This window comes from Prinia subflava, chromosome Z, assembly GCF_021018805.1.
Source record: "Prinia subflava isolate CZ2003 ecotype Zambia chromosome Z, Cam_Psub_1.2, whole genome shotgun sequence".
In the NCBI taxonomy this organism is placed as follows: domain Eukaryota; kingdom Metazoa; phylum Chordata; class Aves; order Passeriformes; family Cisticolidae; genus Prinia; species Prinia subflava.
In genome coordinates, this window is record NC_086283.1 from 82,954,144 (window position 1) to 83,012,864 (window position 58,721).

The 58,721-nt window shown below is 59.3% G+C and overlaps 6 protein-coding genes across 9 annotated transcripts; 4 read left to right on the top strand and 2 right to left on the bottom strand.

Annotated features, from left to right (window-relative positions):
* Positions 1-475: 475 nt before the first annotated feature.
* Positions 476-4,215, top strand: LOC134564551 (uncharacterized). The gene is made up of 9 exons (XM_063423445.1): positions 476-1,232; positions 1,350-1,424; positions 1,539-1,634; positions 3,033-3,083; positions 3,163-3,198; positions 3,286-3,330; positions 3,513-3,656; positions 3,743-3,888; positions 3,979-4,215. Exons 1-9 carry the CDS (start codon positions 476-478, stop codon positions 4,078-4,080), a joined length of 1,452 nt encoding a protein of 483 aa, XP_063279515.1. The 3' UTR covers positions 4,081-4,215.
* A 12,325-nt stretch (positions 4,216-16,540) lies between these two features.
* On the bottom strand, positions 16,541-26,276 carry TMEM8B (transmembrane protein 8B). Its single transcript, XM_063422909.1, has 13 exons — positions 26,146-26,276; positions 22,623-22,812; positions 21,345-21,552; positions 21,076-21,209; positions 20,682-20,941; positions 20,076-20,431; positions 19,691-19,787; positions 19,358-19,481; positions 17,988-18,130; positions 17,630-17,808; positions 17,397-17,543; positions 17,206-17,322; positions 16,541-17,016 (listed from the first exon to the last, which is right to left on the bottom strand). Exons 1-13 carry the CDS (start codon positions 26,240-26,242, stop codon positions 16,681-16,683), a joined length of 2,388 nt encoding a protein of 795 aa, XP_063278979.1. The 5' UTR covers positions 26,243-26,276; the 3' UTR covers positions 16,541-16,680.
* Positions 26,277-28,379: 2,103 nt separating this feature from the next.
* TAF1C (TATA-box binding protein associated factor, RNA polymerase I subunit C) lies at positions 28,380-32,862 on the top strand. Its single transcript, XM_063423138.1, has 14 exons — positions 28,380-28,593; positions 28,682-28,775; positions 28,922-29,028; positions 29,120-29,215; positions 29,297-29,367; positions 29,452-29,699; positions 29,774-29,884; positions 29,997-30,120; positions 30,231-30,302; positions 30,417-30,552; positions 30,647-30,775; positions 30,923-31,097; positions 31,231-31,368; positions 31,658-32,862. The coding sequence occupies exons 1-14, from the start codon at positions 28,462-28,464 to the stop codon at positions 32,830-32,832; spliced, it is 2,808 nt and encodes a 935-aa protein (XP_063279208.1). The 5' UTR covers positions 28,380-28,461; the 3' UTR covers positions 32,833-32,862.
* A 202-nt stretch (positions 32,863-33,064) lies between these two features.
* On the top strand, positions 33,065-34,706 carry HINT2 (histidine triad nucleotide binding protein 2). 2 transcript variants are annotated; one of them, XM_063422246.1, is made up of 5 exons: positions 33,065-33,161; positions 33,953-34,111; positions 34,198-34,302; positions 34,379-34,451; positions 34,559-34,706. In XM_063422246.1, exons 1-5 carry the CDS (start codon positions 33,108-33,110, stop codon positions 34,648-34,650), a joined length of 483 nt encoding a protein of 160 aa, XP_063278316.1. In that variant the 5' UTR covers positions 33,065-33,107; the 3' UTR covers positions 34,651-34,706. The 2 variants fall into 2 exon arrangements, with proteins under 2 accessions (XP_063278316.1, XP_063278317.1); XM_063422247.1 differs by having other exon boundaries at positions 33,072-33,122.
* A 3,232-nt stretch (positions 34,707-37,938) lies between these two features.
* Positions 37,939-40,489, top strand: LOC134563862 (uncharacterized). Of its 3 annotated transcripts, none has more exons than XM_063422244.1 (6): positions 37,939-38,060; positions 38,430-38,859; positions 39,486-39,648; positions 39,739-40,011; positions 40,129-40,191; positions 40,275-40,488. In XM_063422244.1, the coding sequence occupies exons 1-4, from the start codon at positions 38,020-38,022 to the stop codon at positions 39,804-39,806; spliced, it is 702 nt and encodes a 233-aa protein (XP_063278314.1). In that variant the 5' UTR covers positions 37,939-38,019; the 3' UTR covers positions 39,807-40,011; positions 40,129-40,191; positions 40,275-40,488. The 3 variants fall into 3 exon arrangements, with proteins under 3 accessions (XP_063278314.1, XP_063278315.1, XP_063278313.1); XM_063422245.1 differs by having other exon boundaries at positions 38,016-38,135; XM_063422243.1 differs by lacking the exon at positions 37,939-38,060 and adding an exon at positions 38,142-38,327 and having other exon boundaries at positions 40,275-40,489.
* Positions 40,490-41,051: 562 nt separating this feature from the next.
* Positions 41,052-52,510, bottom strand: NPR2 (natriuretic peptide receptor 2). The gene is made up of 22 exons (XM_063422241.1): positions 51,708-52,510; positions 46,774-46,973; positions 46,571-46,684; positions 46,166-46,301; positions 45,980-46,074; positions 45,762-45,894; positions 45,563-45,647; positions 45,356-45,476; positions 44,795-44,869; positions 44,555-44,632; positions 44,312-44,416; positions 43,977-44,048; positions 43,741-43,900; positions 43,512-43,667; positions 43,264-43,432; positions 43,005-43,151; positions 42,711-42,834; positions 42,514-42,582; positions 42,260-42,434; positions 42,087-42,185; positions 41,897-41,988; positions 41,052-41,728 (listed from the first exon to the last, which is right to left on the bottom strand). The coding sequence occupies exons 1-22, from the start codon at positions 52,429-52,431 to the stop codon at positions 41,675-41,677; spliced, it is 3,183 nt and encodes a 1,060-aa protein (XP_063278311.1). The 5' UTR covers positions 52,432-52,510; the 3' UTR covers positions 41,052-41,674.
* Between the last annotated feature and the right edge of the window lie 6,211 nt (positions 52,511-58,721).

The window sequence follows — 58,721 nt, forward strand, 5'->3', positions numbered from 1 at the left end:
AGCCCTGTTGAGGCCAGCATCCCGGCATGCCAGCAGGAGGGAACCGCACACTCCTGGCTTTGGGGCAGCAAGCAGTGGGAATGGCTGGTGGCTCAAACATGCAGCCAGGGCTGGGCCGCGCAGCGATGTCATGGAGCTGTAAAGGACCTGAAAGGTCCCTCTCCAGCTCTCTTGTACTGGAAAGGGCCTTAAGGTCTCCCCAGAGCGCTCTCTTCTCCAGACTGAACGAGTGTGGCTCTCTCGGTCTGATCTGCCCTAGGGACTGCAAGGGAAGACTGGGTATCCTTGGGGCACAAGACACATTCCCGCGCTCCACTCTCCAGGGAGCAAGACCACGGGGTGTTCACTTACAAGCCCCTTTTTTTGCATGGGGCTGCAGCTGCATCTCAGCCCTGGATAACGCGGGGATGGAGTGCTCCTTCCCCTGCCCCAGCCTGCAGGGCTGCCGCGATGGCCCTACCTGCCGTGCTTTCGCATGGGGGAGCGGCAGAGCTCCCCGAGCCCCTGGGAGCCCGCGGGCAGACACCGACCGCGCCCCGAGCAGGCGGCTTTCGCTGCGGGAGGATACCTCCCCCAGGACTACGTTTCCCAGCGGCTCCTCCCGGGGCCGCACATGCTCCATGCGGCTCCCGGCAGCTCCCGGCGCGGCGCCCGGTGCGGCGCGGGGGCGGGCGGTGCGGCTCCCGATGTGACCGGCGGCGCGGCGCTGCCCGCCGCGGATCCCGGGGCGGCCACCGGGGCGGCTCCCGGCGCTTCCCTGTGCCGCTCCCGCCGCGGTTCCCGGTGCCGCCCCCGGCGGGGCATCCTCCCGGTGCGCCCCCGGGAGCGCACGGCCCAGCCCCGCCGCCGGCCCGGGCCCGAGCGATCCCGGGTCCCCCCGCCTCGGGCCGGCAGCATGCCCCGCGGGCGAGCCTGGACGCAGGCGGAGGTCAGGAGGCTCCTGTCGCTGGTGGGGGACTCGGGGGAGGCCGCGCTGCTCATGGCCTCCACCTCGCGACCCAACGAGGCGCTCTGGCGGGAGATCTCCCGGGGTCTGGCGGCGGACGGCTACGGGCGCAGCGTGGCCCAGTGCCGCTCCAAGTGGAAGGCGCTCAAGCAGGCTTTCCACTCGGAGCGGGAGACGCGCCAGAGGGCAGGACACCCCTCGCCCCGGCTGCCGCCGCACTACCGAGCCATGAAGAACATCTGGAAGGCGGCCGGGCAGCCCGTCTTTGGCGAACGGAGGATGCCAGGTAAGTGCTGGGGACGGGCGTGTGGGCTTAGCAGGTTGGCTGGATGTGGAGTGCTGGTGGAGCACTGGTGCTGGGTGGACACCCAGGGTCTATTCATTGGTCTTGCTCTTCCTCTAGATGTGGTGAAGCTGCCCTCCAGAAAGTGCAGGTCAACCCTTGCCACACGCTCTCCATCCTCACCGGATCCACCAGGTACGCATGGGCTGAGGCAGCCAGAGTGGGGCTTGTCCTGGCTGTGAGGTGGCAGACACCCCTCTTCCCTCAGTTCCTGAAGCTCTTTTCTGGACCCATTCACCTCTTCTGCAGAGCACGACGTTGGCGAGGACACCCCCAGCACTGTCACCCATCCTGCAGCACTGCTGTCACCGATGCTGCAGTGTGCAAAGGATGAGCCAGAGAATCGTAAGTACTGAGCTGCACTGAGCTGCATGGCCACGGCTCCAGCCCAAGCCCATGCTTGCATGATGAGAATGGGAGGCTAAGAGGATCAGAGGATCCATCACGTGTCCCTCAGTGGGGAGGGATGTCAATGATGGATGTGATGCCTTGGGAAGGCTGACCTGGAGCAGAGACTGGACAGAGCTAGAGAATAAAGTAGGTATTTATTAAAAGGCCTTTAAGGATATACCTTGGGCAGCACAAGAGCCTGACCAGGGGTACACCCAAGGTGATCTTAAAATGGTCACAAAATGGACAACCAGTCATGAGGTCTTACAGTTTTATAAGGTTTTGTCCACTTGCATATTAGGGTTTAATTGTCCAATTACAGCCTCGGCTGTGAATTCTCATCTTTGTTTTCTCTCTTCAGTCCACTATTGTTTAAGCTTTTGGGCCTAAAACTTGTACTTGTTGTCCTTTGGTCTTCAGCAGGAAAAAGATTTGTTTTATCTACCTACTCCAAGAAGAGAGTGGGTAACACTTAATATAAGGCTCAGAACTACACACTTAGGCAGCCAGAATCTGAAAAACATGAAAGCTAAAACTCAAGGCATCAGGTGTGTCTGGACGTCTGTCTCTGCAGGCTTTGGCTCCAGACCAGCCCCAGAGCACGTGGGGATGGAGACGGCTGGGATAGGGCAGGAGGGGGTCCCAGCCTGAGAGCACGGCAAGGCTGCTGGCTGCCCTGTGCACATCATGAGGCGAAAGGTCTGGAAGGGGCAGTGGCCCTCATACAGTGCAGGGATCTCGTGGCTGGTGGCATTGCAGGGCATGTGACTCCCTTTCCTTCAGCAGTTCCTGGCTCCTTGGTTGCCCAGTAACACCATAAAGCTTCAGATGAGTTTGGGCTGTATGTGACGGCCAGAGCTGCCTGCAGCTCCCCTGCCCTTCAGCCCACCCACGTGCATATCCTGCACACCCCTCCCTGTTCACACTTCTGGCGATTTGGCACTGAGGTCATGCGGGATACATCCCTGAGCCTGGCTTGCATAGGCACCCCGGCCATCTTCCCACACTGGGTAACTACCTTCTGTCTCCCCAAATCCCCCTGCAGTTTCAAGTGGATGTGGGATTCTCCTTCTCTTCCAGTCCTAGTCTGTTGTGTAGCATTGCTGTGCGCTGCTCCACCGCTGCTGCCTTCCAGCCCAGAGGTGGCTGCATTGCAGTGGTGGGTGAGTGACTCCTGCTTTTGTACCTAGCTCTGAAATGCACTGGGACCCTGCAGGGGGCTCTGGAGCTGTGGCTAGGGCATTTCAGGCTGAGGGGCTGGCTGGGGCAAGCCCGGCAGACCCCAGGCTGGTGGTGAGCTACCAGCAGGTCCTTTCACAAGGTGTATCTCTCCCCTCTGCTTTCTCCCAGCAGCTGATGGGAACCACATTACTGGAGTGCCACCCACACCTCCTGCCATGCCACGTAAGGCTTTCCTTGCCCTGCTCAGCCCAGTAAACCCCCTCAGCCCCACAAGCAGGGTCTGATATGGTTCTCATTGCAGACGCCAGTTGCTGCTTCCCTCCCCTCTTCCCTCTGGGTGAGTACCATGCCTTGGCTACCATGTCTGTGTGACGTGGGACAAGAGGTGGCTGCAGCTCACAGGCTGTGTCTGCTTTCCATCCAGGCTGTCATGCTGATCTGAAGCAGGAAGGAGCTGAGGGAAAGGCCGGTAAGTGTCTGCAGCTTTGAGCAAGTCTTGCCCTGTGCTCCAGGGCACAGCTCCATCCTCTCCTGCCAGTGAGAAGGGCATGGGCTCTTAGAGGCAGTGTCCTCCCAGAGTTAGTCAAGCTAAATGTGGGGCTTGGGTGTCTGCATCACTCTTGTTTCCTCCATGCCAAGCTTTCCTGACAGGTTTTCCTGGTGAGACGTCCCTGGGGGTGGGAAGAAGAAATCAAATGCTGCCGCTGGCTGCTGCAGCCACAGGCTCCCAGGGGACAGCAGCCATGAGCGAGCAGCCAGCAGCAGGTGAAGATGCATCAGACACAAGCCTGCATGGTAGGTGCTCCCTGCAGCTGCCTGACAGCCTCACAGGAACCTCCTGCAGCCATGGTGAGGTGCCACTGACCCCTCTCTCACTGCAGGGTCTAGCGTGGCAGGGTTGCTCCAGAACGTCGAGCAACTGCTGGTGGAGATCCTGCAGACATCACGGCAGCAGCAGGCACTACTGGAGAGCCTGGCCAGCAACACAGCCTCCCACCTCCACCACCTCTCCCACAGCCTCGAGCAGGTGGGCGAGACCCTGCACCAACTCCTGCTCCGTCCTCAGACCCATCCTGGCCCTATTGGCCACTAAGTCCCCCGTGTGCCCCTTTTTGAGGGTGGCTCCAGAGTGTCCTGCTCCACTGGCGCTCTCCACGCTTCCCCAGATGACAAAGAGGAGCCTCAGCTGTCCCCTGATGCCAGGTGCATTCCCCCATGATTGCCACCATCACTGGCCCCAGGAACAAGAGCTTTGCTACAGAGCTATGGCACAAATCTTTATATCAGAGGTTCCAGATATTTTAAAAGTTTATACTAGAGAGACATTCTAATAAAACTAAAAATAGCTTTTCTACCAGTGGTGACAACTGACCAGTTCTTTCCTCTTCTGTGGGGAATGTTCACTTTCTCACTTTCGAGATGAGGGGAACTCAGCTATTTACAGACCCTGAGAAACTCCCAGCCTACACAGCTCAGGGCAGATGTAATTTTCTACCCTTACAGCAGTGCCTGTTGTGGTCATCACACCTTCCTAGAGGTTGTGCTGCTAGGCTGCGGAGCAGAGCAGGGCCACTGCCAGGAGTGAAGGCTAGGAGGCCCAGGCTGTATCCTATTCCAGGGGAAGAGGCTGGGATGGGTGGTGCTGGGCTGGGGAAGCAGTGTGTGCAGCAGCCATAGTCCCGTAGTGTCCAGGTCGTTCGCAGGTTTCTTCCAGGGGACAATCTGGGGCTTTCACAACCAGTGCTGTGGGATTTCCACATGCTCTGGAGAGGCCCTCCTGCTCCTGGAGGGATCCTCCCGCTTCAGTACATGGACATCATCAGGTAACAGTAGCTGCAGACATGCCATGGCATGTTGTGCCTAGAAAAGGGGCCTCTGACTTTGCCTGGACCCCACCACCTTCAGCAGTTTGTGCACATCCTCCATGGGGATGGGGCAATGTGCTGTCTGCCTCCAGAATTCTCTTTGCCTCATCCAGGGAGAGGAAAGTGTATGTCATGTAGACATCATAAAAATGGTCCTGCCATGCCAGATGCCACTTGCTGGAGGGCTGGCAGGTGGCCTTCTTCTCCCAGAAGAGGAGGGAGAACTTGTAGAAGTCATGACCAAGCCTGGCCAGGAAGGAGGGCAAGCAGTTATCTTAGTCTGGTGTCTGCCAGGGAAAGCTGGAACCTCCCTCAGAATGGAGAATGTAAACCCTCTCCCTTGGAATTATTATAATTTTGAAATTAAGCGGCTCTCAGGCAAAGGGATGGGGGTAGGAATAACAGCTCTTTACTAGTATGTATAACCAGGCAAACCAAACAATAACTACATTAACAACAAAACAGAACCAGGAACCTCGTGGCGGCCTTCTCGGCCGAGATGGAAGGGCTGGGGCAGCCTGACCCCGGTGCCCCTCAGGACTCTGGGGAGCTGGAACGGCAGGAATGAGCAGGAACCCCGCTGGTGGATGAGATGCAGCAGGAGCTCCGCGGTGGCAGCTGGAGCCGTCCCGGCAGGGCAGGGGTGCGGGGCTGCAGCCCAGAAAGACCCCGGGCGGTGCTGAGGAGCGGCGGGAGCCGACAGGGGCTCCCTCAGGGCAGGAAAAGCCAGCTCAGAATTCCCGGGCACACGAGCAGATGGTGGTGGATCCCTGGGACTGGGCTCCAGTGATGACAGTGAATTCTCCCTGCAGTAAGCTGCGGCTTGACCGTGTTCCTTCCGATGCGAGAGAGCGCAGCTGCCCCCAGCCCCGTCCTTTACCTGCCCCCAAAACTCACGGTGTCTCCCCCGTTCGAGAGAAAACTCGGAGACAAAAGAAGCGTAGCCAGGTGCTACCCTCCTCTCTTCTGGCCACTTCTTTTGTTTTTTCTTAAGTACCCATAAGTACCCAGTAGTTAGTTTCCTAGCAACTTAGGGGAAAATTTCTGTAAGTAAAAAAGAAACAAATCTGACCCTCAACAGCAGTCCGTGTTGAAGCAATTGTCATCCTATCTGGAGGGTGTATGGATGATGGATCCACTGCCTGGATGCCGTGCGCGACCTTCAGGTTGAGGTTGCAGTACATGTCCCTGTAGCTCCCTAGCGCGATGTCCCTGAATTCCCGCCCTTCCCAGTGCACACCTTGCAGCTGTGGCCCATTGCCTGCCCCAACACCTTCCAAAGCTTGCCAGGGCACCCCACGTCTTCCAAGTGCACGCGGCAGCTGGCTTGAGCACCCCATGTGTGGCCAAGCCCTGGAGAGGGACCAGGGGCACAGTCACAGGACCCAATAGCGAGGTGACAGGGGGACAGCAGGTGTCACAGCAGAAATGAACAACAACATCGCAGCCCAGGCATCATCTGGCAGGGGAGAAGCATGGGTGGGTAGTGCCGGGAAAGCCTGTGACCCCCCGTGGCCCTGCCCCTCATCCCATACCAGCTGTGCACCCTGGGTCGGAGGGAAAGGTGTACCACAGAGGCATGCTGACCTCGTGGTGCAGTGGGCAGGGAGCTGGGGGCTGTGGGGGCTGCTGGGAGCAGGGCCAGCCCTGGTGGGCATGATGCTCCCACCACTGCATACAAAACATCCCCTGTGCTCCCGAGCACGAGCAGAAACTGCCTGGCTGCTGGCCAGCAGCTCTGGCCCCAGGCCTCACAGTGATGGGGCCACTGCCTGCAAACATCTCTGCCCTGGATTTCTCTACCATGGAACCTATCAGGGTGGGAGAAGAGAAGGAAGAGGGAGAGGGAGAGGGAGAAGGAGAAGGAGAAGGAGAAGGAGAAGGAGAAGGAGAAGGAGAAGGAGAAGGAGAAGGAGAAGGAGAAGGAGAAGGAGAAGGAGAAGGAGAAGGAGAAGGAGAAGGAGAAGGAGAAGGAGAAGGAGAAGGAGAAGGAGAAGGAGAAGGAGAAGGAGAAGGAGAAGGAGAAGGAGAAGGAGAAGGAGAAGGAGAAGGAGAAGGAGAAGGAGAAGGAGAAGGAGAAGGAGAAGGAGAAGGAGAAGGAGAAGGAGAAGGAGAAGGAGAAGGAGAAGGAGAAGGAGAAGGAGAAGGAGAAGGAGAAGAGGGAGAGGGAGAGGAAAGAGGAAAGAGGAAAGAGGAAGGTGGGATCTCCCTTCCTGAGCCCTGCTGCTTGCACTAGTGAAGTTGCAATGGTTGGGCTGGTCCATGTGCCACACTTACCTTGCTGTGCTCCCCATCATTCCCACTGATTACCCTGTAGTGCTCCCAATCAGCCTGCTATGATCCCCATCGTCCCACCACACTCCCCAACACCCGGGCTTGCTCCCTGCCGTTCTGCCATGCTCCTCGCTTGAGTCTACACTTCCTCCTGGCCCTGGGACACCACAGCAGCATTCCTTCAACTCTGGGGTGCTATGGGGCTGGTCCCCGGCAGGAGGTGAAGGTCGGTGAGGGGCGCTCTGGGATGGGGTGCAGGATGGTGCTGAGGAGGATGGTGTTGCAGCAGGGACTGGGGATGGAGGGCGGGGGTATGTCCTGGCGGCTGCAGGTCAGGGTGCATGGATAGCAGCGGAGGTACAAGCGGGACATCGCCTTGTACTAACTAACGATGTACTAAGTGTACATACCGGGGTGAGGTTCTGGGAACCAGGGGGTGCAACGGGGTGCCGTGGGGGAGTAGGGGATTGCAGGGAGGGGTGCACTGAAAGGGGGCAGCAGGAGGCAGGCGGGGAGGCATACAGTGGGGTGCAGGGGGTGCAGTGAGAGGTGCAGGGGGTTGCAGTGAGGTGCAGTGAGTGGCACTGAGGGGTGCAGGGAGTGCAGTGAGAGGTGCAGGGGGTTGCAGTGAGGTGCAGTGAGTGGCACTGAGGGGTGCAGAGGGTGCAGTGAGGGTGCCGGGGGTGCAGCAGGGAGGCGGCGGGGGGCAGAGGGGTGCAGAGGGGATGCACGCGGGTGCGGTGTGCCCTCAGGGATTGCGGTCTCCATGGTGCAGATCCCTGCCCGTCCGTGTGGGGCGTGACCCGGCTGGAGTGACAGCTCAGTGGCCAATACAAACTCGGAAAGGACAGGGTGGGCGTGTCTGTCCGGGTACACCCGCCAATCACAGGGCCCGTGGTGGAGAGGGCGGGGCTCCCCGTGACGTCACGGGCGGGGCACCCCCGGCCGGGGTAGCCCCGGGACTCCTGCGGGCGGACCCGGGGCCCGGCCCGCTGCGGACGGGGCATCTCCGCGCCCGCACGGTGCCCCCGTGCCGAGGGGCTCGCCCACCGCCGCGGCCCTGGGGTCTGCTTCACTCACCGCCTCCTGCGCGCAGCGCTGGGCGGGCTGGAGTGTCAGCACCCTGCGCTCCGGCCTCTGCTCGCAAAGCATCCCATGCCTCAGTCTTGCCGTGCCCCCTGCTGCCCTCCAGCTTGTGCTCAGGGCAGTGCCAGAGGGCTGGTGGGGCAAGGCTGGACCCCAGCCTCTTCCCAGCGAGCCCCGAGTCCTGGGATGCAGTGCAGGGGCCGGTTCCAGCAAGGGTAACAGGTTGGCACAAGGGGTTGCAGATGGGGAAGGGTTTGAGATAGACACAGCCGTGGCCTTTCCTGGCGGTGTCCATCACAAGCCCTGCGTGTTGAGATCCTCCCCCTCCAGACACATGCAGTGTGTCTGCACTTGCAGGGCTGGAGCGACAGCCAGGAGGACAAAGGGAAAAAGGGTGGGCTTCTTTTGGAGCATGCAAGATCTTCTCCAGGCTAGAAATACAAGTGAAAGCACTAGCATGTCTCAGCAGGATTTCAGTGTTGCTGTCTGGTGTCCTAGGGACACTGAGGATGCTGCTCGAGGGACAGCCTGGGCATACAACTCCTTCTGCCTCTCTTACACACAACAGCTTGCAACAGGGCAGCTGAAACCCAACAGCCAACTGCCAGGGCAGCTAGAATGGATCCCTGGGGTAGTAAGGGGTAGGTGGGGGAGGATTTTTCCCTGTTTTTAACCCGTTCTGGAACAAGTCAAAGCTGTACCACTCTCCTGATCCTCTCCTTCCTGCATGGCCTGCCCCAATCCAGAGCCTATGTTTAATATCTAGAAGAACTGAAATAATAAAGTTACCTGCCAGTGGCAGCAAGCTCTTTGCCCCTGTACCTCACTCCCAGCCAGCATCCTGTGACCTGGAGGTGGTGCTCTGTGGCCACTTGAGACCAGTCCTATCTTGCAAACCTGAGGTACAGGTAGTGTGACCCAAATGACTACCCTGAGAGTAGCTTTGGGCTCTGTCTGTAGTTGGCTGCTAGTAGCTGAATGCTCAGTCCTGTGTCTTCCCCACTGCATTAGCCACTCCTCTTTACTGTCCCAAAGAGTGCCCCGAGGCCTGGGGTGACCTGGTGAGGCATCCCTGATGCAGACCCCCTGGCAGCAGCTTACCCTGCAGCCCAGCTCCAGTGGCTACCCTGATAAAGCTCCTGGCCACAGCAAAAGCATGAGGTATTGACATTAGGAACAGGACATGGCTCTTGAGCCTTACGAATCCTTCTCATAATCTCCAAATACTGTAGGAGAGGTTTACCATGGTGCATGTGACTCCCATTGGCACCCTGCACACACACTGCCCCTGCATCCTCACGCCTCTCCCTTTGCCAGTGGTCACAGTTCACACCTCAGTCCTCTCTCCCAGGCTGCTGGATGCCTAACCTTCTGCCAGGGATGGGTCTGCAGCCACTCCGGCAGGGTATCCAGAGGGGTGGATGCTGCTGGGCTCTCAGGCAACCCAGCTGGCCTTTGGCCCCTTCCCTGTTGCACTTTCCTTTAAAAACAAGATATTTTTCAATGGAAATAGAATCACTTTCACCAACAGCTATTAGTTCTTCATATGTGGAAGAGAAGGCAATAAGAGAGTGTTTAGGCTCATAGACATGACCTGAAGGTCTCACATACCAAAAAACAACACCTAGAATCTCCCCTGCCAAACAACCATCCAGATGGGATGCAGCACCACATGGATCAGGCAGAGGTATAATTCCAAAATTCAGAACTTAAGTGAAGCAGGAGAGGGTGTCTAAGGACAAGGAAAGGAAGCTGCTTTGATGTGCATCAGGATGTTTATCTTGGTATCAAAAGCCCTAGTTCTCTTTTTTAATGAAGTGGCTCCTCCCTTTGAAGTGGATCCTCCTGTGCTGTGTATGGCTGCAGCTCAGGGAGATCTTGCACAGACTTCACCCTCCTCAAACATTAATTTTTCTCTTGTAATTTGCCTGAAAATTCTGAGACCAAAGTGAAAACTCAGGGATGAGAACAGCCAAGCTGCCTTTGGACCTGCCAGACAGAGGATGGGGTCAGATGGGTTGTTGAAGGCAGGTTGAAGGCAGGGTCCAGGGAGATGCTGTGTCTGGGAACTCTTGGCACCTCCTTGCAGCAAGTACAACCTCGGGGTGTACAAACATTTATGAGGTCCCTTGAGAGGAGGTGGGGGTTGCTCCAGGTCCTCCCACACAACAGGGAAGATGCCTCCAGCTCAGATTATCCACCTTCCCAACAGGAGACAACTTCATTAGTTAATTAGAACAACAACCCTCATGGGCTTATCTGGGATTTGTAGTTGTGCTGGCAGGAGATTTGCTGACTGCAGGCAAGCCCTGGGGCAAAGCTTCTCAGGAGGACTTGGCAAACGGAGCCCTCAGGGACTTACCTCCCTTCCTGCTGAGCCAGGAGTCTCTGGATTGCACTTGTTCCAAGCCCATTTAATTTTAGCCAAAAACACTCCTCTTCAAAATGCAGAGCCTTGTGTTTTAGCTGTGGAGGTGATGAAGCATATTTATGTAAAGTAAGAATTATCTGTAATATTCCTCTCATTGTAGGCACCTCTCACAGTCCAACAGGAAGCTTCAATATGATTTCTTTATAGCAGTCTCCACTGAGAGCTCTGTTCATACATAACAACATATTGCTTAGCACTTGGGACTCAAGGGAAATTTTAGTGGTAGCATTTGAGTGGGGGAAATGATTTTTAAGGGAAAACTTTAATCTGCAAGCCATAAAGGGAACAGTGGCTTTGCATCCTATGGACAATGTTCTCAGCCTCTGCTAACATGATTTTATCTTCCTCTGCAGGCTTGCTTCTTAAGATAAATTTATCCAGGACTCCATTTGGTGTAACAGCTTGATTTCTGTTGGTGCAAGGCTGATTTCTCACAAGAGCAACTGCCTTAATTTCCTACCAGTTGACAGCAAGTGCAGCTGCATTTTGTACTTGTAGACTTTGTCCTTGCAATCACAGCCCTTCCTCTGCTCACCAGCCAGGATGTGCCAAGGCTGCTCCTTCAGCATCACCCCTCTGTGGGCTGTAGATGCCTGCTTCAGAGATAGAACCACTTGACTTCTTTGTCCTAACAGAAAGAGCTTGCAGGACTCACAGATCCTACCCCAAGAATCATCCAAAGGGATAGATCTGAGCTGCAGCACCCTGGTGCACCCCTGGACATTCCCAAACTCTCATTGCTATGGCAACAATTTAGCAAATTTAGCACTGCAAAATTATTTGCTGTTTTAAGCTGTTGCCAAGATCTTCCTCAAAGGCTCTTTGGGGGTTGTTTTGCTCTGGTTTTTCATGTAACTTCCCCCCCTTTTATGTGCTCTTCATTTTGGCACAGCTCCCTTCCTTGAGGGATGACCTTTCCCACCCATTTACTCACTCTGCTCCTTGGCCATGCTGGCCTTGCAAATCTTGTTAAAGGACGTGTTCATTTACTGGAAGTCTCCAGCATGTGGATCTGAGCAGTTCTTATGCTGTCTGCAGGCAGTCTGCCCCCCGGCTGCTCTATTAATTTCTCTTAGCAAGCTCTCTGATTTCTATTCAGTTCCCTTGATGAAGTTAAGCACGACTCAAGTGTTTTTTCTGCTCAGTAGAGCAGGTCTTCAACAGCCCTCTTCTAAATTGCCTGGGATGAAGTCCTGAGTCCAGCCCCCCCACAGGTCTCCCCACCAGCCTCTCCAAGAAACTCAATTTACAGCAGCTAAAAATCGTGATGCTTTGCATCACCACCACATTTTCCTGGTTTCCCATGCCTCAGGGTCCCCCTTTCCTGTCTGCTGCTCCATTCCAGCCATGTGACCATGGCAGCTGCTGTTTGTCCCTTGACACATTCCCCTTGCAATGCTCTGGTCTCTGTGGGTACAGCCAAGCATTTTGTCCCTCATCTCCAAGGCCCCTGAACCCCTACCCTCATGCCAAACCGAGCATGCCCTGCCACCCTTTTGTTTCACTTCTCCAGGTGTTGTGATATGATGTGCTGCTGAGACAATACTAATTCTCAGTGCCCTGGGTCCCCCTGAGAACATCTTGTCCCTGTTCTGGGCTGACTTTGTCACGCTCAGCTCTGTCTCAGTTCTATGGGACAGGTACCCATGGCAGGGTGTTTCCCAGGAACAGGGCAGTGGAAAGCTGCCCCATGGCATTGGAGCTGGGCTTTCTCCATATGTAGCTCTATCTCCCACTTGTGGGTGCCTGGCTCCCACCTGGCCCTCACCCAGCATGCAGCTGACTGGGGCTGAGGCTTTGAGGGGTCCCTGGTCCCAGCCCTAAAGGCTGCGGCTGGCAGCAGGGAGGATGAGACCTGGGGCTGGGGCATGGAGGAGAAGGAGGAGTGATCAAGCAGGCTGTGCGTGGGTTCCCCCAGGGAAAACAGGGTCCCAGCACAGAGCTGCCCATGGTACAGGCACTGCCTGCAGGGCTGAGGGACAGCCAGGGAGCGAGCAGAGCAGGCAGGTCTAGTGCCTGTGAGCTGTGTGGTGGTGCCAGCCGTGGGTGATGGATGGGTCTGTGTGGGGAGGGCAGTCAAGCCTTGCTACTCTGATGAGAAAATCATCGAGTGGCTGCAGGGTGCTTCAGGCAAACGGCAAAAATAAAGAGAGCAGCCAGGGCATCCTCTGAGACCTTCATCATCCCTGGAGCAGCACAGTGACAGCCATGTCCGGCCAGGAGCAAGCTCCGTCTGTGTCCACCATGGGATTTACACTGACTAAGGTGGAAAGGCTTTGCCTCCCTGGGGTCTGGCAACACAGTGAGCAGGAGAGCTGAGGACTCCCAGGGCAGCTACAGGGGATCTGTTGCCTCTAGAGCCAGGATTTCACCAGGATACAGGGAGAAAATGCCGAGCTGGGGACAGCAGAGTTACATATTCCTCCCCACACACCTGCCTGGGGACCCACCAACCCCCAGGTGACCAAGCTGGTGACATCATCAGCCACCCTTCCCCCCACACTGCTCAGCCACAGTGCTTAGCAAGGGGCACAGCACCCCTGTGCACCCAGAGAGACCCCAAAACTTTGGCCCTCTCACCGCCCCATCTGCTGTTTGCTGGTCAGGCACACAAGGCCAGGGAGAGGAGGAATGCTGGGTCCTGCCTACATGCACGCAGTCTGCTGCAGGGCTCAATAATTCAGGCCTGACACATTAAAGTTGCATGGCATGCAATTGCCATCTGCAACGACAGACTGCGTCAGGGCTGCTGGGGGATGAGTTCGGACAGCAGGCATTGGGCAGGCAGTGGTGGGAGGGCCCGGCAGCCCCCGAGGAGGGCAGACTGAGGGTAACAGGCAGAGCACCTCTTCAGTGCAGATTGCGGGGGAGGAGGTTGTGGCAGAAAGCACAATACCGGTGTTTGGGCTGCACATTTCCAAGAAGCTTGTGTTGGAGCAGGCAGTGCTGGCCCAATGGCACTGACAGCCCAGCAGGCAGGATGTAGCTGGGATGCAAGAGGCTGAATCAGGGTGATACTCTTCCCAGGGCTGCTGCCTTCTCATGCATCCCCTGTGTCCCCTGCATCCTACCTGTCAGGACAGAGGCTGTGAAGTCTTATGCTGCCCCACACACCAAGTCAAAATCCCTACCCAGCTGTGTCTATCCCTAGGTCGCTGCCACTACATGACCTGATATAGCTTGAATCCCCCATCCCTCCCCAGCATTGAGGAAGCAAGGCTCTTCATCGGCTGTTCCGGGAGTTGGTTGCCATGGTGATGTCAGATGTACCTGGCTGTTATAGGGATACTGTTGCCATGGTTATGTGGTTGCTGTGCTCGGTAGAGGCAGGGATGGAACATCGGGAAAGCAGTTTACACTCTGGGGGTGGGAGTCATAGAGACCCCAACTCTGTGAGCAGGAGGGGAAGGCAGGAGAGTCCAGCCTTCACCCCAAGTGCATCCTCATGGGGCAGAGGCTGGAGGCTATGGGGAACTATGACAGAAAAGCTCACTAGACCCATAGGGATGAACACACTGGTGCTCCTGACCTTGGAACAAAAGAGGGGTGACTGAGGGGAATTGGACTCTCCAGTGGTGTGTCCCAGCATGCTCCCAGACAGGCTTGGTGGGAGAGGCACACACACCCCCTGTGCTGGCTGTCCCACAGGAGAGACATGCTTGGTGCCTGGAGCAGTGAGCAAAACCCTTCTGTCCTGCAGTACTGTGTGTGCTGCACCTGCAATGCACTGAGATGTGCCCCGAGCTGTGCTGGCCTCGTGGGCAGGGGAATGGGTTTCTGCCCACCCTGAGACTGGGAGATGAAGTGAGAATGGGGATTCCTAGCTCTCAGCAGGGAGCCCATGGGCCCCCAGGGATGAGCTGGGCTGGCAGAGAATGCCTGGATCCCCTCCAGTGCTGCTTGGCCAAGCTCCTTCCCGGGCAGTGCGGTCGAACGTGTGGCCTGTCCTTGAGATGAAAAATGCAGTTGCAGGTTTAATTAAAAGGAGAGGGAGCTCTGAGCCACACCAGCAGCCCAGAGAAGCAGAGTCTAGCACAGCTGGTGTGTGGATCCTCCAGGCTTCCCTGGGCAGCTCTCCTGGCTAAAACCCCAGCCCACCTCCTCCAGGACCCCTCAAGGGTCCAATCCCACGTGTCACTCCCATGGTGTCTGCTGTGGGGCAGGCCAGGGGCTGCTGCAGCTGGCTGCAAGGGGACAGCTCATCCCACCACTGGCTCAGTTATTGTAGAGCCTTCACAAATTTGGCAAGCAGCAGCTTTGCACTTCAGCCCTAGAGCAGTGAGACAGGGGATGAGGGATGGGTAAGGATGCTGCATGCAGCTCCGACACCTCCATGAAACTGGGGTGCATTAGTGTAGAACAAGCTTGTGCCCAGTGTGTGCTCCTCTCCACCCTCTTGCTGACGTGAAAGCTAAAGCGGAGCTCCTCATACTCTGGGGGCTGCTGCTGCCAGTGGGGTCCAATTGAACTTAATTAAAAAATTAATCCTTAATCTACCACTTGGCCAGATCAGACAGGACATTCTGTATGGCAGGGACAGGGCTGGAGGGTGAGCTCAGCGGGGAAGGAGTGTGGCAGATGCAGGTTCCCCAGTCCTTGTACAATGACTGAGGCTCCTGCCCCAGCACAGCACAGCACACCTGCATGCCAGGCTGGCTCCCCATGGCCATATCCCACACCAAAGACAGAGGCAGCAAACCCCTGAACACACCAGCACTGCCCTGGTCCTCGACAGCTCATCCCTCCTCCTGCTCTGCCAATCCCATCCCCACAGTCCTCTCCAGCTGCCCTCACAGACCCCTAAGCCCACCCCACTCTGACCAGCTGGGGCCCAGCTCCCAGGCAGCAGTTTTAATTAGATTGCAATCCTATTACATAGCTGCCTGCCCGCCTGCAGTTGCTAATCCTGTTAAGCATCCAGTAAATCTCCCTGTGCCGAGCTCTGTCCCCAGGGGCACAGAGAGGGGGGCTGCCGGTGGGTGGGCTTTGCTGAGCTAGGATATGGCTGCTGGGATGCAGAGCTTTGCCTCAGAATTCCACCGTGAAGACCCCTGCAGGGCTGAGGCATTCTCAGGAGATTGGGAAAGTCCCCACTGGGGTGAGAAGTGTCAGTGAAACTTTCCCTGCCCTCTCTGGTCCACCTTGACCCTGTGAGCTACTGAAGCAGATTGAAACCCCCCTGTCCTTGAGGTACACACAGCCCAGGTATTTGTCAGCACACCATGGTCCCCACTGGCTGCAATGGGTACTGAGCCCACAGGTCTGACCATAAGCCAGACAAGGGGCAGGGGCTGAGAAGGGCCTGTCCCAACTGGGTCACAGGGTACAGTCCGTGCAATGCCCCTCCCACTAGTACCCAGTGCCCTGCAGAGACAGGGCTGGTAGCAACAGCAGGGACACAGGGTCACTAGTCCACTGCTCCTTGGGTGTAGCGACATGTGGGATGCTGAGGCAGGCTGCCCCAGACAGTGGGGTGCCACCAACAGGCTGTGGGGTCTTGGGGATACGGCCCTTGCAGGCAGAGCCCTCTCAGATGTATGCATTGTCATGGCAGGCAGCACCAGAATCATTCCCCAGTGGCACCAACCTCCACAGCTATGGGCTTCCCACAGACCTGCAGGCTTGGAGAGGATCCCAGATGCCTTGGTACAGCTCTGCTGCTCCTGGGTCAGTCATTACAGCCATCCTGTGAGAGCACAGTGCCCCAGCAAAAACATTCCAGCCTCGCACTGTGTCATGCCAGGAGTCAAGATTGCGGCCTCTGCTCCCCACCTCTTGCCAGCCACTCTGCTCTGTGTTGGAGCTGCATCAGCTCTGGAGCAGCCACCACAGAGTAGCAGCTCTGACTGAGAGCTAGAGACTGTTGCCATCCCTCCCCTCCAGACCCAGCCACATCCCCTTAGCACCTCCATGGCCTGGCAAAGAGAGGAATGTGACCCAGCTCAGCCCTGAGACCCCACAGCTCTGCCCCAGACTGAGCCACAGCAACCCCAGGAGACAAGTTCAATCAGGCTGTAATTGGAAGAACAGGGCGGCACAGGTGATTGTGTGCCTGCCCAGAGGAGTCCTGGCACTCCCAGAGATGGGTGGCCAGCAAAGAGAGTGGGTGCCAAGCCCCACAGGGCTGCTGTCCATGACAGAGGAGTCTGAGCTGGTGTCAGCATCAGCTGGTACAAATACTGTTGATGGAGGCCACAGCGGGGTCGACGAGCCCCAGCTCCTCCTGCTCATTGACGCAGAGCTGGTACCCACACCCCTTGCGCCGGGGCAGCGGCCCCAGGCGCCTGCTGGGCTTGGCACGGGGCGGCAGCAGGAAGCCGACGCTGCCGGCAATGAGCAGGTGCCAGATGCTGTGGATGTAGAAGTAGTTCTCCTCTGTCTCCACAAAGGCGTAGAGCAGCACTGCCGCTGCTGCGATCAGCGCTCCTGGGCACAGGTAGAAAGCCCAGCGCTTCCAGGTCGGTGGGTAGCAGTGGCGGCGACGGATGGTGCGAGCCGTCTGTGGTGGGGAAAGGGCAAGCTGGAAGGGGGACCCACACCAGGGACAGGCACAACTTCTGTGCCATGGTGACACATCCCTCAAGAGCCAGGGAGAGGGGTTCGTGGGGAAGGGTGAAGGCAGCAAAGAGGAGATGCTGGCAGGATGCTGAGCGCAGCCAGGTTGGGGACATAAGGGACACCATCTTACCCAGGCGACGGCCATGATCCCCAAAGCAAAAAGGCTGGGCCCCAGAAGGTTCCAGAGCCCGTGACGGTCCATCTGCAGAGCCATGGAGAGTAGCATGGCCCCTAGCAGGTACAGCACCTGTGCGGCAGTGAGGCACCCATCAGGATAAATCTCTTCCATGCCTGCCCTGCATGCCCCCTCTCCACACTTGCCTGCTTGACTATGGGCTGGAGCCGGGCCATGGCGATGACAGTGACCCAGACAGACATGAGAGAGCCCAAGAAGTCACAAAACTGCAGCACATCGTACTCCATGATGCAGAACACCACAATGCCAGGTTGGTCACAGGCATGGTAAAACTAGGGTAGCAGGGAAAGTGTAAAAGAGCTGTCCTGCCCAGGCTTAGACCCTCGCCTGCCCCTCAGCTGCCCCTCACCACACTCACAGTGGAGAAGAACATGGTGAAGATGTAGACAGCAGCTTCTAGGAGGTAGTGGCTGCGGACAGCAATGGCCACGGGAGGCACAAACATGACATTGCTGAGGCACAACAGCAGTGTGGAGAGGAGCTGGAAGCCATAGGAGAAGGCCTCAGCATTGTCTGTGCAGCCCCAGCCGTTCCAGCCTGTGATCAGGGAGAGCTGCTGTCACTACTGCAGCACTCACAGGGGCTGGGGGGGTGGACCAGGGAACCCCCTTTCCAGCACCCTGCAGAGACCTGGCACGAATGGATACTGGGATACAAAACCCGCGAGGAGAAGGGGAGGATGCTGGGGGTCTGTGGGTTCCTGGCTCAGCTCTCACCAGCTTTGCACTCGCAGGCAGCATACAGGTAGTTGTTGGTGCGCAGCAGCTTGCACTGGCCGTAGATGCCGCAGTCGTTGATGCAGGGTGAGAGGTAGGCGCGCAGGTACACCTCAGCTGTCACGTTGGTGCAGGGCTCAAACCTGCAGGGTGAGAGAAGGGGGTCAGCCCTCACCCTGTGCCCTCAAGCAGCTCCTGCCTCTGACCAGAGCCACCTGTCACACCCACACTTGGCAGGTGTGCCAGCCTGAGTGAGCAGGAGGAACGTGGCTACACCTAAAGCCCCTCTGCCTTTCACAGCACACTCAGCTGGTTCCTATTTCATTTGGGTTTTGCTGTGCAAACATTGTACCCTGCCCTTCAATGCCCCTGTGTGAACCAGTCAGGGAAGAACTGACTGTGAATGGCAACTCAACAAGAACTAGGAAGACAGAAAAGGAGTCAGGGCAGGCCGGGCACACCAACCCCACCGCCCTGTGCTGCCCACGCACAAGACTCTGGGCACTGCCGGCACCTCCTCAGCTCTGCCACACCAGAAGCATAGGCAGCCCCACAGGCTGACAGCACGTACCAGCTGCTGGCTGGGCACACACAGGCACCCCAACACACACAGATATGCACACAGTGTCAGCTGCATGTGTGTCTGCTGTCCCATGACTCTGTCCTCACACAGTCAAATCTGCACATGTGTGTGTGCAGAACATACACAGCCCTGAGTGCCTGAACAAAACCCTGACTGCTTGTGCAAACCAGAATATGCACACAGAGCTGGCTGCACATATGCACCCAAACATGCATGCAGTGCTGCATGCATGCTTGCACCAAATGTGCATGCAGCACCATCCACACTCATGCATCCTTGCATGTACAGACACACACACATCAGCCTCACTCTTTCACAGTATTCCAGGCAGACACAGAGGCCAGGAGCAGAGCTGCAGCACAGAAGCAGTCCCTGGAGATGCCAAGCAGAGCCCCAGCTGGACCAGAGATGCCCCCTCACACGCAGAGCAGAGCCCTGTCCTCCCAGCAACGGCCCGGTCCCCTCCCAGGCGTGGGTACAGATGGGCCCTGCTGCGGGGGCGGAGAGGCACTGACAGATGCCCGGCGTTCGCGAGTTGACAGGCACTTCCTAACCGCGAGACAGAGGGAAGAGCCGCGGGGACCCACAGATGGTCAGGCAGACGCGAGATGGAGCCATCCGTGCCCACGCAGCACTCACACGGTGACACACAGCCCGCAAAGCCACATGAGCGGAGACGCAGCGCAGGAGACAGGCACACCCACAGACCCACGGCACACACAGGCACATGTCACGGTGAGGACATCCCCCCTCGGGGCACAGGGAGGGGATATGCTGGGGCACTTACCCATGCTCTGTGGCACAGAGCGAGCGCAGGCTCAGGTACCAGCTGCCTGTCTGTGGGTAGGGAATCCGCAGGCGGCTGAGGCTGGCTGTGGCATTAACGGAGAGCAGGAAGCCTGCCAGAGACTCTGTGGGCCAGAAGAGCTCTGTGTCAGCAGTGCAAGGTCCAGCCCCCTGCCCTGGACAGAGCTGGAACAGGGACACAGTACCCTGTGCCAGGCTCCAGGGCCACATGCCCCCATGGTCTCTACAGCCTCCCGCCACCCAGGCTCTTGCAAGACACAGGCAGTTGTGACCCTGTGGGCATGGCAGGATGGACATGCACAGCCCAGCCTACCTGTCTCACAGGTGACGGAGGTGTTGTCACTGGATGTCAGTGGGACTTCATGGTTTAGACACCCAAACACTGTCACATTCTCACCACACAGGGAGCTCTGACGGCAGAGGAGATGGCCTTAAACCGGAGCTAGGGATGTCCCCTGCTCTGACAGCACTTGGATCACAGCACACCAACTAGCAGTGCCCTAACCCACTGTCCTTCATCCAAGAGCACCCCAAACCTGGGCCTTGGAGTACCCTAATCCGTTCTCCATCACCCAAAAACTTCACAACCACCCCAAATCCTGCTCTCTGCCCTGCTGCAACCTGGACATCACCCATCTCCCATCCCATCCCTGTTCCAATCTACCCTGCCCCGTTCAGGGTGTATGAGGCCACCTCACCACATTGAGCCGCAGCTCCAGGTTGAGCACCCCACCACTGTCCAGCACTGGCAGGAGGTTGATGACGAAGACAGCAGGGCGGTCAGGCGGCACTGACACATTGGGCCCGAAGAAGATGTAGAAGTGGACAGAGAAGGTGTCCAGCTCGTTGCGCAGTGTGGGCCGGACAGGCCAGCACCGCTCTCCAGCATGTGAAGTGACAGGAATGGGGACTGGGTGCTTCGTGTCATTGGGGCTGGTGGGTGGAGGGCTGTCCCCCAGCGCCAGCCCACCCACGGAGCCAAAGGAGTGGGGCATGTTCATGGAGGCGCTGGAGGGCAGGAAGGGCTGCCGGGCCAGGCTGGGTCGGGAGCAGTCTGGAGGGACAGAGCCATCAGCCTGGGCACAACACAGTTCCAGCCCCCTCTTAGTTCCCACCTTCCCTTCTTCCCATCCATTCATCTCCATTTGCAACCCAGCCCCAACACCTCCCAGCATTCCCATCCCAGCAGAGCTGGGTATAACCCTATGCCCAGCTGCAGACAGATCCTTTGGGCATCCTTTAACCCCCACACCAGAGCAGAGTCAAGACCATGCCTCCACCCACACGTCCACATGCATCCTCACCTGTGAGCTGCACGGTGACCTGGAAGGAGATGGTGCCCAGCACCCCAGGGTGTTTCTCCACCAGCACATAGTACCAGTGCTGCCAGAAGGGCAGGTCCTGTGCCAGCTGGCAGGGACTGTGTTCCCGGCAGTCCAGTGTTGTGGAGTTGTGCAGGGGGGGAGCCTTGGCCCGCACACGCAGCCAGAGTGGGCAGCCCTCGGCCCCACGGCACCGCAGCACCTCCACAAGCACTCGTGATGTGTAACTGGGCACAAAGACCCTGCAGGAGAGCAGTGCCAGGTTGTGCCCATCACTATGGACTAACAGGGCTGGGGAGGGAAGCCAGAGGGATGTGAAACCCTCATCTCCCCACCCCGAGGTTGCACCCTCCTTAGGAGACCTTCTAGCACTCACTTGTAGAGGCAGGAGCGGTTGTGGGGGGCCATGCTCTGCTCGGTGACATGGCCGGGGTACAGCACAGCGATGTTCACCAGGCGCTGCACAATGAGCTGTGGCTGGAAGAGATACTGGCACTCCTCGTAGAGCCCCTGCACCAGAGGAGAGTCAGCACAGGGCAGTGGGCACAGGACATTGCCCTACTTAGGACACCTGCCCTGGGCACTGCCAGCCCAGTGCAATCAGACCCCAGCCCTGCCCTGCCATGGTCCCTCCAGGCCCTTCACCTTAACGGAGATCTTGCCCTCATCTTTGGGCAGGTGGGCAGCCAGGAACCAGTCCCCAGGCAGTGGGCTGGTGACATTGAACACTCCCGTGGTGCGGTTGGGCAGGGTCCAGGTGAGGGTCAGTGCGAAGGAGCCAGGGACGGCCGTGTCCCTGGGGAAGTGCGTGTGCAGCGGGTTAATGACGGAGGGAGCCCCTGAGCGGAAATACCTGCAGGAGAGACAGCAGTCAGCAGGGTGTGGGCTGGGCATCGTGGCAGGGCAGTGTGTCCTATATGTGGGTGTCTTCCTCTATGCTTAAAGACATCATGGAAGCCATCTGTAAGCTGAGACCTTTCTGGAGACTGAGCTTTCCTGAGTGGGTGTTCAAGCAAAACAGTTCATCTATGAGATGCACAAAACAGTGGAGCCTGCATTGGTCCTGGGAAGATGAATCATGGGGAGGGAGTGTACATGTTGTCTGGGTTTTGGCTGGGATAGGGTTCATTTTCTTCTTAGTGACTGGTGCAGTGCTGTGCTTTGGATTTAGTATGAGAATAATGTTGACAACACACTGACATTTCAGTTGTTGCTCAGCAGTGCTTGCCCTAAAGCACTTTTCAGTGTCCCATGCTCCGCCAGAGAGCAGGTGCAAAAGATGCCAGAAGGGAGCATGGCCTGGAGAGCTGACCCAGACCGAAGGGATATCCCATGCCATACAGAACATATTCTGTCCCATATAGAGGCTCCTGCCTGGTGTATAAACTTAGGAGAGTTGGCATGGAGCCACCAACCACTGCTGGGGGGCAGGTTGGGCATCAGTCAGCATGTGGTGAGCAACTGTGTGATGAATCACTAGTCTTTCTTGGCTTTTATTTCTCCCTCTCCTTTTTGTTACTGTTGGTATTATTGTTATTATTGTAGCTGTTTTATCATTAGTGTTATTGGCATATTTATTTTGATTAGTTAACTGTTTTAATCTCAACCCACGAGTTTTAGGTTTTTTTCCATGATTCTCCTCCCCACCGGGGGAGCAGGGGAGATGAGCAAGCAGCTGTATGGTACTCAGTTGGCAACCTGCACTAGTGGAACGTGTCCCATGGTAGCAGGCTGGAACAAGATGATCTGTAATGTCCTTTCCAACCCCAAGCATTCTGTGGTTCTATGATTCTTTGACTCTATATGTACACACGCTTGTGGAAGCAAAGAAGCAGGCAAGAGCAGGCAAGCTGTGGGGCAAATCCAGGCAGGAGCAGCAGAGGCAGGCAGGAAGGATACAGGCAGGCCAGGCTGCTTACTCACACGGTGATGCTACGGTCTGGGCATTGATCCCCAAAGGTGCCACCTTGCTCCTTGAAGGTGATGAGGTTCCAGACGGCGATGACTGTGTCCTCGGGAATGTGGAAGTGGAAGAGCTCAATGCTGGCAAAGGAGCGGAAGGGGCTGAGCTTGCGTGGTGTGCGGGTGAAGTAGTCAGTCACAAAGAGCCCATCTGCAAAGGAGATCCAAGGGGCTCTCAGAAGGGTGAAGGACTGGGGAGGGGGTTGTGGAGCAGTCCCCTCAGAGCAGGCCCACTACCCAGGCTCTGAGTATTTCACAAGCATCCAGCAGCCTGGAGGCAGAAGGGGCTGGGACAGTGCCATTTCAGTGAACCCCCAGGGGTGATGTCAGCTGTCCCCAGCTGTGTGTCCCAGCCACCCCCAGCTGTGTTTCCCGGCCCTGGCACAGTCTGCATAATTTCTGGTTCAGCAGTGCCTCAAGTCCAGTTCACTGAGCTGTGGGCGCTGATGGCCTGTAGCCTGAGGAGCCCAGGGCCCAGGCTGCTCATGCTCTGCTCCCTGCTTTTTACCTGTAACAAGTAAAGGGACATTCTTCATGGCTTCAGCTATGCTCTAGCAGGTCAGCTCCCACAGGAACACACACTCCCCCTCATCTGCCTGCTGGGGAGGCTCAGCACTGAGCCCATCATAAAGCGCAAAGTTTCACCCTAGAGCCACAAGTAGGAGCAAAGCAGAGCAGTTCCTGCACTGCCTCCCAGCTCTCCCATGGTTTGTGGAGGAGGAACGGTGCACATATGTGTGCACATATGCACACGTGGGTGCTGTCTGTATGCACCATGCAGTGGAGGCGTGCAAACCCACATCCATGGGGGTGTGTGCCTGTGCACAGCCCCATGTCTGAAAGACGCTTCCTGCAAGCCCACAGCACAGGTGGGGGCCACCTCCCTTGACCAGCTGCCTGACATGTCGATTTTCAGGGATTTCCAGGAGCCCCAGCAGCAGAGAGACAGCCACTTCTTTGTCACAAGGGAGAGCAGGACGCGAGACAGCAGCCATAACTTCACCTACCATTACTACACTACACCAGTGCCAACCTGGGAGACCCATCCATTTTTCTCTAGAGACCCAGCAAGAATGAAATACCCTCTTCAAAATCTGCTGGAAAGAAGGCGACCAGCAGAGGGTGGGCTGGGAGCAGGTCTTTGCCCAAGAGGACTCGTCCAGTGTGAAGTGGGACAGCTGAGAAGAGGGTCTGCTTTGCATCACATGTTCTTGGCTGGGAGCGTGCGCATGTGCTTGTGTGCACATGTGTTTGTGCTGCATGTGTGCAGCCCCAGCAGGCTGTGCACTGACATGCATCTGCTCCCTTGTCTGGAACAAAGGCAGCTCCTCCTCCTCTTCACTCCCAGCCGGCACAAGCCAGGCATGAAACACCTGTCTCCCCAGTGCAAGAGCAGCCGATCCAAATTTCTCCACCAGGAACCACCTGGTCACTCCACAGCCCCACATGGGGACAGTGAACTGGCAGGGCATCCCAGGAAGGGTGTTGAACACAACTCCAGAGGCAGAACTGGGAGAAGGACCCAGAGCTACCCAGTCCCAGCGCAGCACCCTCATGCTCACTCACCCAGGGCAAGGTGAGGGAACTCGTTGCCTCACCAGTGGGTTAGTCTGAGGCGCCATGGCAGTGCAGCCAGAGCACGGGAAAGGTGCTGGAGGATGGAGTGGGATTGCTATCCATGGACGTGGAGTGGATGGAAGGAGAAAAGCCAAAGCCCTTCTGCTTCAGACCAGCGGCCTGAGCCGCAGGACCCCAACCGCGGTGCTACAGCCTCAGGCCGGCGGTCAGCACCGCGGACAGCTCCGCGGCCGGCGGTCGGCACCGCGCACAGCTCCCGCTGCCGCCCCACCGCTGCACCCCGGCACCGGCAGCCCCCGGCTAGCTTCCCCGCTTCCCAGGGGATGCCCTCTCGAAGCCCCCAAGTATCCTTCCGCATCCCGGTCACCAGGCCAGCTCCCTGCCCCATAGCCTGCTCCTGGTCTCACATACTGTCGTCGATGTATCCCCCGCATATCCCGACGCCCCGCTGGACACACACCGCCGTCTCTGCAGGCTGTCCATCTCCGCTGCCCTCTGCACGCACACAGCCTTCTGCCCTGCATCTGCAACCCCCCGGGCCCACTCACTGCCCACGCACACGCCTCCATCCCCGGGTGTTCCACAGCCTGCGTCCTCCTTGCACGCACCCCACTCTCATCTGTCTCCATGCCCCATTGCATGGGTATGCCGTACCCACGGCATGCTCATCACCGTGCCCCACTGCACTCACTGTGCCCCACTGCAGGCATCCCATTCCACAGAAATCAGTACCCCCTACGCAGGCATCCCTGTACCCCGTTGTGCAAACCCATTCCTGCACACGCATCTCTGTGCCCCTTGCACCCACCTCATGTCCCAGTGTTACGTGCACCCTGTGCCCCAAGGCACCCCACACCAAATTGGAGACACCTCTGTACTTTGCTGCATACCTGCCCCAAACCCCACTGCATGCTGGCCCCATACTTTGTGCCACACTCATCGTGTCCCATCACGTGTGCAGCCCACATTCTAGGATGCCATCCCCCACAGCTGTGCCATTGTACTCCATTCTCATCTGCACCCTGCCCCACTGCATGCAAACCTCACATCCTATTGCTTGTGTAGCTCGTCCCAAACTATGCATGTACCCATTCCAAGCTCATCCCCTGTGCCTCACCACATGGACCCCCACACCCCACATATGCAGCCCTTCTGCCCACCGCATCTCACCCACTCCCTGCCCCACTGCACGCACACCCCGCAACCCATTGTTCGTGTAGTTCACACGCATCCCAAGCTCATCCCTCTGCCCCACGGCTCCTCACAGAGCCCTGTGACTCACACCTCCAGCTCCCCTGCCCACCGCACACCCCCCGTGCTCCATTCTCACCTGGCCCCCGCCCCACTGCATGCACACCCCAGATCCCACAGCTCGTGTACCTCACACCCACTACACGCTCAATCCCGCTGCCCCACGGCACGCTATCCTGCGCTCTGCCGCTCGGACCCCCGCACCCCGTGCCTGCAGCCCCCCTGCCCACCGCACACACCCCTGTGCTCCAATCCCACCCGCCCCACTGCGCGCACACCCCACATCCCGCGGCTCAGGTACCTCACACCCATCCCAAGTTCATCCGTCATGTCCCGCCGCACGGATCCCCCGCTCCGCACCTCCTGCCCAGCGCACACACCCCCGTGCTCCGTCCTCGCCCGCTCCCCGCCCCACTGCGCGCACCCCCACATCCCACTGCTCCCGTACCTCTCACCCATCCCGAGCTCATCGCTTGCGTCCCACCGCACGGACCCCGCTCCAACACCTCTCCCACCCACCGCACACACGTCCTCCGCGGTATCGCCTCGCCCCCGTCGCGTCGGCACCCTCGACGTGCCCTCCCGCGCCCCGTCCCGCGCTCGCCCACCCGCCCCACACCCGCGCCCCCTGCCCCGGTTTCCCGGCGGAGCTCACCGGCGGCGGGCGGCGGCAGGAGCAGGAGCGGCAGGAGCAGCAGCGGGAGCGGCAGCGGGAGGCGCTGCCCGCCGCCCCCGCCGCCCCGCCGGGCCATCGCCGCCGCCGCCGCCGCCGCGGCTGCCTTGGGGCGCGCGCCTCCGGCCGCCCCGCCGCGCACCGGCGGCCCTGACGTCACCCGCCCCGCCCACCGGGACGGCCTCCCGTGCCGCCATTGGCTCTAGGGCACGTCAATCACCGGTAGCCGCGCCACGCCCCGCCTGCCCCGAGAGACGATTTCGCCCACCGCGTACCCCCCGGGATGGACCCGGCGCTGACCGGGGCACGGGGGCACAGCGACACAGGCGGGAATGGAGATGGGAGGCTGCGGAAAAGGGACACCGGGCTGGAACCCGAGACATGGGCCGGAAACTGGGGCGCAGGGCTGGGGGCAGGGACATGGCTCTGGGGACAGAGACACGGGGCTGAAACGGAGCTATGAGCCGGGAACGGGGGCACAGGGCACAGAGACAGCAGCTGGGGCAGAGACACGGGCTGAGTCCAGGAACAAGGCGCTGAGGGCAAGAACATGGTGTTGGAACTGAGATACCGGCTGGTAATGGGGTCACGGGGCTGGGGGCAGGGACATGACTCCGGAACCGAGACATGGGCCAGGAATAGGGTCACAGGGCTTGGAACAGGGACATGGTGCCGAGGACAAGGATACAGGCTGGGAACCGAGATATGGGGCCGAGGTACAGGAACATGGGGCTGCAGACAGGGACATAGGCTGGTGGAGAGGTATATGGCTCTAGAGACAGAAACAATGACTGGGGACAGTAATGTGCTTCTAGGGGACAGGGACATAGGCCTTGAGACAGGAATAGATCCTGGGCACAGAAATATATAATGGAGAGGGACATGGAGCCGATGGTATGTCCTGGAATTAAGGAAAGGGATGGGAGACAGTGAGGGCTACCTATGGAGCCGGGGGTAATGGGCTGCCTGTCCCAGAGGGAGCTGTGGAAGGGGGTCAGGTGGTTTTCTACCAGTGGCTACCATCTTCTTAAAGCAAATTGTAGCATGTATCTCAGAGAGGAGGTGTCCCACAGAGGGAGTCTGGGCACCACCTGCAGGGATGAGGGCATCTTGACCGGAAACTATCTCATCACACTTTCCCAAACTCCCTGGACTCCCCTGACATCACCATCTTCCTTGGCCATTATAGAGGCAGCAGGTTACTACTCATGGGAATGCTCCTCTCCCGTCCGGTGCTCCCCACAGGGCACCCTAGGAGCTGCAGCAGGAGCAGCCACCCCACTGTGTCCCAGACTGACTGCCCAGCAACCTCCCTAGAGTACAGACCCCTCCAGGCATGGTTGGTGATCCCCTTCCCAGTGCAGACCTCACTGGCACAGCTCTGGGGCCAGTGGCCTCTGGCACAGGGATGTACAAGGACCATGGTCCCTCGAGGAGAAAGCGGGTCATGCTCTCCTTCGGAAATGGACAGGGGAAGTTTTCTCCCCTCTAGATACTCTCCAAAAGCTCCAGGGTCCCATCAGAGCCCCATGGGACTAACTTGAACTCTATATGGGTTTCCAAGCGGGTCTGGGGCCAGAAGGGTCCCTTATGGCGAGCCAGCAATCACCCTGTGGGAAGGAAGGAGCACAGAGCCTTCTGTGGGGTAGTAGTGCGTTCACCAAGGCCAAGCAGGTGTGAGGAAGGGCAGGGTGGGAGGGGGGAACTGGAATATCCTCAACCTTCCAGGAGCCGCACTTCCACCCCACAACCCCCGGATATCTGAGACTGTCCCGTGACCCCACACGCTGCTGGTGTGCCGGGTACCCCATGGCCACACAACCGGGGCCACGGAAGACCAGGTGTGCCCCTGCCAGGACTCACAGGAGGGTTTCACTGCTCTTGAGGCGAGCAGAGGGAAACAATGCCCCTACCTTTTCCCGTGCCCCAGTGGGGTCCTGTCCTCATGGTTCTCCAGTGCCGGTCCCGGTCCGGCTCCATCCCACTGTTTCCGCTCGGGACTGCCGGCCGGTCCTGTCCCAGTTTCACAGCTTCCCCCGCCCGTTCCCGTTCCCATCCTGACCCCATCCCTGCCCCTCTGCCGGCCGTACCTTTTTACCCTCCGGCCGCCAGGGGGCGGTATCGCCCCGCGTGGCTGTGCCGCCGGCGGCGCTCTGGCCCGCGGCGCCACCGGGCGCTGATTGGTGCGCGGCAGCAGCGCGCGGCAGTGACGCCATCCGCGGTGGCCGCGCCGTCCCCACAGAGTGCCGGGACGCCCGGCCCAGCCGCGTGCTGCCGCCTGTGCCCGCTGCCGCGGCCATGGAGTTCCCGGCCGCGCTCTTCCCCTCCTACTTCGGCGCCGGCCCGCCGCAGGAAGAGGGTGGCCCCGCGCCGGTCGCCGGCTGGGGCGAGCACGGGCAGGTGCTGGAGGGTGGACCCGGACGTCGCCAGGTGAGGCCCTGCCGGGGGTCCGGGCCGGCCGAGGGAACCAGCAGGACGCTCAGGGGCCGCTCTGGCTTTCTCTCTTCGCTCCCCGCAGGTGCAGCCGACGTTCGTGCCCCGCCGCGGCGCGATGAGCGAAAAGTGGGAAGCCGCCGACGCTGCGGCCGTTCCGGTGCTGCTGCCCAGCGCGGGTGAGAGTCGTGGGAGCGGGAGGGAGCTCTTTGCACGGGGACTGTGAGGATGTGCCTTCCATCTCTATCGCTGCCGCTGCCTCGCGGTGCTGAGCGGTGTTCCGGTGCTCCTGCGGTGCCAGACAGCCTCTGCCTTCTCCCCACAGGCTGCTGGATCCCCTCTCCCACGCCGCAGGACATCCTATACCGCAGTAGCCTGTGCAGGAAGCTTCGAGTAGGCAAGTCTGGAGCCACTCTGGACTTCGCCAGGCAGGTGGGATTTGTGGTGTGGTCTCCTGGCAAGGACCTGGGGGGTAGTGTGGGACCTTTGCGTGCACTGACCCTTTCCCCTCCCTCCCACACAGCTGGGCCATTTCTTTGTGGATCACCCAGAAGACGCTTTTGGCTCCCTGGGGCGTCTGCTGCACAAGAACTTTTATCTGGGAAACTCCAAGCTGAAGGTCATTGTCAGTCCAGGGATAACAGTGCTGTTCCCTACCCTTCCCCTTGCCAGTCTCAATCTCTGCCCCCTACTCCTGTAGAGAGCAGCCCGTAATAGCACCATCCGGATGACGGCCCTAGTGGAGGACATCGACCGCCTGGAGGCCCGACGGTGAGTGCCCCTCTGTCCCTGCTCTGCAGAGCTCTGGGGGGGCTCCTGCTCTGTCCCTTGCCTGATGTTGCCCATGCCCTGCAGCGGCTGCCCCCGGCAACACTTGGCCTCCCGCCTGCGCTGGTTCTCCCATCTCTGCCGTGACTGGCTCTTCGAGGTGCCACTGGGTCTGCTGGCAGACTGCCTGCATGAGGAGCTGATGCAGCAGTGGTCCAGCCTGCTCTTTGACGACAGTCTCACTGGGGGGGCACTGGCCTGGTTGCCCCGTGAAGACGGGGGGACACCTGTGGGCTGCCTGGTGCACCCTGGAGGGCAGGCTATGAACCACCTCTGTATCCTTCCCCATGAAGTGTCCCTGGGGAGGGAAGTGGGTGTTTTGTTGCACTGCCCTTAGCTAGCATCCCAGATTTCCAGGATGTGGTGCTGGAGGAGCTGCCCCGCACCCAGGGCTCCCCAGCACAGTTTGAACTCAGTGGGCGCGTCCAACAAGTGGCTGCAGCCCGTGTGGATGGGCAAGGTGAGCCAGCCCCAGGATCCGCATCTAGAGGCAGACAGGATGTAGGGAGGAGGGGCAGCAGGGGTCCCCTGGGATGCTTACAGCTCTCATGCCACGTCCTTCCCCCTGGCAGATTTTGTTGGGGTCCGCTCAGACTATCACTGTGGTGTTTGGAGGGTGCCAGGCAAGAGAAGGGCAGCTCCCACCCCACTACAGGTGATCCGTACTGATGTGCCTGCCTCCTGCCTCACTGTCAGGTAGGTGCTGGAGGAAGGGGCTGCGCAAGGAGGGAGCTCTGCTGGAGCAGCCCTGTTCATTTTGGCGGGTTCTGTCAGCTCATGGTGATGCTGTGCCCCCTATCCTGCAGCCCTCACCTTCCTGGGGAGCTGTCTGTCTGCACCCAGAGTGGGACTGTCTACCTCTGGAGCGTCGAGACCGGGTGAGATAATGCACTCAGGGCTGTCTCGGGACTCATACAGGCAGTGGAGTCCCAGTGGTGCCCAAAGTGACTGTGGCAGCCCTACCCCATGCCAATACTGCTGTCTCCCCACAGGCTGCAGCAGCTCCGCCATGACCCCCAGACCATGTTTTTTCGGGATCATTCACCCTGGCGCTGGAGTGACTTCACTGCCCACCCACGGGTGCTCAGCTGTGCTGACCGCACGGGCCTGCAGTGCCTGGATGCCCGGGTGAGCCTGAGAGGGTGGGTGTGGAGCTTGGAGCAGGCAGGGAGGAGACTTCCTCAGCCCAAAGTGCTGACTGCGTGCTGTTCTGCTGCTGCAGGCCCCCAGGAGATGCCACTTCGACTTGTTCAAGGTGGGCGAGGAAGCTGGCTGCCAGCAGGGCGAGCGTGTGGTGCTGCCCATGTACCTGGGCAGGGCTCACCCCTCACAGTACCTTGTCACCACCCAGGTGAGTCCCACTACAGCTGGGAGCTGGGGAAGACACGCTGCACAGCTGTGTCTCCAAGTGCCTATGGGGCACGAGGATCTTCCAGCTGAGGGGAACTGCCACAGTGTGTTGGGGTGTGTCCCACCTGAGCCAAGACTCCTGTTGTAGTTCTCCGTGTATGTGCTGGATGAGCGATTGCCACTGGTGCCTGTTCTGAAGTGGGCACACATGATGAAGGCCCCTCCACTCTTTGCGCATCTGATGCCAGGGAAACCTGGGAGGAGCCACAACATTCTGCTTGGTGCATCTCGCACCCAGGAGCTGTTGCTGTTGCAATACCGGGGTAAGAGATCAAGCTCTAGGGGTGCTGGAGAGCCAGGACTCCTCTGTGCCCACATCCCAACCTCTTTGCTGCTCGGATCAGCTGCTGCTGTGGTGTCTATGCGCACCAGACAGTTTTTGGGGTGTTTCCACAGGGGGCAGCCAGTCGGCCTGTCAGCTGGCAGGGACTCCGCAGAAGCTGCACAGTATTGCAGGGTGCCTGCAGCATCTGCCCACCCAGCTCCCGCACCGCCACCACCTGCTCCAGCAGCGCCTCGCAGCCCCAGCAGCAGGTGAGTGTCCCACACTGTACCAAGCTGCAGGTCCTGGTGGGGGAGAAGGTGAAATGGAGTGGAAGTATAGCCATTGTCGTGGCCTGGCTGAAGGGTGGCTGAAAAAGCAAAAGCAAAGCCCCAAACAGTCCTGTGGAAGAGATTAATGATATAGAAAATGATGTACAGGCCAGGAGCCAGCAGTGACGGTACTCACTGAGTGGTGGAGGCAGCCCCCACTGCTGGCCAGGCCCCGGGAGTATCTCCAAGAATGGAACCCTGGTGACAGTGCCTTTACCTGTTTCTGTAGGGCTAGCTGCCACACTACAGGAGGATGGACCACACAAGTCCATGTTGATTTTCCAGCTTTCTGAGGCTGGGGATGTCTTCTGCCAAAAACTGACCCACAAGGCAGCACAGCCCCCTCCACCCCCGTCGAGGGATGAAGCCACAACAGCCCCTGGCTCTTCCCCTCTCTTCGAGGCTCCAGCCAGCAGCCCACAGGGCTTGGGTGCCGAGGCAGAAGAGGAGGAAGAGCAAACATTCTACTTGTCCAACCTGGAGGTGATTATCAATGATGATGATGACGAGGACACGGGCACACCAGCACCCCTGGAGGAAGCTGAACTCTTGCAGGAGCCTTGTGCCAGCCCCCAGCCCTCTCCAGCGGTGCCTAGCCCAGCTGCAGCTCTACAGTACCGCCGCTGGCTGAGGGCCTTTTTCAGGGCCTGCAGGGAGCCTCCCCGGCACACCTGGCCCCCCAGCCTCAGCCAGAGGCGCCTCTTCACCCGCAGAGATCTGGAGGGGCCTACAGGCCCCAGCAGCCTGCAGAGGCAGATGCGCCAGCTGCTGCGCCAAACCATGGAGCAAGGGGGCCGCATCCAGCACTGGGAGCCTTTGGCCCTTCAGCCCCCTCCCCTGCCACAGAGCCTGGAGCCAGCTGGGGGTCCAGACCCCCTAAGTGTCCGTCTGACAGCAGCATGGGCTGGGGACTGGGAGCAGTGGTGGGAGGAGAGGACAAGCTTCAGTGTGGCGCAGAGACAGCGGGCACTGCGGGAGCGGCGGCGGCGACAGAAGCGAGCCCAGGGCCGCCGCAGCCTTTCAGCCAGCTTTACCTCCTCCCTCACCTACCAGTCTGAGCTGTCCGAGCTGAGTGATACAGGCCCCTCGCTGCTCTCCCCCAGCCGCCCACCCATTCTCTCCCAGGAGGGCTCCCTGCCAGCTGGCAGTCCCCCAGTTCACAGCCCCACGACCTCAGCAGTGCCCGATGAAGCCCTGCTGTCTTCACAGAGCCTGCGCTGCCGCGGCATCCCCAAGGAGCGGCGGAAAACGCTGCGGGACTATCTATCTGTGTGGGCTGAGGGCCCTCCTGAGCCCCCAGAGCCCCCTGGCAGCCAGGCCAGCCAGCTGTGCATCCCTTCTTCACAGAGTCAACTGTCCTCTGCCTCGCAACCCCGCCGCAAGCGCCCACGAATGGGTTTCTGAGTGCAAATAAACCTGCTTGGCACAGCCTTCCTCCTGGGGTCCTCAATTGTTTTGTCAAGGCACCCACCCTTAGGGTCAGGGGAGGTTGGGCAGGACGCCCGCGGTTGGGACTGCCCTCGGCGAGGAGTGACCATCCTCCGCGGTCGGAGAGTCCCCGCCGGATGCTCCGACGCAAGAGTCACCTCACATGCCAGGCGTGGTCGCGGGCGGGCGCGGGCGCTTTAAGGGGGCGTGGAGCGGAGACGGGGTGTGTGTCGGGGGCGGGAGCGGCGGCCATGGCGGCGGTGCTGGTGCGCGGCCTGGCGCGGGGCGCGCTGTGCCTGGGGCAGGTGGGCGCGGGGGGACGCGGGGCTGGGGGTACCCGTGGATAAGAGAGGCACACCGGTGTGTGGGGGTAACAGGGGCACTGGAACGGCTCTGCACCGTGCTCGCCATTACTTCCACCTTCGGGCCAAGTCCGCGGCGTGCACCCCCACGCCACAGGCAAGGGGCCTCGGAGCACCCGTGGGCATCCACCCCTACCCCAGCCTGCGCCCCCGTGGGCACAGCCGCACCCCCGAGGGCACAGATCCCTGTGAACAGTCCTCTGCTAGCCCCGAGAGCACAGCCCTCGTGGGTACAGCCCACTGTCCAGGCTGCGGACAGTCCCTTGTCACCCCTGTCAGCACAGCCCACTACCAGCCTCCTGGACATCTGCCCCTCTTACCCCTATGAGTGTTACCCCGTGTGCACCTCCCTGTTGCCTCATGCGGTACCCCTGTCACAGCCAAACATCACCCCCACGGGCACCCCACCATCACCTGTGTGTGCAACCCCAGGACCCCTGTATGAATTCCGCCACTTTCCACCCCCATCATGTCCCCCATCACCCCATGCATTAGTCTGATCACCCCCACATGCATCCCTCAGCCATATCCCAGTGTGCACTTCATGTCACCCCCATGTGCATCCCCCAGCATCCCCTGCCATCTCCGCATGCACCCCCATGTACTCCCCTCCATCACCCTTGCGCACGTGTTCCCCCATGTGCCCCCACCGCGGTGTCCTTGTCCTTGTCCTTGTCCTTGTCCTTGTCCTTGTCCCCGAGAGCACAGGTATGTAAGCCAGGTGTGCCCCTCAGCCCCAGCGGTGCATGTCGGTGCCTGGCGGGAAGGACGGGGAGGTCGGCAAGGCGCAGCGGGCAGCAGCAGCCAGCGAGGAGGCAGGAGGGCAGCCCACCATCTTCAGCAAGATCATTGACCGCACCATCCCTGCCACCATTCTCTATGAAGATGACAAGGTAGCTGGGACAGCAGGACCTGTGTCCCCACTGGGGCAGGGGAGCAGAACCCACGGGTGTGGGGCTTACCCTGCTCCCTCTGGCAGTGCCTTGTCTTCCGTGATGTGGCCCCCCAGGCCCCTGTGCACTTTCTGGTGATCCCCAAGCGCCCCATTCCCCGGATCAGCCGTGTGGGTCCCCAAGACACTGAGGTGAGTCCAGAGAGGTCCCTGGGACATTGGTGGTGGGATCATACAGTGCTGACGCTAATGCTCCTCCCTGCTTCAGCTGCTGGGGCACCTGATGGTGGTGGCAGCACGCACGGCACAGGCAGAGGGACTGGCTGATGGCTACCGCCTTGGTGAGTTGATAATCCCCTACCATGCTGTGGGGCCGGACACCCTCACTGGTGGTCCTGGAGGGCTGGGCACAAAGGGGATGCCCTGACCCTTGTACCTCTCCTGACAGTGATCAATGATGGGAAGCATGGCGCACAGTCTGTGTACCACCTGCATCTCCATGTGCTGGGGGGACGGCAGATGGGCTGGCCCCCTGGCTAATGCCCACTACCCACTTGCTCCCCAATAAAGCATCTCTTTGGTGGTGGCTTCAGTGACTCTGCATCAGGGTGGCTTTTTTGGGGGTGGAGGTGGCTGGCCTGCACAGGGTTTGCATCCATTGTCAGAGCAGTTGAGTTGGTACCCTGCTTTTTGCAGAAGGTCTGGGCTTCCCACATACCAGCGCCACAGTTGAAGTAGAAGGGTTTTTTGGGGTTGCCCACAGCTCACAGGCAAAAGACTCATCTTGGTGCTGGGCTTAGGGAGCAGTCTGGATGTCACAAGGTTGTCCCCAAGGTGGGGAACATCCTAGGGGTGTCAGTAGTGCACCGTGTCCAGGGCTGCCCACCCAACCCCACTGCCACCACCCAGTCCCAGCATCCCTGAATGCCCTTGCTCTGCTTCAGGTTGCCCACCCCCACCAGCACCCATGTTGCCACCAGAGCCCTGTGCTGGACACTGATGTTTCCCTGCTTTTCAAAGCCAGTTAATTGAACTAGATTGATCTAAAAGCCCTCGGAGCAGGCTTGTTGACTGCATGTGTACTTGTCCACCCCAGAAGGGCCTCTGAGAGCTCCCAGGAGGATCATAGCCCTGAGCAGAGCACAGGGCAGGACAGGCTGCGTGACAGGTGGACCTGCTGCCCCCTCCATGTACACATACCCGAGTATTCCCTCATGCTGCAGCCACTATACTGCCTGTGTGTGGACTGCCATGCAAAACTCCACTGTGCACCCCAGACTCCCCAGCTATGCACCTCCAAGGGAAACTCCCTGTATTGCTCACCCCGGCACCCCCCTCCCCAAAGTGCACGCTGAGGAAAACACACTGTACTCTTCACTCCAGACCCCACAGCTGTGAACCACGGTGGGAAACCGCACGCTGCAGACCCCCTGCACACAAAGCACTGCCGGCTCTGTGCGTGCACAGCGCTGTTTACAGGCCTTGACCGCGGTCTCGTGCCCGCACGTGTCTGCGCCGGCCCCGTGAGGGGAGCGCACGCGGGGGCTCGGCGCATGCGGCCGCCCGCTCCCTGCCGCGTGCCTCCCGCGCCCGCCGGTCTGTGGCCGGCTGCCGTGGCTATATTTAGTGGCAGGGGCCGGTGCTGGCGCGGTGCACGGCCCACCTGGCACCGCCGTCGGGACCGCCTGGGCCCCCGCCAGCCGCTGAGCAGGGGACCGCAGCCCGCCGGGGAGAATGGCGGCTCTGTTCATCCTCCGGCTCGGTGGCGCTGGCGGCGGGAGGCCCCCGGGAGCCTTGTGGGGCTGCGGCAGAGCACAGTCACTTCCCACACATACACACCCAGTATAATATGGGGAATGTTTTTGGGGTGTAAATGAGCCTTAAAATTGTTGATACTGCTGCTTCCTGTCTCTGAGGCTCAGTGCGGGCTGGGGCCACTCTTGAACTCAGGACAGCCCTGCCTCAGGGATGTGTACCCCAAAGAGGGCTGGGTGTCCCTGGGGAGATGGGGGTGCTAAAGAGGGGTCAGGGATCCCCAGGACATCATCCCCCAGGGCTCACCCAGAGCAGTCCCACAAGGAGTGCTGTACTGGGCACAGAGCACGGGCTGGCACGCGAGGTCAGAGCCAGTCGCTTGCCACCGTGTTTGTTACTGTGCCAGGTTTATTTTGTCAGTCCCCGAGCAGCGGCAGGGCAGGACAGTGGGCACAGCCCCATGGGGCCAAGGCGGGAGGGGAGGGGAAAGGAGGCCAACGGCTGTTTTGGTTCTTCAGCACAAATGACGCAAGTTCCCAAAAGAGCCGGACGGGGGGGCTGCGAGGGACATGTCAAGCGGCGGGAGGCAGCCAGATGTGCTGCAGCAGCTCACAGGGCTGCTGCCCCGAGCTGATGCTGCAGAGCACAGCCCCACAACTATGTCCCATAGATCGCCCCAGGGTGGTTTGCCCTACAGTTAATGTGCACAGCCGGGGTGGCATCGCCAGGATCCCTGTCCCACAGTGTAGTTTGGTGCTGTTAGTGTCCCTTCAGTATCCCTCAGGCACCCATGCTCCCTAGCCAGGCTTTTGGTAAGCCCACTGCTTTTGGTAAGGGTGTTTGGTGGGGAATCTGAAGATGCTTTTAGGAAGACCACCAGCGATGCAAGCTGGGGCAGAGTCCTTAAGCTGCCACCCCTTCAGCATGAGCTGGGGTATGGGTGCACCTCATGACCACCACAGGGCCCATGGCTGATCATGGGGGTACAACCAGTAACATGCAACCCAGAATCCTGAAAGTGAGCTGCCAGCCCTGGGGGCACCCTGGCACCACCCCCACAGCGGCAGCAGGGCTGATGTGGCCCCAGCATGGGAGAGCCATGAGATGAGCTCAGGACGTGTCTCCTATCTCTCCCTCCTCCCCACAGCTGGGCAGCAGATGGGCCTGGAGGAGTTCCTGCTTGGCACGGGCGGAGGGCCTACAGGGGGAAGCAGTCCCCAGTGGGGGCCCTCCCGGCCTGCCGAGGTTAGAAGGGCTGAGTGCATCCCCAGCCAGGAAAAACAGGCCCCAGCATGGAGTGCACGGTGCCCGGTCGGCACACACCGCAGAGCGCTGGAATAACAGCCCTCGCTCCCCAGCCTGCCGCCTGCTATCAAAGGGCCCTTCTTCTGCTCAGCCTCAGCAAGGATGGGGCCGGGGGCCCATCGAGGGCTGGTGGTGAGAGGAGGCAACTGCTTCACACCGGCGGGCACCGGCTGCACCCAGCCAGGCGCCGGGCACATCCCGCCCCATCACCCTAGGCTAGCTGCGGGTCCCTCGGGCAAACGGGCATATTCCAGTGCCAGGCCCGAGCGGTGTGGGCGTCACTTGGGTCAAGCCGTGGGGAGCAGTGTGTCCTCAGGAGCCCTGGGCACGTCCCTCCTGCTGCTCCAGTAGGGCTGCACTGGCCCTGGCCAGGCACGGTGCACCCCCGAGAGCCCCTGCGGCTAGCTTTGGCCTAAGTGGTGGCCCCAGGGCACAAGATGGGACAAGATGGCGCGGGGAACATCGACCCCTAAGGTACCTGATTCTGCGCAACGCGGGCACCCCGGTGTCCCTGCAGCCCCGCGCCCCCATCCCCCTACATTTCCATCCCTCCGCCTGCCCGTCCCGTGCAACCCCGTCCCTGCACCCCATGCCTAGCACCCCACAGAGCTCCGTCCCCCCTCACCGCACCCCTCACGCCGACCGCGCCCCCGCCCCGCCCACTCCGCCGACACCTCGCCCATTACCCGTCCAACTCAGCCTCTTGCCCCGCCCAGTTCGGGCCCCGGCCACGCCCTCCCTGCTCTCTCTGCCAATGGAACGCGCGTATGGGCGCGGCTCCACCCCCCCGGGCTCGTGGCCGCCGCGCACCGTCTCCATGGAGAGAGGCGCGTCCCCTGCGCAGGCGCTATGGAGCCGGGAGCAGGCCGCGGGCAGCGAGACCCCTCGGTGTAACCCCCGCTGGGGAGAGGGGCGGGGCGGGGCCTGTGGAGCATTAGGGACCAAGGGGGAGTGATGGGAAGATGGTGGGTCCGGCCTGTGGGGAGGTCGCAGCAGGGAGGGGGCTGAGCTCAGGCAGGGAGGTGGGAAGCGTGTTGTTGCTGGAGGTCAAGGGAGTTACGGATGGGAAGACTCCTCGAGATGACAGACTCAGCAACAGGCACTGCTTCTGTCCCCCAGAAGGAGAGGAATTCCTTGTTCCTTGCCCCAGTGTGGAGGTGACAGTGCAGAGAACCCGGAGTCCGGACACTGCTTGTGCTGGTGGGGGCTGGGGACAATGCGGCCCGCTGCCTTTCTTCAGGGTCTGTTCCCATTTGCAGGGGCGCTCTGGCAAGCCGTGTGGGTCCTAGATGCCATGGGGAGAGGCCGCCATGTGGGGTCCAAGTTGATGAGCCCATGCCTGAGGTGCCCCTGGAGGGGGTCCCGTGCCACGGTGAGACACTGACAGCTACCGCCAAGAGGCTCCAGGAGATGTCAGATATAGCCAAGCCGCTCCAGGAGATATTAGACACAGATGAGCTGCCAACTGTGGTCTCACCAGTCGTGCCCAGCAGGGTGCCATCCCCACAGACTGGGAAGGATCCCTCTGGGATCAAGCTGCCTCCTTGGCTTGGAAAATGGGGGACTAGCCCCGAGAAGGATTCCCGCTCTGCAGCACCAGTGCTGCCCCCCACCCAACCCACTCCAGCAGAGAAGCCCAGCCAGTCCGTGCCCCAGCGGAGCCGTGTGACCCACGACTGGCAGAAGGAGGTAATTCCATAAGGGAAAATGCCCCTCAAAGTTGGCCCCATCATGCCCGACATGCTGATCTTGTGAAGCTCCCTGCTCCTGGGTGGACCCCTCTCTTTAAATAGCCACCCGGATGACCTTGAGCCCAGTGGGATAGAAAAGGGATGAAACTCAATAGCACAAAAGGCACAGACAGGCACGTGGGGAGTGACAGTGAGGCAGAAGGGGATCTCGCTGCTGGGGAGCAGGAGCTGTGTGTCACAGCCCATCACGCTGATGTGGGGATGCCGGCTCGGGCAAGCAAAGCTGGGGGGCACCTGATGGACCAAGCTGAGCCACAGCCTGGGGGCTCCATGGGTTGTTCAAGTGCTGTAAGAGTGCTTGCCCAGGGGCTGTCTGGACACCCAGGTGCTTGGGACAGCCATACAAGGCTGGCTAACCTCCACCATGCAGGACAGGGCAGCCTTGCTCAAGCTGTGTCTCTGCTCCAAATTTCCCAGGTTTGTGGCCAGAAAGACCATAACACCTTTTTACAGCTTATGTCTCTATCAAAAGGCCTATCAAAAAGCCTAAAAGCCAGGAGCACGCATGGGGAACTGCAGCATGGGCTCCTGCCCCGTTACACAGCCCCCACTGTCCATCCCCAGATACTCGTGGATCCCCTGGACTCTCGGCTAGGGAAGGATTTGGGCAGTGAGGACTTCCAGTGTGGCTACCATGGACTACCGATCCACCAGTTTCTCTCTTCACTCACTGACAGCTCCCTCCCGAAGGACTGCCCACCTCTCAGGGCCCTGTTGCTGGGGCAAGGTGAGGCTGACCCCAACAAGCCGTGCTGCACCCTGAAAAGGCAGCAGGGAAATCTTAGCTGGGGGGCTGATGGCACCTTCCCCTCTGCAGGGCAGCGGAAGGCCACACTGGCATCAATGCTGTACGAGAAATATAGGCAAGTCTGCACTCCCACATGAGACCCACCCTTGGGGCTGTGCCCCAGAGGAGGGCACCTGGGGCGGCAGGGATCCCAGAGCTGAGAGGTACGGTGTCTGCTCTGACTGCAGTAAGGAGACGGAGGAGGAGATCCATCCCCCCCCGAGGCGCATGGAATCTATCTCCACTACGCACCAGGACTACCGTGTCATGGGTTTCCAGTCCACACCCCAGCCCACCACCCAGGTACAGGCAGTAGACATCTCCCTCTGCAGCCTGCAGCAGCCTCCAAGGAGGCTGGAAGGCTCCCGTGTCCTGCTGAGCATGCCATCCCCTCTGGCTCACATTTTACTTCCTCTGCAGCCTCACAACTACTTAACGGAGCAGCCAACCAGCTTCTGGCTGGAGCAAGCCCGCGAAGTGCCGGTAAGGCCCCCACCACCCTATCCTGCCAGCACCCTGAGGGTCTCAAATGCTGACAGAGATCTCTCCAATTCTCTCGTCTCCAGGGTGTCACTGCCCTCTTCGGCAGAAACATTCCCTTCAAGAGGAATGCAGCCTTCTCCACTCCCATTACCATGTACTTAGGGCATCCTGAGCCCTTCAGCCTCTGTGACCCCTACGATCCCCCGAGCGGCCAACTCCAGTGCCAGAAGCAATAAAAAACAAGGGGACACTGGTGGTCCCAGGTTCCTTGCCCACCCCAAGGCTGTCCTCAAGCTGGATGTTTGGAGAGGGAGCACTGTATCCCTGGGATCTCAAATCGTGTGAGACCGTGAAGCAAAACAGGAAACCCCTCAGCCCTGCAAGTCACTGCTGACCTAAAACACACTGTGGTCCCCAGATCATCTCCTTAGGCATGGAGGGAGAGCCCCTGGCACAGCCCCATCCCCTGGGACACATCCCCTCCCGGCGCACGCGGTGGGTGACACGCAGCTGTTATTCCAGTCCCCAGGCACAGGTGTGTTCCAGTAAGAGGCGGCAGCGGGTCGGCCAGAGCATGAGCTCAGAGGAACGCATTGCAGTCCTCACGCCAAAGCAAACCCACGGCAGCCCTGCCTTCCCAGCACCGCCCAAGCCCTCAACAGGCACTGCTGCGCCTGCCCAGCACTGGCTCCCCATGCCCACACCCCAGCCCTATACCACAGACAGACCCCTGGGATACGGTCTCTTGGGATGTTATGGGCAGCTGTCGCCAGCCTAGGCTGAGTTCCCTATTAGGATTCCCCCACCTCCCTCCCCACTTGGCATGCTGGGGCAGAGTGAAATAGAGGCCACAGGACAGATGAATCTGGGGAAGTTTGTATTTCAACAAAATAGTTGCAGTGAGTCCTATATTTACACCTGGAAGAGAGATGGGTATTTACATGACCCGACGGGTTTATATACAGGGGAAGGGGAGAATGGGGAGGGGGGGAGCTGCGGCATTGAAGCCTGACCTGGCCAAGGAGTCAGTCTTGGCAGGAATCCCCATTTCTCCCCCCACCCCAGGGAGAGGTTGACATGGGCACAACTTCTGCTGGGGGCCAGGTACTGAAAAGAGGCGGCAAAGTGCCCTGCGGGGCAGCCAGGCCCCGGAGAAGCTCAGAGCCAGCTGAGCCACAGGGGAGAGGGCAGGGATGGCAGATCTCAGAGGGTGGGTGGGATACAAGGTCCCTCGGGCTGGATCAGGGCTGGTTACCCCACTCCAGCAGAGGCTGTAGGTAAGGTAGGCTTTGCTGGTGCTGATGGAGGGGGGCAGACGGTGCTGTGGCCGCTGCCCCACCTTGCCCAGGCCCTGCTGAAGCAGGGGGGCTGCAGAGGCAGGTGGATGCAGTGATGGGGGAGTGCCGGTGCATCCTGGGGCACTGAAAAGCACGGCAGCCCCATTGAGCTGGGGGCTCTGCCACAGCCACTGGGCTCAAATGACTTAAGGGTCTTTCCTCTCGCCCAGCAGCCAGTATGTCCGCATCTTTCCCTTGCCCTGGAGGCAGAGGTGAGCAAGTTAGACCCTGCCTGCCCCTAGAGCTGCTTCTTGGATGTCATCCCCAGCATTAAGGGCTAAAAGGGCTCCCAACCCCAACCCACCTCCCCATCACATTCCCCTGTGATTGGAAGGGCGGGTACCCCACTGGCATCGCTGTGCCCTCACCTTCATTTCCACATCGCCACGCAGCTCCAGCTCAAAGCAGCCGAACTCATCCAGGACCTCTTTGGTGGCAGATGAGACATGGATCTTCAGGGCTGAGCAGCACAGAGGACCAAGAGAGACATGGCTGGGTGCCACAGGAATGGGCCACACCCTGTGGCTCTGGACCTCAGCTAGCAGCCCCATAGCTTACCCTGGCCGTTGGATTCCATGCGGGATGCGGTGTTCACCGTGTCCCCAAAGAGGCAGTACCGCGGCATCTTCAGACCCACCACTCCAGCGCACACAGGACCTGCAGGCACAGAGGCGCTTGGGGATGCTGCAGGGTGGGCGAGCACCCCCCAGCTGGCTGGCGTGGGAGCTCACCAGTGTGTATGCCGATGCGCAGGTGGAGCTGGTCGTTGGGGCGGTGACGGATCTTGAAGGTTTTGACAGCCTCAAGCAGGGCCAGGGCCATGCGGACAATCTCACGGGCATGCAGCTTCCCATTGCGCACTGGCAGCCCTGAGACCACCATGTAGGCATCCCCAATGGTCTCCACCTGTGGGGGCAGGTACAACCTGGGCTCCTTGCTGCCTGCCTCACCTTGGGGGGCTGTGCTTGCTCACCATACCACTGACCTTGTAGACGTCAAAATTGTCGATAATGGCATCAAAGCAAGTGTACAGATCATTCAGCAGCATCACGACCTGGATGGAACAAGGGTGTGTGTGCCTCTGGGAGTGGACATGTCCCCCCAACCCCACGGATGGCACTGCCAGGGTGTGAGACCTCCACCAGTGCCACAGAGGTGCTGCCCCCCAAGTCCTGCTCTCACCTGCATGGGAGTGCTCTCTGCTGAGAGGGCGGTGAAGCCAACGATGTCACTGAAGTAGATGGTGACACTGTCGAAAGCCTCAGCCCGCACTGTCTCTCCACGCTTCAGCTGCTCTGCCACAGAGCTGGCAAGAATAGTGGTGAGCTCCACCCCAAACCCACGGTTCCCCCTGCAATCCTTGCCCCACACCAGCAAGGAAAGCTGGCAAGGGACCCCATGCTTGCACAGCCCCAGGTGCATGCTGAACCCATGCTAACCCTCAGACCCACACGCCCCTTTGTGTCCCTCTCTCACTGGGGCAGAATCTGGTAGAGGAGGTTCTCTGCCTTGCGCTTCTCCTCCAGGTAGGCCTGTGTCCTCTCTTCCACCAGCTTCTCTAGGTTGTTGGCATACTGCTCCATGCGTGACAGCAGGTTGTCCAGAATGCTGGTGCTTCCCTCCCTGCCATAGTAGAGTCAGCTGGCACTGCAGGAAGAAGTGCCTCCCAACCACCACTCTCATGGCTGTCCCCACTCCCATCCAGGGCCACCACCCCTGCACGCCAGCCACCCACTTGTTGAATCTACGGATGAAGATTTTGATCTGACTGAAGTCAGGGCGCTCTGCCGGCTCCTGTGCCCAGCAGCGTTCCATCAGCACTGCCAGCTCCTCACTGTGCACCCCGATGTCGATGGAGGGGCGGAAGAAGGGCTTCTGGCTGTTACGCACCTTCTGCACGATCTCTGCCAGGGTGTGGCAAACAGTGAGCACCAGACCTCCGTAGTGGGGCAGAACATCCACACAGGTGCACTCCATCCTCACCTTTAGGGCTCAGGTCCATGCCCTCAATGTAGAAGGGGCCATTGCGCAAAGCAACCTCCTGCACGATGATGCCGAAGCTGTAGACATCAGCTTTCTGCATGGCGGGGGTGGGCAGGTGCCCCTTCTGCAGCAGCTCTGGGGCTGTCCACAGCTTCTCTGGTGGGACAAAGCAAAGAAGCAGTGAGACAGGGCTACCCCATCCCCCTGGTCCTCCCAGGCAGGCACTCACTGGCATAGAGTGCATGCGTGTCCTCGTTGTCACTGGGCGAGCGGAAGCTGGCCAGGCCATAGTCGGTGATCTTCAGCACAAAGCGGCTGTCCACCACGCAGTTGGATGACTTGAGGCTGCCGTGATGGCCAATGATGCTGTTGTGCAGGAAGGCCATTCCCTGGGACAGATGGACATAGTGAAGCTCATGTCTCTCAGGCACCTCCCCCATACCCTCCCACCCCTCAGCTGGGTACCTTGACAATGTCATTGATGAGGGAGTACCGAAACATCCAGTCCAGGTTGATGCTCTCATTCTCCAGGACATCCTGGGGTAGCACATTGAGTGGACCCCACCAAACACCCAGGTCATGGTGATGGCAGCCTCACCAAGTGCCCAGCTGGGGGGGTCTGCAGCACCCACCCCCACCCCTCCACTGGCCTCTGACCCCTGCTTGGACAACTCAGCTGTGAGCCTTATATGGAGCGCTCAGGTGGCCACCAACATCCACAGCTCTGTCCACAATGTCTAGCCCAGCTGGGTCACCAGGAATGTCTAAGTGTCACCCGCAGTGTCCCCAAGTCCCGCTACCTGCAAGCTGCCCCGTGGGCAGTACTCGGTGATGATGCAGATGTTGGGGGGGTCGATGCACGCCCCAATGAAGCGGGTCAGGTGGTTGAACTGGATGTCTCGCATCTGCAGGTGGAAGTGGACCCAGGACAGTCTTGAGGTCAAAGGGCATGAGCTGCTGCTCCTTCTACCCTCCCACATGCCCAGGACCAATCCCTGCACCCCCAAGCAGGTTGCCCACAGTAGCCCAGACCCCAAACCTACATGCTTGAGCTCGAAGAGCACCTGCCGTGTCAATTCAATGCGCTTCTTGTTGATGTGCTTAATGGCCACAACATTGCCCTGGGGTATTTGGAAAGGGGAAAAGGTAAATGTCCACTGGATGAATTTTTGAAGAGGAAGGAAGGGCCAGCTTCCTGCGGCATGGGGGTGCAACCAACCGGAAGCACAACAGAGCTGGGGCTTTTCAGGGGGAGGGCTCAGCTCCCTGCCTGCTGCACTGACCTTGAAGTGGCCAGTGTTGGCGAAGATCTGGTACTTGCCATGGGTGGTCATCAGGGAGCCATAGCTGGAGCCACGCTGTGGGAAGGAGGGGATTGGGGTGGAGGAATGGCCCACACCAGTGGAGCGGGGCAGGGACATCCAAGGTGTGCAGGGGATGGTGCAGGATGGGCTCTAAGGATCAGGACTCTGCGTGCTTGGTTGGAAAGGTGAAGACTCTCGGATGAGGCGTGGTGCGCTGCACAGAGTGCAGGACATGGATAAGGTATGTCTGTGAAGGGGATGGAGGGCAACATAGGGACTTGATGAAGTATGGTGCTACATAGAGGATGGATCTACAGTGGTTCTGCAGGGGATGGAAAGGGGATGCCCAGGATGGATAGAATAAGTCTCTACAGGGAATGGAGAGCTATGTAAGGTTGCAGGGCTCAGTTGACGAGAGACACAGTGGGGCCATGGCTCTGTAGGAAACAGGGCCTTGTAAGAGATCAACAGGGAAAAGTGTTGTCTAGGAAGGGAGGGCAGCACAGGGGCGTGTGGTGCCTCAGGGATGTCTCCTCTCACCAGGGACAAGGTGAGCCGGCTGCCTGCTGCCTTATGGTACCGCTCAGGACTTCCAAACTGCAGCTCATCCCAGCGGATCCTCCAGAGCATGCTGGCAAGTTCCTTCTCCAGCATCAGCTTCCTGGGGGACACACAGGGATCAGAACCCCATCAACCCTGCCCTGCCTGCCCACCCATCAGACAGAGGTTCCCCCAGTCCTGACTGACCTGAAGATGAGGAAGCTGGAAATGCCAAACATGACAAAGGTGAGGCCAGTGCCCAAAGCCACGATGGCCAGCATAGAGAGGGGGGCTGCAGGCAGGAGAGGATGTCAGGGTGGCCCATCTGGCTATGACAGCCAGACTGATATACACCCATATGGAAGTTTGCTGGTGTCCAAGGGGTGCGGGGACCCAGGACACCCACTTTTATCGCAGGAGGGGTCATCCACATCAAAGACACAGGGAGGGTTGTCCAAGGGGGGAGCCCCCTTCACCCAGGGAATGGGTCGTCCCAGCCAGTGGATTTGCTTCTCCACGCCCGAGTAGTGTCCCACCACCTAAAGCAGAGAGAGATGAGGCCACCTCCAGACCCCACCATCCAATCCCCCAAGCCCAGCCAGGGGGACGTGGTGCTGGCCCCACCTCATACTGCCCAGTCTTGGGGTCGCTCATTGCCCATAGGTTGAAGTCAGTGTCCCGGTCATTGTTGCTGTCCATGCTCACAAGCCCTGTCACACCTGTGGGAAAATTAAGATACAGGTGGGATGGGGACTAAGTTCTACCACCCCCGTGGCACCCACAGCCCAGCTGCCCCCATCCAAGTGTTACCCTGGAACTTGCGGTCCCGCATCTTCTCGATGATGTGGGTGGCGTTTTTCTTGGAGCCTCCCTCGCGCAGAGTCTCATTCAGCACCATGGCGTACAGCAGCATCCCATCATAGAAACACCCCGCTACCAGGTTCATCTGCCAGGGGAATCTGAGCACACTCGCAGCCACGCACACAGGAGCATCCCAGAACCTTCACACCAGGACCACGCACCCACCTACGGCCCCGTAACTACTCTGGGGCAAACATGCACCCTGCAGGGATGGCAGTGCCTGTGGCTGTTCCCACCGCGGATAACCCCTCTGGCACTGTCTGTGGCTGCGTCCCACCCTCTGCATCCTGGTGAGGTGCCTCAGACCCCTGTCAAGGGACCCCACCACCCCAGCGTGCAGGGGAGCTCACTCACCAGAGAGTAGTTGAGCTGCACCCCAAATTTCTGCTTAGCTCGCAGGATGAGCTGGGTTTGGAAATGCTGGTACTCAGGGTTTTGGGGCTCGTAGTAGGTGATCACCAGCACCATCTGCAATCAAGCACAGCACGCTGGTTTACACACTGGAGTGTTTAAAGGCTTGGGAGGTTTCTGTCCCCAGGCAGGTGGGCACAGCTCACCTGGAAAGCTTCACGCAGCCCTGAGTCCTGGCCCGGGTTCTCCTGCCAGGGCTTGAAGGCGTCACGGGCAGAGTCACCCCGCAGGCTCTCCCCAAAGACGTCCAGGTAGAAGAAGACGTAGTCACCATTGGTGAGGTTCTCCTGTTGCGCCAGCTGCATGATCTGCCGCAGCATCTCTGGTGGCCCGCAGAGATACACCACTGCCAGAGAGAGGCAGGGGCTTCAGTGGGGCGGGGTACCCCACTGCCTCCCAGGCACACAGCCAGGAATGGGGTAGATGGGGCAGAGCAGCCCTGGGAGCGCTTGGTGGCTGTGGAGGGGGATGGAGCAGGCAGATGCAGCAGTGCTTGGCTCACTGCCTCCCTGCGACCCACGGCCAGACTCACAGCCCTTGCTGGCACAGACCCGCTCTTGCCCCATCAATTGACTGAAGGGAGAGAGGAGAACAGGGAAAAACTTGCTCGAAATCATGAGGTGGATGCCCCAGGCACAGACCCCACACCCCCTGATCCAGTAAAAACCAGCCAAAGGATGTCTCCCCCCTGCATCAGCTTCCTGGCTGCTCCATGCCAGCCCTAGCCACAGAATCAGGGGGGCTGGAAGAGGCACTGGAGCCGTGCGCCGGAGGCCCCTGGGGAACCCAGGCTGTGGAATGGGACAAACCCATGTTTGGGTTCGTGGCCGGCTGTCCGTGCGGCAGGAATGCGCAGGTTCCCAGATTCCAGCACCTTCGGCGGCTGCTAATTGGAAACAGAACATCTCGCTGGTGTGACCCACATGGCAAGGGGGTGCCCGGGCCCCGTCGGGCTGTCCCGCCTGCCCCCATCCTATGCTGGGGGCTCAGTCAGCCCCCGTGGGATGCCCACCCAAGTGCTATGTGGGGCCGGCATGTGGCTGGCACAGGGCATCACAGGCTGTGGGGACGAGTGCCTGAAAGTGTCTGAACCCCCCCAAGCAGGGGCCCTCAGTGCCCTTGGTGAAGATCCTGACACTGCCTCCTCCCTCCCCCCGGAAAACCAGGGCCCCCGCTCCAGCCAGTCTGGCTGGGAACCCGGGATTGAGCAACGGAGGAGGCGGCGGCAGCGGGTGCTGGAGGAATGTCACGCTTGGGCGCTGGCCCTGACACACAGCTCTTCTGCATGGGGCCCAGTGCCCCAGCTGGACCTAGGGTTTGGGGGGGCTGAGGACAGCAAGAAAGCACTGCACTCCAGGAAGGGGGTCTCTGCTGCTGGAAGGCACCCAGCCAGGCATGCACCCAGCCAAATGGGCAGCAGAGCTGGCAGGATCACCCACGGGGGCAGTGAGGAAGCCCACAGGTGGCAGAAGATACCCAGCACAGCCAGCTTGGGCACAGGGAATCCATAGCAATGTGGGGAGCTGCTTTTGGGCACGGGGGAGAGGGAAATCGCAGCAATGTGGGCTGTGTGTGAGCAAAAGCTTGTTTCAGGGTTTGAAATGGTTCCCTCGGAATGCTGCGATACTTCAAATAAACACTCTTGGCTTCCCCACTTTGCTAGTCCTGCATCAAGAAATGTCCCCAAATTTCTCATCCAGGATGGACAGCTCAACACCTCCCCAACATGCAGAGCCCAAGCGTTCCCCCCAGGGACATAGACAGGCCCACTGCAGGCACCAAGAAAAGGGAGCCACAGGAGGTAGGGAGCCACAACAGCTGGTGGCAGATGGTGGGACACTGCAGGCAGCCAGCCCCTGCGGCAGCAGCGAAAGCCTGCCTGGTCAAAGGCCACCAAGCAAAGGAATGGATGGCGCCTAGACAGCTCTCTGGGGACAGGTTGCATGAGCTGTGCAGAAGCAAGGGTCAATGCTTGGGGCTCTCCCTGAGGCAGGCAGCTGCCTCCAGCTGGCAGCTTCCTGCACAGCCAGCAGTGCCTTAGGGGGCTCATGCGCACCCCAGGGGCTGGCAAATGGCCAAAGGCAGCCTCAGCATCACCCAGGACAAGGGAAATTAAGTTCTGCAAGGCTAGAGTGCATCCAGACCCCTGACATTTATTTAGGGGGTGTCTCCGGCATATGTGGCTGAGTGCCAGGTCCCAGGGAAGGGGCGGGACCATGAGAATGCAGATAAAGTGGCAGAACACTGCTTGACCCCTGCACGATGGAAGATAACACTGAAATGAGGGCAAATCCCAAGTTCAGACAGAAAATCCCAGTTTCAAGCAGTCCCACCAGCACAGGCACTGCAGTGTAGAGGCTGTCGCCCTAGGCCAGGGAGAGAGTGGGGGTGAGGGCCACATGCACTCCCCTCCAGCAGCACCACCCAGCCATCTCCCCAGGCAGGGCACCTGGGCTTTTTGCAGGCAAATGCTCCGGTAATTCCCTCAACCACAGCTCTAATTATATCAGTGCTTGTGCAAATGGCTAGAGAGACGTGGGCTCCTGCACGTCGCCCAGGCACCAGTGAGAGGGGCAATCCCACCCCCCCTTGTGCCCATTCATCAGACCTGTGAATGTCAAGACCCAGCAGTGTTAGGGATGCACAGAGGGGCAGGAAAACGGCTTTCTCTAGGGAATGTTTACTAGATTCCTGCTCACGAATTGCGAGAAGGAAGGTGATGCCAAGAGAGATGAGACATGGTGTTATTGCAGGTCATGGGCATGGATGTAGCTGAAGACCCTGCTTCCATCTCCATGTCATTCCATGCAGAGGTCACAATCCCTGGGACAGCCTTGCAAGTCCCCACTTGCTGCCCCACACACCTTGGCTAGGAAAGGACCTATAATGAGCTCTGCAGCCCTAAACACCCACCTTCATGGGGCCAAGCACTCAGCCCCACACCCTGGCACCATCTCTGAGCTGTGGCCAGAGAGGCCCAGACTCTCTCAACATCCCTGCCCGTGGCAGGGGGAATGGAACTAGATGATCTTTAAGGTCCCTTCCAACCCACGCCTTTCCATGGTTCTGTGATATTATGACCCCAGCTTACAAAGCCCTCAGGTCTCTGCCCATGCCTGGCCTTCTCCCCCAGCACCCATTACCCCCTGCCTGCACCAGGAGGGATTGATTCCCATTGGGGTGATTTATGGCACCAAGATGGAAACATTGGCAGGAATCACTGATTTCAGCTTTTCTGCCTGCAGAGCCCTTTGCCCTCACCCCATAAGAAGCTCCAAACTGCATGGCTGGTGATGGCACATGCAAGAGCCCCCATCCCAGCAGGGCAGCCATGGGTTGCTGACTCCATAGACGCAGCCTCACTGACCTCAGTCCTGATGGGAACCTAATCCAGCGCCCCAAAGCACTTCCCCTCTGCAGCCTGGTCCTGCCCAGCCTTGGACACAAGTCCCGCTGACCCATCTGGCTCCACTTAGCCTGGCTAGATGTCCTTCCTAATGACACAGCATCTCAGAATCCATTAAAAAGCATTGCAGAGTGGCTGACTCCAGGATTGATACACCCTGCTCATCAATAATGAAAGAGCATCAGACTGCCCTTGCTCTCCAGCTGCCTCTGTAAGCCCCTCCATTTCCTCCTGCTCCCAATATAGCTGCTCTCCTGGGGCACTCACAAGGCACCAAATTGATTTACCCCTCCATCAGCAGGGCGGGGCTATCACAGCCCCATCCTGAGGGTGCAGCAGGGACAGGCACAGCCCGGGGTGCCCAGATGCCAGTCTGGGGGCTCTGCCTGAGCACGGCATGGCCACCTGAGTATGTTGGCACCACGGTTCTCTAGGTACGTAACCACAGCTGATGCTGTCCTTCAGAGAGCACATCCACTCCATCACTTTCAGCCCCCAAGGACATGCCTGGGTCACCCCAATCCTGCTAATACAGAACGTGGAGTGGTCCCACAGGCTGCCCCTCACAGGGGGTCTGCCCCCACTCTTGCTGGCAAAAGTTGACCAGACTGGGGGCTTGGGAGGGAGACATTGTGTCCCCTCCTCTGGCTTCCTGGCCCCTCTGCTGGCACAGGGTTTGGCCTGGGGAGGGGCTCAGGTCCTGACTTGTCCCCTGTGAACTCACCTCCTGTGCAGGTCCTGCTGCTTCTCCAGCCCCACTATGACAAAATGTGCTCAATCCTCATTGCACCCCACATAAGAGCACATTTTGGTCCCACTGCACTGTGCCCCACACAGGTCCCACTGTGCCTCCAGCCCCTCCCTGTGCTCCACAGGGGTCCCACTCCTGCTTTTGCCCTTTGCCATGCCCTACCACAGGTGTCCCTGTGCTGCACCCCACATGAGTCCCACCAGATCCTTGGCCCCTTGCCATGCTTCACATGGGTGCCATTTTGCTTTCAACCCCTCACAAGTCACACTGTGTCCTCAGACCCTCATGGTGCCCCACAATGGTGCCACTGTCCCCTTGGACTGTTGCTGCACCCCACATGATCACACTGTGTTCCCATCCCCTTGCTGCGCGCCACACGTATCTCACTGCCCTCTCTGACACATGCTGTGCCCTATGTGGATCTCCACTGCTCCCTAACCCCTTGGTGTGCCCCAGACAGATGCCACTGCCACCTCTGGTCCCTTTTTGTGCCACACATACATCCCACCGTGTTCCCAGTCCTTTGCTGCGTCCTGCAGCGGTCCCAATGTATCCCCATCGCCTCTCTGTGCCCCAGATGGGTCCTTGCTTCTCCCTTAACCCTTTGCTACCTACATGTTGTCCACAGTACCCCAGTCCCCTTGCTGCACCCCATTCTTCCCCCTACTGTGCCCCACACAGGTCCAATGCCCCGCACCATCCCCCACACGGATCCCGTCGCACCCTCAGCCACTCGCTGTGCCCCGCGGAGGATTTTGCCTCCCCCCCTCGGGGCCCTACGCAGATCTCCCGAGGGCAGCCCCCTCCGTTCTCCCTTCCTCCTCCCACTCCCACACCACCGCCCCGCTCCTCGGGCGCTCAGCCCGATCCCGCCCGTGGTCATCATGTCTCCCCCGCGCCCCACGCCGCGCCACCCCACGCACCGCGCCCGTTGGCTTTGATGAAGTGGACGGCGGTGTCGGGGCCGCCCTCCTCGGGGGAGTAGATGTGGACGGTGACGGTGAGGTTGTTGCCATCCTGCAGCTCCTGGTAGACACCCTCTACGGTGAAGTAGTAGGGTCGGTCGTCGGTCTTGCGGTCCACGTAGAGGAGCACGGCGCGGGCGCTCCAGTTGAAGTGCGCGTGGAGGTGGGAGACGAAGGCGCCCAGTTTGGGTGCGGAGGGCCCGGTGCGCACCGTCGTGCTGTAGTGCTCCCGTTTGCGGCTGAAACCCGCGGCCACCGCCCCGCCGGTGATGAGGGGCAGCCGCCAGTGAGAGGCGAAGCGCCCCACGGACGCGGCGGGATACACGCAGCCCGGCCCGAACAGCACGTCGGGGTCATGGTAGAGCTTCAGGTCCACGGCGTTGAGCGGTGCCACGTACTCGGAGCAGGCGCCCTCCAACTCCGAGCTCATGAACTCGACGCGTACCGAGAAGGGCTGCGGCAGCAGCGGCGGCTCGCCCCGCTCCAGCGCTTCCAGCGCCAGGCTGAGAGCCGGACCCACGCGCGGCCAAGCCCACGCGTAGCTCACGTTGCGCTCCGGCAGCACCACCGCCACCGTCAAGTTGGCGGGCGCCCCGTCGGGGGTCGCCGCCCGCCGCCCTGCGCCCGTCGGTACCGGCAGCAGCAGCAGCGCCAGCAGCGGCAGCGGCAGCGGCGGAGCCATGGGCCGCGCTGGCTCCTCCGCCCCGGCCGCCGGCCGCCGCCCGCCGCTCCGGCGCCCCCGCCGCGCCCCCGCCCCGCCGACCGCCACCGACCGCCCTCCCCCGGGGGGGCGGTGCCGCCGGTCCCCGCCCGGCCGGCCGGGCACGGGGATGGGCGGCACGCGGCGGGCGGGGGGCGGTGTCCCCGGAGAGGGGGAGCCGGGGGTGGGGCTAGCGGGAAGGGGGGCGCTAGCTGGGGCGGTGGGGGGATGGTGGGGTGTTCGGCGTCTCTGGCTTCCAGGCTGACGAAGTGCTATGGGAACCCCAGCGAGGGGTTAGAGAGCGCGGTCCCCAGGTCTGGTGGCCCCTAGTAGGCAGGGACTGAAGAGGGGATGCCTGTGTTTTAGGGGGTCCGGGAGGGGTGGTAGGAAGGGGCATACGCGTTCGGGGTGTCTCCAGTGGGTGGGGGGCCGACGGAGGTGTACTTTGTTTCTGGTGAGGTGGAGTGAGGGGGAATCGGAGGGCATTGGTTTGGGGCAGGGGACTGGGGTGCTCGGCTTCTAGGTGGAGGGGTTGGGGGCAGGCTCGGGGGGCCTCATCGGGGGATTAAGGGAGAGAAGTCCCCAGAGCCAGCCACTCCCAGTGGGCAGGGATTGAAAACGGGGTGTGGGGGATCTAGGGTCCGTGAGGGGAATCGGGGAGGTGGCAATGGGGTTTGGAGTGTCCCCACTGGGTGAGGGGTTGAGACAGAGGTACCTGGGTTTGGGGAGCTGCAGTGAGAGAGCATCCAAGTTCTAGGTGCCCCAAGTTCTTGGGACTGGGGAGCAGATGTCTCATGCTGGGGGTCCCCAGGGTTTGGAGAAGTCAGTGGGGTGCAGGGGATGTGCATGATGGGGCAAACGGGTACCCTGGGGAGGGGTGCAAGGATGTGAAGGAATGTGGGTACAGCCAGCTGGAAGGTGAGGGAATATCCTGGGTGTGAGCGTCCTCATAAGGGATTTTTGGGAGGTCATATATTGTGGGAAAAGGAGGAATCAGGTTCTGAGGAAGGGTTGTCTGGGATCTGGTTGCCTCCATTGTGGGGGCTTCCAGTGCTTTGGACATGGATATCTCCCTTGAGGGAAGGGGAGGAGGCTGGAGATATTCTGGGATTTGGGATGCAGAGAGGCACCTGGGGTGTTGGACCCTGAAAACTGGGATGTCCTGGGGAACCAGATGTCCCTGAGACCCAGTGCGTCTCCCCAGTGGTGGAGGGTGCACTGGGACCTGTGCCACAGGGACCTGGCCAACTCAAGACCCGCTGGGACAGGGGGAGTTGAGGCCAGGGGATGGCACGAGGCTGGATGCAACAGGCACATCACCACTGCAGCTTCTGGGGCTTCAGCCCCTCTGCTATGGGACACAGGCCTGTGGAGTGGTGGGGTAAGAGGGTGGACGCCTACAAGTGGAGCACAGGGAGTGACCGGGGTGCAAGGTCTGGCTATGGGGCAATGAGCCTCGCACAAACCCCTGGGATAACGCTGGCGGAATGGGGCTGCCAGTGCTCCTGGGGATTTGGGAAGGACGTAAGCGGATGTCATGAGCTGCCATGGGGGGCCGGCCTGCCAGGGGGGACACAGAGGTGCCGTGTGTTTGTTTGCAGGGTGCTTCGGTGGGGTAAGGGGGGCTCGGTGGGGCCAGCATGCCTGCGGTGCATTCCTGGCATTCCCAGCCTGCTGCCTGCTCCCATCGGGCGGGGGGTGGGGGGCGATAGAGACTGGAGGGGGGCGTTGGGGGTGGTGCCAGCCCCTGCCCCACGGCTCCGAGCTGTATGAGCCAGGATGTTTGTGTGTGGGAGCACAGGGGGAGCGCACTTGCTGCACGGTGGCCCCGCAGGTCTTGCCGGTGTCGCCGGCCCTTCAAGATCCTGTGTGGTTCAGATGCTTGAGGGATGCTGCACTGAGTGGCAGGCAGGGTGTTGCTGTCGCCTCCCGGGATTCTGGGACAGGCCACCAGAGCAGAGCAACACCGTGGTCATGGCACCACAGGGTGCCCCGGCATGGCTACTTGAACCTCCGGGGTTACTGGGAATCACAGCCCCTCTCACTGCCCCTGCCATTCACACTGCAAGTGTCCCCACAACCAGTGATGTGTGCCTGGCGTCTCGGGGCCAGGGAGCTCGGCTCGCCCAGCCCGGCACAACCCGAGATGAAGGGATTGCATTGCTGGCTATAAATATCTTGGTCCAGTGTGGTACGGAGCTGGTAGCGGTGCCTGAGCTGAAGGACAGTGAAACCCAACCGACAGTGATTGCATCCAGAAATGAGAAGCTGGAAAGATCTGGAAGAACTTCCCCAGGAGTGTGGAGCTGGACATGTCCCACTGAGACCACAGTGTCAGCGAAATCACCGCTGCTCACGGGGCACAGATGGTGGCAGACGTTGCACCTTGCAGGTGCCGCCGGCCCAGCCCCATGGCTCCTGTCCTGAGCCGCCGGTGGCACAGGCCGGAGGCAAAGGGGACACAGAGGGGCTGGCAACAGGCAGAGTGCAAAAAGCCTCCACCGCGACCTCTCCGGGAGGTGGTGCTGCTCCCGCAGGACCTGCGGCAGGCGGAATGCCGCCGGCGGAGGAACGACTCCGGTAATACAAAATAAAGAGATACGGGGAAGAAAAGCAGGGGAGGTGGAGGGAACGAGGGATTAGCCGGTGGGGATTCGCTGCTGGAGGGATGGGGTGCGTGAGGTGCCCGTGACTGGGAATATGAGTGCAGAGGCAACCCGTGTGTGCGCGTGTGAGCCACCAGAGGGGGCCTGGCCACCGCCCCGTGGCCGCACATCGGCACTGACACCGCACGGACACCGATACAGTACCGACACCGCACCGGCACCGCACCGGTACCACAATAACACCACACCGACACCGCACTGGTACCGCACCGGCAGAGCACACGGAGCAGACACACCCCATACACACCACACACACCTATAGACCCCACACACTGTACACACTACACACACCCTACACACACCCTACACACACCATACACACACCATACATACACCATACACACCATACATGCACTACACACACTATACATGCACACCATACACACACTATACACCTCATAAACAGATCATACTCTCATCATATACTCACCATACATAGAGACGTATCATACCTTAAGATTTTTCTAACTCCATTGCACATTCCCTGTTCCACAGTCTCACACTGAGTTTTATTTGCCTTGGAATGACAGTCTTCCCTTGCACTGGGCTGCACCCAGCACCCTGGTCCTGGCTATCTGTGGTGGCTCATGGGAATCCATGGTGACCCATTGTAGTGATGCATCCCCTTTTTTCGGGCTGCACTGAGATCTGAGGAATGCTTGTTAGACCACATCCTTGAAAAATAGCACTTGGGCTCAGCCCTTCTTTAGCTTATCAAAAACACACCCCGCTTCCAGGAACTTCAGCTGTCTTACAGAGTTCCTGGGTGGTTTTTTATGAACAGCACTGGCAACTGTTTTTCTTCCCTGGACACCCTTCAGACATTCCAAGAAAGTGCAGGCTGAAACTGTGTCATGGATGAAACACTGTTACAACTACAGCCCACTCCCTTGCACCCCTGTAAACAGTGGTCCAAAATGAGACCCTTTGAGCTGTCCTGGAACACAACAGGTTGTGCCCAGCAACCTCCCTCTGAGTGGGGCCTCTCAGAGCCAGCAGACTCAAATCTGCAGTACTTGGAGGATCAGTGAACAATGATACCCTCATTCTTTCAGGCTGAACCCTTCATCTTTTAGGAGATGCAAAGGCATCCAAAGTGAGTATTCCACTGACCTCTGAGGGGAGTTCTTCATAGGTGCCTTGCTTGCACTGTCTTTCTGTCTATGTGCATGCCTCCATGCATGGACTATAGCAAATCTGTGAGAAATGCTGCTCTCTTAGATATTTAAGTATCTCAGATCTAAGTAACTTAGGTCTGTAAGTAAGGTTAAATCCTAAATTATAAGCTAAGTTAAAGGCTGAAGTGTTGTTCTTTTGCTAAGTTGTTACGTTTAATTTACATAGGTTACATGCTGTTAAGTGTTGTTACTCTGTTAAATTGTTAAGGTTAAGTACAAGTTAAGTAGTGTTAAGTGTGAGTGCTGCTAAGCTTTTAGGCCATATTCTTTTTTATCCTTGCCCTCAGTGTCCTTTTGTCATGGATGCAACAGGCACGTCACCACTGCAGCTTCTGGGGCTTCAGCCCCTCTGCTATGGGACACAGGCCTGTGTCATAGCATAGTCACCTAAACACACACACATGCAGATACACACAAACTCAACCCGAGATGGTCCTCAGCTCATTTCTGTTTTGATTGCCTGGATTTTGTTGTTGCTTTTTTTTCTCCTCAATGTGCCTTAATTGTCTAGTAAGTGGTAGAGTGAATCTTGCCTATGAACTTTGTCATGCTGCCACTTAGTATTAAATCTGTTTATTGCTGATACCCTTGCCAGTGATTTTTTAAGTGATCTCACACACATGTTCGTCACACATGCGCTGGTCCTAGGACTGCACCATGAGCACTGAGGGCACAGCTATGCTTATCTGTCCTGGGGGCCTCACACCCCTGAGATTCCAGTCTTCTTTTCCATGTTTCCCTGGCAAGCATAACCAAGCCCTCAGTCCCCAGAGATGACAATTGTTTTTCCATCTCCTGGCTTGCAGCAGCACAAGGCCATGGGCCTTGCCAAGATCCTTCACCTCCATGCTGAAAGTGGAGCCAGAAACCTGGCTTTACAGCCTCAGGAGGTGTCTGTAAAGAGCATGGCAGGCACCACAAGTGAGGGCCTGCAGCACGGTCATCATTGCCAGGGCCAGGTGGAGTCCTGCAGACACTGCTGTGTGGGGGCACAAACAGCGCTGGGTCACGGGGAGGTCTAGCATGGATGGGCAGCAGCCCCTTCCTGCTGGAGGCTGTGGGAAGAGGGCAGGAATGGAGAAGGCACCACCAAGGATTCACAATTCTACTCAAGTGTGAGTCAGGGTTCTGCTGGGGTCTCTATTGCCAGTGCTCACATTTCCACCCCATCCCAAGTAAAAGAATACCACCTTCAGAAGGTCAGAGAGGCTTTGACCAGGTGGGCACAGAGCACCCAGGGACTGGTGCAGATATATAAGGGGTGACCTTTCACATATGGGCTTCCTGTGCTCCTGCTGTCCATGGAGCTTAAAGGGCTCCTTGTTTGGATTTGAAGTTTGTGTGCCAGTAATAGAAAAAATAGAGCAAAGGCAAATATTTTAAAGGGGGAAATGTGCATAAATATGGCAGCTATGTCACCTCCTTGGTTCAGGACATGGGTTGTCCCTGTGAGTCCATGGGGAGAGCCCCTAGAACCCACACCTCTCTGTGCCCCAGACCCAAGGTGGGACCCTAGGAGTGCCCTTGCAGGGCACCAGAATGGAAAGTGACATCCATGAACCTATTCAGGTGGGTGCTGCTTATGCCAAGCCAGGGACAGCTCCTACAGTGCTTTCCCCTCCAACTTCTCTGGGATCCCCAGGCTGAGTACATGGGTCTCAGTCCCATGCCTAGGTAGTCTCTTCCACATTGAAGCCACCAGTCATCCATGGCTTTTCCTGTAGAGTGTCCCTAGAGCAGGGTATCACGGCAGCATGGTCCTGTGAGTGTAGGTAAAACAGCCAATGCACTGTGCAGGGGGATCTATCTTTCTGATACCACAGTGAGGACAGAGATCTGCAGGATCCACTCAGGACATAGAAAGCCTCAGAGTCTCCCGAGGCTCTCCTCATTCCTGTATCCCCATGAAGCTATGTGCCCAGGACCAGTCTGGCAGTCCCCTGTGGGTCCTCAGCAGGTTCCAGGCCATACATATGCTGAGGTCAGTGCTGGTGGCGTGACACTGCCATGGCAAATTCCCCTCCAAAATGAGGGGCCTGGACCACTGACCTCCCCAGCAAGTCCTCAGGCCAACAAGTGCCTGGCACTTTTTTGGCTGGTGCGGCTTCTGCGTGGCCTAGGAATGATCTCCCAGGGTTATTTCTGACTCACAGGACAGGAAACATTTTGGGGTTTAAGCCAAGCTGAATAATATGCTCATTTCCTTGTGCCGACTACAAAGCACCTGCTCCAGGGGATTTATGGAGTGCCAGCCTCTCGCAGTCACTCTGCGGCTGCCTGCCCAAATGTTTTTATTTTCCTGGTATGGTCAGCAAGTGCCAAGGCCTGTTTTCCTAAACACCCTGTGACCTCCCAGCACATTTCCTTCAGGGGAGCCCAGGCAGAGCCATGGGCTGCAACACACCCATGCTGGGATATCCAGGGTGCT

Coding starts and splice junctions, on each gene's coding strand:
- TMEM8B (XM_063422909.1), bottom strand. CDS start 26,242: ATGGCCCGGCGGGGCGGCGGGGGCGGCGGGCAGCGCCTCCCGCTGCCG. Junction 18,131..19,357: donor CTCTGTGCCACAGAGCATGG/GTAAGTGCCCCA, acceptor CTCACCCTGCAG/GTTTGAGCCCTGCACCAACG. Junction 17,544..17,629: donor TCACCATGTTCTTCTCCACT/GTGAGTGTGGTG, acceptor CTGCTACCCTAG/TTTTACCATGCCTGTGACCA.
- NPR2 (XM_063422241.1), bottom strand. CDS start 52,431: ATGGCTCCGCCGCTGCCGCTGCCGCTGCTGGCGCTGCTGCTGCTGCCG. Junction 43,901..43,976: donor TCATCAATGACATTGTCAAG/GTACCCAGCTGA, acceptor CATCTGTCCCAG/GGAATGGCCTTCCTGCACAA. Junction 43,668..43,740: donor CACGCATGCACTCTATGCCA/GTGAGTGCCTGC, acceptor TTGTCCCACCAG/AGAAGCTGTGGACAGCCCCA.
- TAF1C (XM_063423138.1), top strand. CDS start 28,462: ATGGAGTTCCCGGCCGCGCTCTTCCCCTCCTACTTCGGCGCCGGCCCG. Junction 29,885..29,996: donor AGCCCGTGTGGATGGGCAAG/GTGAGCCAGCCC, acceptor TCCCCCTGGCAG/ATTTTGTTGGGGTCCGCTCA. Junction 30,121..30,230: donor GCCTCCTGCCTCACTGTCAG/GTAGGTGCTGGA, acceptor CCTATCCTGCAG/CCCTCACCTTCCTGGGGAGC.
- LOC134564551 (XM_063423445.1), top strand. CDS start 476: ATGGGGGAGCGGCAGAGCTCCCCGAGCCCCTGGGAGCCCGCGGGCAGA. Junction 1,635..3,032: donor AAAGGATGAGCCAGAGAATC/GTAAGTACTGAG, acceptor TTCTCCCAGCAG/CTGATGGGAACCACATTACT. Junction 3,199..3,285: donor CCCTCCCCTCTTCCCTCTGG/GTGAGTACCATG, acceptor CTTTCCATCCAG/GCTGTCATGCTGATCTGAAG.
- HINT2 (XM_063422246.1), top strand. CDS start 33,108: ATGGCGGCGGTGCTGGTGCGCGGCCTGGCGCGGGGCGCGCTGTGCCTG. Junction 33,162..33,952: donor GCGCGCTGTGCCTGGGGCAG/GTGGGCGCGGGG, acceptor TGTGCCCCTCAG/CCCCAGCGGTGCATGTCGGT. Junction 34,303..34,378: donor TGGGTCCCCAAGACACTGAG/GTGAGTCCAGAG, acceptor TCCCTGCTTCAG/CTGCTGGGGCACCTGATGGT.
- LOC134563862 (XM_063422243.1), top strand. CDS start 38,233: ATGGGAAGACTCCTCGAGATGACAGACTCAGCAACAGGCACTGCTTCT. Junction 38,860..39,485: donor CCCACGACTGGCAGAAGGAG/GTAATTCCATAA, acceptor GTCCATCCCCAG/ATACTCGTGGATCCCCTGGA. Junction 39,649..39,738: donor GGCCCTGTTGCTGGGGCAAG/GTGAGGCTGACC, acceptor TCCCCTCTGCAG/GGCAGCGGAAGGCCACACTG.